General features: G+C 42.2%; 2 protein-coding genes, 1 long non-coding RNA gene and 1 pseudogene across 4 annotated transcripts; 3 read left to right on the top strand and 1 right to left on the bottom strand.

Moving 5' to 3' along the window:
* Positions 1-16,231: 16,231 nt before the first annotated feature.
* LOC136484198 (putative disease resistance protein RGA3) lies at positions 16,232-17,536 on the top strand (annotated as a pseudogene).
* A 239-nt stretch (positions 17,537-17,775) lies between these two features.
* Positions 17,776-21,472, top strand: LOC136484197 (putative disease resistance protein RGA1). Its single transcript, XM_066481420.1, has 3 exons — positions 17,776-17,828; positions 17,918-20,599; positions 21,099-21,472. The coding sequence occupies exon 2, from the start codon at positions 17,942-17,944 to the stop codon at positions 19,334-19,336; it is 1,395 nt and encodes a 464-aa protein (XP_066337517.1). The 5' UTR covers positions 17,776-17,828; positions 17,918-17,941; the 3' UTR covers positions 19,337-20,599; positions 21,099-21,472.
* An 18,021-nt stretch (positions 21,473-39,493) lies between these two features.
* LOC136482823 (uncharacterized) lies at positions 39,494-41,074 on the bottom strand. The gene is made up of 2 exons (XM_066480013.1): positions 40,410-41,074; positions 39,494-40,333 (listed from the first exon to the last, which is right to left on the bottom strand). Exons 1-2 carry the CDS (start codon positions 40,845-40,847, stop codon positions 40,013-40,015), a joined length of 759 nt encoding a protein of 252 aa, XP_066336110.1. The 5' UTR covers positions 40,848-41,074; the 3' UTR covers positions 39,494-40,012.
* Positions 41,075-43,285: 2,211 nt separating this feature from the next.
* LOC136482822 (uncharacterized) lies at positions 43,286-44,980 on the top strand. 2 transcript variants are annotated; one of them, XR_010765209.1, is made up of 4 exons: positions 43,286-43,402; positions 43,544-43,658; positions 44,066-44,135; positions 44,748-44,980. It is a non-coding gene; the product is annotated as an uncharacterized lncRNA (long non-coding RNA). The 2 variants fall into 2 exon arrangements; XR_010765210.1 differs by having other exon boundaries at positions 43,339-43,402; positions 43,500-43,658.
* Positions 44,981-72,089: the final 27,109 nt, after the last annotated feature.

The following is a 72,089-nucleotide window of genomic DNA, read 5'->3' as shown; positions in this document are numbered from 1 at the left end:
GTTGAACGTGAAGTGTTTGTGTAAGTGTGTGTGTTTGTAAGATTTCATTTATGCATGCGTGTGAGACTATATATTTATGTATGTGTGTGAGACTATATATTTATGTATGTGTGTGAGACTATATTTATGCATGTGTGTGAGACTACCCTTTACAACATTCAGATGAATCTATTTCAACATCCACTCTATTACTACTAAAACTTTATGAAATCACTTAACACTTTATGAAATGAAGAAATGACCAAAATAAAAGTTGGAGATCATGACGAGTTATACAACTTTTATATTCATCACCTTTACAGCTAAAATAATTTAGTGGTTGAAAATAAGGTTTGAAGTTGTCATTTTCTGAAATTCAAAATTTGTATTATCCAAAATTAGTGACAAAGATAGATGACCAGACTAAAACGATAGAGCATGATTTTAGAAAATTTTACAAAAAAAAACCATCACATTTGGAGTTAGTACGAGGGAGAAAAACTAGTTACAAGTTTCAGCCACAGATTAAAAAGAGAAATCACACTTGTTCATCATTGATCATCATGAACAGTTGTGATTTTTGTTTTTAATCTCTAGGTAAAATTGGTAACTAGTCTTTCTCCCTCATACAAACTCTAAATGTGATGATTTTTTTCCTAAAATTTTCTAAAATCATGCCCTATCAAGTTACTGTATTGATTTGGTCATTCTTTTCGTTTGACAAAGTTTGAGCAATTCAAATTTTAAAATTTAAAAAAATGATAAGTTCTAACAAAATTTTGGAACACCAAATGATTTCAGCTGAAAAAGTGATGAATACCAAAGTTGTATAGCTCATCAAGATCTAAAACTTTTATTTTGGTCATTTCTTCATCTGACAAAGTGATAGTAAACATTGTTGACAAATCAACATATCTCTCGTGTAGTTTATGAAACTATGAGTGATATGTGTATTTGTGAACAATATTTACTAACACTTTGTTACATGAAGAAATGATCAAAATAAAAGTTATAGATAGTGATGAATTCAACAACTTTTATATTCATGACTTTTCTAGTTGAAATCATTTAAGGTTTCAAAATCTTGTTTGAAGTTGCCATTTATTAAAATTCAAAATTTGAACCGTTCAAATTTAGTCAAATGAAAAGATGATCAAAATAAAAGTTGTAGATAGTAATGTGTTCAACAACTTTTATGTTCATGACTTTCTTATTTGAAATCATTTAAGGTTTCAAAATCTTGTTTGAAGTTGCCATTTATTGAAATTCAAAATTTGAACATTTCAAATTTTGTCAAATGAAAAGATGACCAAAATATAAGTTATACATCTTGATGAGTTCTACAACTTTGATGTTTACAAAATTTTCATTTGAGGTCATTTAGTGTCCTAAAATTCTATTAGTTGTTTTGAAATTCAAATTTTAAAATTTTAAAATATTATTTTTGTAAAGAAGAAAATATAGAATTATATCTATATATATAATAAAATTGTTTATATATACATATATTTATATATATAGAATAATAAAAACTATTATATAAATTTATATTGTGTTCTTTATATATGAATGAATTACAGAATTAGTAATTAAAATAAATTAAAAAATATTTGTAGGGGCGGCTAACTCAGGAGCTGCCCCTACAAATGACCTCCGGTATATATACTAGAGCCCAAGGGAGGCCAAAATTTTTCCAATTCTGGGCGCTATTCTTCCTCTATGTCGCCGGCAGGCTGCCAAACTTCGACGCCGCCGCCGCCTCCTCCTCCCTGACCTCTCCACGGCTGACGCAGTCCATGAAGCCGCTGCACCGACGCCACCACCCCATCTCCGTGCCCCAAGGCCCCATCCTCGGCAATCCCCGGCCGCCACGCGGCTAGGGTTTGAGAGCCTCCGGCCGGCCAGCCCGCCGCCGCCTCATCTCCAACCCGACCTCCCCCGCTCCGGCCATCGGCTCGTCGATCTACGACCTCGTCTCCGCGGGGTCCTGCTGCTAACCCTAGGCGGCTGCCTTCCCAACCCTCATCCCCCACGGCGCCGCCCTCTCCTCCGTCCGGTGCATTCGCATCTTGAGGAGGCCGTGAGGAAGGAGGTCGGCCTCGTGTTCTTAATGGATCCTCCCCGGCCTCCGCTCCCACCGAGGTGGCGCCCTCTCCTCCATGCCCCAATTTGTCCCCAAAGGTAATGGCGATCTGTGATGCCTCTAATTTTCCTTCTCCCCCTTACTTTTCTAGAACCCGAGATCTCAGTGAAATTCTATTCTATTGGGATGGTGAAAGATGCAGCTACTTTTATAGATCCTTATTGATGTATCTATGCGTGATTAGTGGGAGGGGGAGGTCAATACTCAATACTGAATGCTCAGACATTGGACATAATTTTCCTTGTTTGAGATGCAATGCAGTGCAGTCCATTGACATGCAATACATCGGCATAGGAATAATTGCAGTGGACAGAAATATATACCATAGCTGGTTCAAGCATATTCATTCTAAATTAGATAACCCGTATGAATTTGCAAGTTTGATAACTAGACCCTTTTTAGGAAGTCCGTTATTTTGTTGCTGAGAAACAGAATTGTTCACGTTATAAGACTAGTTTGGTTTTTGTCCTGAATAACAATAGCAGGGGATGAACCGAAGTACTAATCGAGTTCTGAATAGGATAATGAAAGGAGATGCTTTAGCAAATGACACTACAGATGGCTGCCTGGGGTTGAACATGGAACCTCTTGAATTATTGTGTAAAGTGTGATTTGTGAGAATATATGTATATCAGAATAGGTTGGGCAAAGCTTGTGATTTTATTTCATTCTTTCACACTACAGGATGCATGGTATATGCAATTTAATTGATTGCTTTACTAATTTCCATCAGAGATAGGAATAATTGTTTTCCCTTGCATGGGTATTTACTTTTGCCCAGGTGACTGGTACTGCAGCTGGTAGGGCCCTTTCCGTAAACAATGTTAATCTTGCTCCCTGCATATATATAGTATATTTATGATTGCATCTTACAAGTTGAATTTTTGCTGCAAGAGTGATCTAACTGAGTTTCCCTTGGTTCATTCTTCTTCATTTCCTAAATATCTTTAGTCTTATGCGACTTCCTAATAAACTTTTCATTTTACAGTTTCAGCAAGGATGCATAGTCCCAAGAAGTGATAAAAACAACTTTAAGTAATGCAAGGTATTTGACACATTTACTGTACCTACATACACCTGTCTCTATGTGCACAATGCTTTGAAACATTAGTAATGCTCCTCTCCTTTGGGTTTCTTCACGTGCAATGCGTGCTTACACTTTTTTGCAAGGTTGGTTCAGCACTTCACCAATGGTGAATGTGACTTTGCTTTTGATATCATGAATAAGTTTAATTCAGCATTCAAAATAAACTATTTACTTAACTACGCCACTGGAGTAGTCAACTGGAAGTGGTTAGCTATAGACTGCTAAAATACATGATCCATGTTCTTTCTTTCGTCGCTTCTGAATTTCTGTTAATCAATTTAGGGCATCAAATTTACTCCTTGTCTTTTATTTTCGTAATCTAATTCCTTCGTTTCTGATCATTTAGGTTTAGTTTGTAGCCTAGTTATTAGGCAGGAACATACATGTTTCGTTGATTCATTCTGTGAATGCTAGTATTTTTCTATCAATTAGCATGTCTTACTGTTGATGTGTCAATGCATGCCAACACCTTATTTCTGTATGGTACTTTGAAGTTATGGTTAATAGTGTGACATAGCATTATGCTTCTTGTGAGTTTTGCCGGCAATTGTAAGCTGCATAGTAAAATTTCTGGAAAAAAAACAGTGTGAAAAAGAAGATAGAGGTACCTGCAGATAGCCCTGGACCTCATCTACACCTTTGTTGCCACCATTTATCCAATTTTCAATCTGTACAATTTTTTATTCGCTTATAGCCCGATCTGAGAACAAAGTATTTTGTTGCAGAAATAAATCTGAACTTAAGAACAAATGTAGGCTGCATATAAAATTTTTGGAATAAAACAGAGTGAGTGAAAAGGAAGCTAAAGAATGAAGCATGTACGTTGTACACTAAATCGTGAACACCTGGTGTGCTTGTAAAACACTGCGGTTTTAAAATCTTAGTGCCATTCATAAATAGATTTTTGAAGCCACAGCTCTATTGCTGGTTTAGCAACATCTCCATTCTATTTCAATTTCATAGATGAAAAAATGGTCATGGGAGTGATATACAAGTTAAACAGACTTTCGAATTCAATTGTTTTCCAGCAGTATACCTTCATCAGAGTTATTTTTTGAAGATCTTGTAAGGAGATTTGAGAAGCCAGATAGGCGTAACCGTTGGGATTCCCCTCTTTTTGAATTGTTTCCATCTAGAGGTAAACAAACTTTCTTCTTTTATTATTGTTATTTGTAATTTCTTCACATGATCTTGTATGAGTTATCCCCATTGTCTGTTGTTAATTTTTCAGAAATCCTTTTCTAGATTTGCATATGCCCTAAAATTTTATAGCCGCTTCACTGCCCTGTTTTTGAGCCTTAACTATGCAATAGTTTGCTCCTTGATAATACGTTTCTTGACTGTTCCCATTTTCATGTATTCTAAAGTTGGTTCAGAGCATCATAAGTTCCATTACAACATAACCATTACTACTTTTGTTAGTAGTGATGAAAGACACTACAGCCTTCAGGACTAGCAAATAGCAAACATGTACGGCTGTACCATGTGGTTGGAAACTGACTAGCAGTATAGACAATTATTGGTTTCTTGTTACCTTTGTCCTTTCTGTGCATTTTGATTGACCAGCTGATTGCACAAGGTAACTTATCAGGTGACATTTGGATTGTGTCTAATGGATGCTTGTTGAATTGAGGGATTGGGAAGAGAATGAGGTCTTAGAATGGGCATGGTCGATTCCCATGTGTTAGGATGAGGACATTTTCCCTTGTTACCATTGTTTCATGGTCATTGAAGTTTTGTGAGCCCCCTAACTAATTATTATTGATGGGACTGGTCCTCTCTACTAGTGAGTCGGTGCCCTTGCCATCCTTTACCACTGGTACCCCTTTTGTCCTCATCCAGATCAGAGCCCCTTCGGAAATTGTCCTTGAGCCTGATCCCATGGCTTCTCTCAAGCCAGCGGCCATGGCTGTCCTGCTGTCCCATTGAGACATTTGCTGCACCTTTGCAAGTGATTGGCTTAATTGCTATTGGCCTTGCTGTTTATTCGTTCTGTGGGGTCCATATCTAAAAATAGGATGGGTGCTTACCTGCAATTTTGGTCACGGCAACTTAACCATTGTCCCAAGGCCAACTTTTCCAAATTTGGCAAGGGTACCAAAATCTTATATTCCAGTATTTTAACTACCTCATTTTCCATCTCTTCCAACCTTATCAAATGCATTATCCAAATCCTACCTTAGGAGAAGCTACCACCCAAGCAGATTTGAACTATATGTGTTCTAGCTTTCAAAACTATATAACTCCATTACAGGCCAAAGAAAACAGAAAGAAAATTGTATGGATCCATTTGTTATTGAGGAGGATTATGATTAGCTGTATACTGTTTTTGAAAATTGTGCTCTACAGCTGTATGAAAACAGTATTACAGGCCTAAAATGGTTATAAGGAAATTGAGAAAAGTGACTTTTTTCTTCACAATCTTCATCATTTCCTCCAGGATATCCCCACAGTTCTTTATTAGAGTCTCTAATAGCTGTAAAGAAATCTCAGAGGATTCACTCACATAAAAACAAACAAAAAAGATTAAAAAGTTCTTTACGCTTAGAAGCATACCGTCAAAGCAAGAAACTGAACATTTGCATTCTTGTGCTGAATACATTTTTTCAAAGCTTTAATCACCTCTTTTCCTTGCCTGAAATTAGTTTACTGTTTGCTTAGTGATTTTCTCTGTTAGGAAACATATAAGAAGAAACTACATGCACAACTTTGCCATGCCCTATCCCTTACAGATCCTCACATTTCAGAGAAATTTTAATTTTGCAAATGAGGCTACCTCAAATGGTGGGTTTTGTGGGTGCACATCCTCACAACCCCCTTCATTGCTGTTTGGATTTAAAGTAATTCTTCAAAGGAAAAATATTCAGATGACGTACATTTTGTTTGATCCATTCCATATCTTGTTCCTGCTAAAACGCGTTAGCTATTTGACCTATATTTCACAGCAAACTGTATACTGTTTTTGAAAATTGTGCTCTACAGCTGTATCCATTTTCTCAATTTCCTTATAACCATTTTACAGCTGTATACTGTTTTTGAAAATAATAGGGAAGGATCAACAATTGTGCTAGATAGTAGATACTCAGTAAGCTGATCTTCCTAACAGAGCGTTGGACTTTTGATAACTGCTTCTGTGCATTAGTGTTAGAACATGTTCAGCACAGGACAATGCATCACCACATATGTCCTGCATTGGGTTTGGCAAATAATTTGATGTTCTTGCTGCAATGGCCTTGTTTGAGAACATGAAAAGTAAAGGCAGTAAACATTTGTGCTTGTCCAGCAACCCAACTAGTTATATGTTTTTTTGTTTGAGAACATGGTTGCTTAAAGCAGTGTTTTTGTTGGGAAATTCACACCCTGTACAGATTCTTTTGGGCCGACTTCATAAGCTTGCCAACTAAAATTCACACCCTGTACTGCTGCCTAGATGTGAACTCAATTTTATTATCTTTTATCTAAGTTAAGTGCTTGTTTAGTTTCTAAAATGCATAACTGGTGTTAGAAGTATCCAAAAGCTGTGAACTCAATTTTATTAGCTCTCTTGATGAGTTCTATCTGAGAAAAATATGTATCATGTTGTTCCACAAACTTTTATGTGCAGTTCTATTAATCCTAGATAAAATGCTTGTTAGCTTGTCATTTTTTATGTGCAGTTCTATTAATCTGATGTGGGATACGATTATTTTAGGAGGAAACCTCCAAACTGATTCAGAGCCCTTTGTCGGTGATGTTTTTTATACTACTACTACTTGTACTGAGCACAAGCCCTTTCTCGGTGATGTTTTTTACTAATTTGAGAGCACCTCCCAAAAATTGCTTCTACTACTGCTTCTAGTTCAGCAAATGAGTTGTCTTTTAATTTGTTTTAGTTTGGAGGCAAGACCTAGTAGTCCTGGGCCAACTGAGAATTTTTTTGAAACCTTCCTCCCTCCCTCTCGCTCATCTCTATCTTTCTTTCTTTCTCCTATCTGCTCATGAGATGAATAATGTGACTTCAAAACTGAGGCAAAGGGCTTTTGTGCAATGATGATTTGCTGAATCTCATGAATTTGCAGCTGTAATATTTCTGAGGCCTGACCTACTTATCTGTTGCTGACCATAGCAGTGTGCTCTCCTCTCTTATCTGTTGCTGGCCATGGTCAGTAATATATATGGTCACTAGTTCATCGATTTTCTGCTAATAATGAGACCAATGCTGCTGTTTTTTGGCTATTTTTGCCATCAGCTGCTGCTCTATGTTTGCTAAGCAGCTAATGCTTTTTTTTTTTGCCAAATCTCCCCTCTCCTCTCCTCTCCTTTGTTTTGCCGATGATGAAATTGTCCAAGTCCATACATTATATGGAATATGAGCTGATGATCAAGAACTTGTGAGGAACTTGGCATCATTAGCAGCCACCCCTACATTACCTTCTCCTCTCTTCTCTGTTATGATGCCTTGATGCTCCAAGTTCATGATCAAATGATGATTGACATGTTTCTGAGGCCTCTACTGCCGCTACTACTCATTTTTTTGATATATTGTTGTGTTATAGGACTACTTTGGTTTATAGACCTTTTTGATTTCTTATACCTTCTCGCATACCTAAAGCACACTTTCTTGCATTTATTAGAACAAAGCGTGAAATAATGTCGCGGACACCAGACAGTGCAGCCCGATGCCCCGAGCATGATGAGCAGCCAACCTATGAGGAGCAAGCACTAGAGGACCAGCTTACTCAGGAGCAGTTCGATAACGAGTTAGAAAAGGATCTAGAAGTGATGCTTACTCAGGAGCAATGTGACGAGGAGGAAGGGGGAGCAGAAGGAAAAGCAGGAGAGGCTGCTGAAGGCGAAGAAAAAGAGGATGATGATGAGGAGGACTCAGAAGAGGGATATGTAAGTCCTAAAGATCCTTTCCCACGTGAAGCCAGAAGGAGGCCAACGGAGGAAGATTTGGACAAGGATTTTGACCCGAACGAGGAGGTAGGGGTAAAGCCTTAGCTTGTAAATTTTGCTAAAGCTTTGGCTATGTTACCTCTGCTAACACTTTGACCTATCATATATACAGGTCCCACCTGAAACTCAAAAAAGATGATGTCGACGTTCGCGACATCTCGCTGGACAAGACGGAGTAGAGGAAAGGAGAGCAAAGGCAACAGCCACAGAGATGGACATTGAGGCTTCTGCTCCACAACCTCAAGACACAACCACGAACATGACTACCAAGCCAAAGAGGAAACGAGGGGATAGAAAAGCAAATCAATATATAGATAAGGCATGCTATGTGATAACGGAGGTCGGGCCAGTAGGGGAGATCCTTGAGCCGAAGGAATTCAGAGGACGATTCTGTAATGCGATCGGGGCCCTAGTAAGAGATAAATTGAACCTAGCAATCCCTAACTAGAAAGAGGTACCAGAGAAGAAAAAGGATGAACTATGGGATAAGCAGCTGAAGCTCAATTTTAGATTTTCCGGAGGGTAAGCAAGAACTAGTAAAAAATGCTTTCAAGATTATGGGAGAGTCATTCCGATGTTGGAGGTCGGAGCTCAACAAGAAGTATATCCAAAAGGGGTTAACTCCCTTCAATGAGTTCGGCAACATAACTCCTAGTCAATGGGAGGAGCTCGTGGCTCAAAACACTTCACCAGAGGCATTGGAGCTCAGTGCCCGTAACACCGAGCTGGCAAAGAGGAACAAACACCACCATCATCTAAGCCCTGGTGGCTACTATGCCAAGGAAGAGCAGTTTAGGAAGATGGACGAAGAGGCCGCAGCTGCCAGGAATATCGATGTGAAGAATTTGAAGGTACGCTCAAGGAATTAGATATATACGAGGAGTACAGAATCATCCGGCGGTAATCTTAAGTTTGATAAGTCGGAGACCAAGATGCAGTATCAAGGATACTGAAATATGCTGAAAATAAGAAGAAGGGCTCATTCAATCCTTCTAGAGAGAGGGATGAGCTTAGCCTTGGCTTGGGAAACAACAAGCATATAGGCCGCACTAGGGGGCTAGGAAAAAGGACAACCTGGAAGCATGGATTCGAAGAGGACATGCACATGTACAAGAAACATGGCATAGACCGGGAGGCTAATCTTGAGCTCCAAGTGAAGGCTCTAGTTGCGAAGGCGCTGGAGGAGCAAGGACTGTCTACGGAGCCACGAACATTAATGATGCCGCCGGGAGAACTGGCATTAGTTGGTAGCCCTCCAAAAGTTCCTAGCAGCCAAGGTTCCACTACAGCCACAACCCGCGTCGATCGCATATGGGAACCAACTAGTTGCACCTTGGTGTTTCTCAGCGGCCGGCAGAACATTGTGATGGAGGTGGCAATGGGTGTGGCACATCCTCCCGATGTCTTACACCACAATAATAAGATACCGCCGGACTACACTAGGGTCGAGGTGCATACCGTGAAGCCTGAATTCATGCAGTGGAGGATAGACTATGCAACTCCCGAGGGTCTAGTGTTACTCAAAGACGTAATGGGGCAGTTCATCCTCTGGCACAAACGGGACATTATATTGACTTCTTCTTCGCCGCCTCCCCCTCTCTCAAAATTGGAGCGAGTTGTTGAGGACGGGGAGATATTTTCACCGTCTCATGACCACCACATTCCTGAGATGCCACATTCTTCCCTGCCTCCTAGCGACCATGTGCCTGATAAGCCACAACCTTCTCCAGCTCATACCGAGCAACTGCATGATGAGATGCCATAGTCTTCTCAACAAGCACAGCCAATACATGAACAACGAGTGCCTCCTGAAGAAGGTGATGCACAAGAAGATGAGGACATGCCTGAATGGGAACTTCGAAAGAAGCATCCAATCACCATAAGACCAATTTATGTTCCGATGAAAGACTTCTCGTCAGTGCAGAAGTGGTATTCCCATGACCAGTTCAAGCCTGAGAACCAAGTTAAAAAAGCCCCATCACGGGTTTCTGAGGAGGCCGTCACTAGCAAAGTCCACCAAATAGCAAAGCAGTATCCAAATATTGATGCCATCAAATGGTCAAAGGATTGCTCGAAAACATATGAAAGAGGCAAGCCCTTCGTACCAAACCAGGACATCCAGCGCCTACCACTTGGAATGAGAAGGTTCCATGATTGGTACTTGCGTGTTCTCCTAATGAGCATAGACCTCGTACAAGCATGCTTCCCCACCGGCACATTTGGAAGCCCAGCCAGGAAAATTATCTTTGATTTCAATGACATGCAGACATGCTTTCACCTCGGAGCAATGGAAATGAATCTAATTCGCACGTGGTGCCTATAAGTCCTTGTCCTCCCGATATGATATGAATGTAATCTTTGGATTTTGTTGTAACTAACCCATGCCGTGATTTGTAGAATGCAAGTGCACATTGTAAAACAAATGCCAAGTGTGAAAGCCGGGTATATAGACCCTCAAGCTATAGGACAGACAAATTTTAATTAGCCTAAACAGTGGAAACTAGATGACAAAGAGCTAGCTGCTGGAAAGACCCTTTGGGAGAAAGAGGACATCCGTGCGAAGAAACTAAGGCAAGAGTCCCTTAAGGTTTTGGCATACATTGCCCTGGCTTTTAAAAATCTCCAACAACACTCTACTATATGACTACCATACAACTTCAAGTAAGTTCAACTCTATACTTAAAGCTTTGTTCGCTATATTTTATTCGATGCAAAAGAACTTATCTAGTTCTATGATTAAATCCATGCAGCAACCACTGGATTTGTATAGGCATCGATATCGGGAGGAGCATGGCATGGGTCTTTGATTCAATAGATAGGGACCCGGTGACATACAAAGACTTCATATCGATTCTCAAGACGTATACATATCGACAATCCTCATTAGTTTATATGTTTGTATACATACTTGTAACGTTCACTTTTGGATACTAACAAGTTGTATTTGCTAAAATAATTCGAACAGGGCATTTAGGTTCTATGTCCATAAACATCATGGAAGGCATGATCCAGTAAGAAAAGAAAGGCTAGCTATAAAAACACTATGTGAGGTAAGTGTAACTTACTTCAGTACTCCATTACATGGGTGTCAAAAGCATTACTTAACATTTTCATATGCGAAACACACAGTGCCCCAAGCAGAAGCCTGGGAGTGTACATTGTGGATATTATGTATGTTCTATGATGAGTAACACCAGTGCCTACAGGAGACACCCCTTAAGGGTAAGTTTGAACCTCTTCACCCGTATTATAAAAACTTCGCATATGGTATGAAATACTAAACCGAAACTTGTTCTCTTGTAGTGGAAATAAGAGAAAGAAATGAAAAGAGACCCCTACAAGGATGACCAACTCTTAGAGCTCGTCAGTGACCTTTGCAACTTCATATTGGATCAGATTGTACACGTCAAAGGCACCTACCATGACTGAGATTCTGACTTAGGTAGAAATCCTCAGTACCAACACCTTCGTGAGACTGAAAGGCTAGCTCTAGGCCGTTGATAACAATGTGTATGGAATTTGACATTGGCTTTACCTTGTGGGACACCTACGCCGAGCGCCATAGCCCCGTTCACCCAGTGCACCATGTGCCAGCGAGAGGGGAGGGAGAAGTGGAACGAATTAGACTTGTGAATTATGTCTATTTAATGATGGATTGTATATATTCTTGTGAATTGGAGTTGTAATTCTAGTTTATATAATACTCTTGTGCTTGTGGTCAGATTTGAATTATATATGCATATATATATATATGTGTGTGTGTGTGTTCCGGTCAAATTTGAATTGTAAATTTAAAATTTTTTTGACGGAAATATGTATTGTAGGGGCGGTTCTAGACTGAACCGCCCCTACAAACAGGTATTATAGGGGCGGCTGGTACTACAGCCGCCCCTACAAATCGATTTGTAGGGGTGGTCTGGGAACCACCCCTACAAATGCATGATTTGTAGCCACGCTTTGGTAGGGGCGGCTGGCCAAACCATCCCTACAAATCACCTGAAGCCGCCCCTACAAAAGGTTTATGTAGTAGTGGACGCGACCACACGCAAAAGCTATGTATTTAGAAAACTCAAACGTCTTATAATTTTGAATAGAGGGAGTACATCTAACTAATATATATTAGATCATATGTTTTTTTTCTTTTTTCTAACATAAGACACTCTGTAGTCTACATATAGTTATCATAAACTTATTAATTACTATTTTTTGAAGGAACTAATCTATATAGTTATCTATCCATATTCATAACCTTTTCTTTGCATGACGCCTCTATATATTTTAAATATGCAATTACTTTGAAACGTTACCATTAATCATGGTGGCTCTTGTTGCATCATGTGTCTTCTGAAGTCATGAATCTAAATTTTGTTTTTTCAAATTTTATTCTTATCGACTGCTATGGATTTTTTCTCATTCTTCAAGTTAAGTTGAAACTCTTGTGTTTATTGTATCTTTCGTTAACAGTTCTTTTTGCAGTTTGTTAAATTAAGGATTTAAGGTCATAGAGTATATTCTTAAATACTTCAATAGCATATAAGCCATTATTTGAAACATGCACCATAAAGTCATAGAGTTTGAAGTGAGATTTAGTGCTAACCTCAAGAGAATTTTAATACTTAAACCTTATATAGTGTTTGACTTTTTACTCTAAAGTATTTTTAAAGGGCCAGAAAAATATAGCCATCAGTGGTCTCCCACACTGTTCAAGATGGTTGAATTTTTCTATCAAGAAATTATATTTGTAGTTATGGTTATACTATCAATATAGACATATCAAACATTTTAGGTAAAATACATAAATATATCTAAAGTAACAATCTATATAGATTATTTGTTATGGTTACTAATATGGTTTTAAATAATTTGTTAGTATCATTAATATTGAGTTGTTAAGAAAATAGTTTTTGTGTGATGAAACAAAACATATGTATTTTATTGCTCATATATGTTGGCACAACGTGTATATTTACTTTAATTAAAACTTACTATATTAATATTGATAGAGGTGGGGTAATTTAGAAACATATATATGCTCTTGTTATCTAAAGAAATTTTTCGTAATAGGAGATCTTGATAATTTAGATGTAGGTTTGAGGGGTAATTAAATTTTCTAATAATGAGATGAAAATTGAGTTATGTAATCGATCATAATAAGAGGACGTCGACAATTAAATTCAAATCTAGGTCTACTTTAGATCATGTTTCTTAATGACATATGCAGGTAATATAAATTAGAGTCATAAGTTAGTTTATATTGTTTTACACAAAAGCAGAAGTGGATACTTATTTAGAAAATAAAACAATCTAATAGTTATTATTATTATCAATGGTGATTAGGTTATACCTAATTGATGGTAAAATGTTTCTAATTTTTATGAAAATTTCTAAGGTCTATCTTTTATTTTGCTATCAAGTCCTGAGAGGGTTAACATGCAGGATCCAGTGGGGACCTTTTGTTAGAATTTCTAGTATTTATCTATTTTTTAGTGTGACAGGAGTATGTATTTAGTTGAAATCTAGTCTTAAGATATATAAACTCTTGATACAATCATTTTTCGACTTCGTAAATCTATAGTTTATCTTTTAATTTTTAATCAAGTTGTTGCAATTTTTGCACATGTTAAGTAGAAATTCTAGTATTCTTTATATTTTATTTCAAAAATTGTTTTTGTTAAAAAGAGTCTAGGTCCTAGTAGTATTGTTTTCCACATAAGTTAAAACTCGGATTGCATCCGACACTAAACATGTTGAATGTGTTATATCACATGAATATATGTGTAGTATTATTTATATATCATAGAGTGCATAAAATTAAATTAATAATATTGGTATGGCATAATGTTTTAGTAAAGGCGTATACACTTATTTAAAATAATAACTTTTAAATTTTTTTATCATGGAGTATTAACATAAAGTGTTATTACTATGTGGTTTGTTAAGTGAACATTTTTATGTTTTGTAGGTTGTTAAAATAAATATTTATTATACATGTTTATCTAATATACATGATGGAATATAGCATTATAGTTATTTTATTTCATGATTATAGAAGTCTTTAGAAATATATATATATATATATATATATATATATATATATATATATATCGTACTTATGGATATTGATTATTTTGTAATAATATATGTATCATACTTCACGATTCTAGCGTACTTTATGAAATATTTATTTTTCATGTGTAGATTTTAGATATTTTTTGTTTATTTTTATAATGGCTATGGTACATACAAATATAAAGGTAATACCTTATATTATCTTTCACGGCAACATATATGAATATGTTAAATGCAAACTTAGAATATTACTTTGCATTATCTTTCATAATAATAAAGGTGGATAATTTATAAAATCATTAGGAGGTATTGTAAATTATCTTTCATGGTAGACGTTGGTAATCTAGATACAAAATTAAAGGACTATTTTAAATTATCATTCATAGTGACCAAGCCCGTTAATTTGAATGCAATGCTAGGGGTTATTTTAGATTATGTTTTATATGACCAAGGTGGGTAATTTAGATGCAAATTTAGGGAGTTCTTTTGAATTATTTTCATAATGACAGATGTGGGTAATTTATATACAAATATATAGGGGCTATTTTGAAATTATCTTTTGTAATGGCAGAGGTGGGTAATTTACATGCAAAATAAGGGGTTACTTTATGTATTTTTCATAATGGCAGTGGTGAGTAATTTTTTAATAAATTACAATAGATCCAATGGCTATTATTGGTGATGATGGTTAGAGTCTACCAAATCAAAGGTCAGATGTTTCTGATCATTATGAGAATTTCTAGGATTTATCTTTTTTCTTAGTGTTTCTAGTAAGAATTAACGTGGTGTCTCTGTTGGGGCCTCTAATTAGTAATAGTAAGATAAGAAGTAAGATTCGATGTGAGCTCGTCCAATGTCGTGGGAACTTGTAAATTTTCATTTGGAAAGGGTTTCCTATTACGTAAGCCACTCCCTCTATATATACCAAAGGATCACGACCGATTGAGGTAATCCAACACACAATCGACAAAAGCTAATCTGCTACCCTATTTTCTACCTTGAGCTTTTTCAACCCCTGCTATTCAGCGTGTCTCTCAACGAGATTCATTGGTGTTCTAGATGGTCTTGTCGACCATAGAACAACCTCGACGTGTTCCCGGAAGGTGTTCTGACTTGCCGGTCAGCCTTGCTATTCTAGTGCGTTCACATTGCGTGCTAGGTTGTGTATGGTCTTGGGTTTGCTAACCCTTGCTTGTGTGTGGCTCGAATCAGCATCAACAATATGCGTATATTATTCGCTCCAATTCTTATCCGACTAAGAAAAGTGGATTAGAAAGTGAGATAGACGTTATCAGCTCCGCTCTGATCTGTTTTCATTCCCACCATGGTGACTTATGTGATGAATCGTTGGATCCCGGTGTCATCGATTTATTAGAACCCAGCAGCTGGTACCTTGAACGTGATAGCTAATTGACGTATGCAAAAAACACATAAATAGAAATAAATTTCTGCGTTCCAAATAGGCCAGGTGCAGCCAAAACAAAACAAGAAAATGGTTGAATCGACTTTGTCTAAAGAAAAACTATGGACAAGAGGACAGCAAGGATACCGCCATCGAAAAGGAGTTTTGGGGAGGAAGAGATTGACCACACATAGCGAGAATTTGATGAATAATTGAGCTAGTTTCCTCACTGCAGTGATTGTTCGGGTGATGGAGCAGCTCAGTCCCTTAGCCGTGCATCGCTGGCGGAGTGACAGTGGATAGCAGTCAGTCAAGGGTGGCTGGCTCCCGGCCATGTGACCTTGTCCCCCTGGCCCTGGCCCTGGCCCTGGCCTTGTCCCTCCATTATTGCCGACGTCGACGCGACCACAGGCACAGGACGAGCACGAGAGAGCGGCGTGCTACCAAACCATTTGGAAGCAATAATTCCGAGTGGTTAGGTACATGTTCTTTTCGAGAGGGAATCGTCGAAAGAGGTTTCTCATGCTTTAACTATAGGAGGACGAGTTACCAAAGAGACCATCTCAGCTTGCCCACACCCTAGCATTGTGTGTTCTCCACCACTCTGCTGAGCTGAGTGCTCGCTCCAATGGCTGAAGTAGCGGCCAGCCTGCTGGTTGGGCCGCTGCTGTCCCTGCTGAAGGACAAGGTGTCCAGCTACTCTCCTGGACCAGTACAACGTGATGGAGGGCATGGAGAAGCAGCACAAGATCCTCAAGCGCAAGATGCCTGCCATCCTCGACGTCATGGCTGATGCCGAGAAGCAGGCGTCTCGCCGAGGAGGAGTAAAGGCATGGCTTGAGGAGCTCAAGACTGGTGGCGTACAAGGCGAACTGACGTCTTTGACGAGTTCGAGTACGAGGCGCTCCGCCGTCGAGCCAAGAAGAATGGGCACATCACCAAGCTCGGCACTGGCTGGAGTAAAACTCTTCCCTACTCACAACCGTGTCGCATTCCGTAGCAGGATGGGAAACAAGCTTAGCAGCATTGTTGAGGCCATCAAGGTCCTTGTGGGGGAAATGAAAGATTTTGGATTCGACAAGCTTCAGCCCGAGGCACCAGCATGGAAGGAGTGGCATCAGACAGATTCCATTATCGTCGACCCCGAAAATATTGTTAGCAAATCTAGAGATAAGGAGAGGGAGAAAATTATTGAGGTATTGCTCAGCCATCAAGCTAGCAGTGGTGATCTCTTAGTTCTTCCCATCATTGGAATGGGAGGATTGGGCAAGACCACCCTCGCTCAACTCATCTACAATGACCGTCGAGTCCAAGAGCAGTTCCAGCTACTAAAGTGGGTATGTGTCTCAGATGATTTCAATGTCTGTAATCTTGCCACCAAGATATGTAATGCTTCTGCACAATCCTAGAGGAGGCACTCACCAAGCTTAAGGAACATCTTAGGGGAAAGAGGTATTATTGCTAGAGCTTATTATTGCTAACTCAACTCTCACCTTCTATCATGCTTTTATGTTTTATTTATTCTTGCTGAACACTCAGTACGTCATGTCATGTATTGTGTACCCCTATGTAATATTTAGATAACATAAGTTTGTGCGTGGGTTGTAAAATAAAGTAGACAGGTCTAATTATCTCAGTCATGTTTTTTTTTGGCATAGTCACATGTAAGAAATATTTACTACTGTGTTCCAAAATGGAAGCTTGAATTATTGACCAAGAACATTATATAGCCACCCCACGCACATCCAAACATGGCATTAACTCTAACTAATTTTTTCTAGAGACCGGGTGTAACAAGACCACTAAGGAAGAATGGGAGGACATATTACATCGAAGCAGGATATGCGATGATGAGACCGGGATTTTACCTATACTCAAGCTCAGCTATAATGACTTGCCAACTGACATGAAGCAATGCTTTGCCTTTTGTGCTATGTATCCAAATGATTATCAAATTGATGTTGAAGAGCTTATCCAACTTTGGATGGGCAATGGTTATATCTCAGATCAAAACAAGGTACCTGCTAAAACCATGGGTAAACGGATTGTCAATGAGATGGTTTCAAGGTCATTCTTCCAGTATGAGGAGCAAAGAAGGATTGGGTATAGTTCTACAACTTTTGTGAAGACCCATGACCTCATGCATGATGTTGCACTATCTACTTCAGAAAATGAGTGTGTTTGTATAACTGAGGAATTCTTTCGAAGTGGTGAGTCACTTCCTAGTGCTGCCTGCCATATACTTTTTCAAACAATAACATATAAAGAGAAATTAAATTTTTTATTTGGTACTACGAAGGAAAAGTGTCCACCTATACAAACAATGATGTTTGATAGATTTTATCACCAGAGAAATGTGCTACATTCATCAAAATTTAGTTCTCTCAGAGCACTTTCTACGCCAAAACCAACAGCTGCTTTGTCAATAAACCCAAAGCACCTGTGCCACCTTAGGTACCTTGATCTCTCAAATAATGAAGACATCAAAGCACTTCCTGATGACATAAGCATCCTATATAGTCTCCAGACACTAAAACTTTCTAACTGCAGCAGTCTCAAAAGACTGCCTGAGCATATGAAGCACATGAGTAGCCTTCGTCATCTCTACACAGATGGGTGCACGAAGCTGGAGTGCATGCCTCCAGAGCTTGGACGAATCACCTCGCTTCGAACAATTACAAGGTTTGTAGTGGGAAGTGGCTTGAATTGTAGCAGTCTTGGAGAGCTAAAGGATTTAAATATTGGTGGTTCATTAATGCTAAAGCAGCTCGAAAATGTGAGTGTGAGAAGAAATGCAAAAGCAGCCAACCTTGAGAATAAGAAGGATCTGAGACAACTGACAAGTGGCAAAGAGGTGGAACAGCAATGTCATGAGGTGCTAGAGAGTCTTGAAGCTCATGATAGACTGCTGGCTCTAGAAATATATTCCTACCAAGGCACCAGTTTCCCATCATGGATGGGTATGTTGAAAAACATGGTTGAGCTTCGGTTATCTAATTGTAGTAAAGTGGATCAGCTTCCTGAATTGGAACAGCTAGCAGAACTACAAGTCCTTCATTTGGAAGGATTGGGAAAATTGCAATTCCTGTGTAGCAGCTGTACATCCTCCACATTTGGAAAGCTTAAGGATCTTAAGCTAGTTAATCTTCAGGTTCTTGATAGATTTTGGGAGGCAACACATGGAGGCACCGTAGCATTTCCTCAGCTTGAGATAATGCACATTGAAGGCTGTAAAAATTTGGCAACATTACCAGAAGCATCGGTGCTCAGAGCACTTTCTACGCCAAAACCAACAGCTGCTTTGTCAATAAACCCAAAGCACCTGTGCCACCTTAGGTACCTTGATCTCTCAAATAATGAAGACATCAAAGCACTTCCTGATGACATAAGCATCCTATATAGTCTCCAGACACTAAAACTTTCTAACTGCAGCAGTCTCAAAAGACTTCCTGAGCAAATGAAGCACATGAGTAGCCTTCGTCATCTCTACACAGATGGGTGCACGAAGCTGGAGTGCATGCCTCCAGAGCTTGGACGAATCACCTCGCTTCGAACAATTACATGGTTTGTAGTGGGAAGTGGCTTGAATTGTAGCAGTCTTGGAGAGCTAAAGGATTTAAATATTGGTGGTTCATTAATGCTAAAGCAGCTCGAAAATGTGACAGTGAGAAGAAATGCAAAAGCAGCCAACCTTGAGAAATGCAAAAGCTGGCTCTAGAAATATATTCCTACCAAGGCACCAGTTTCCCATCATGGATGGGTATGTTGAAAAACATGGTTGAGCTTCGGTTATCTAATTGTAGTAAAAATTTGGCAGCATTACCAGAAGCATCGGTGCTCAGAGAACCGTATGGTGGTGGAGATTATACAGTGGCCCGCTCAGCATTTCCAGAACTGAAGAAGCTCAATTTGGAAGATTTATATAGCTTTGAGAGATGGGAGTCTGCCCTTGAAATTGAAGAAGAACATGCACTGTTCCCTTTGCTTGAGATTCTTGTTATCAAGAAATGCCCAAAGTTAACAACTCTGCCTAGGGCACCAAAGGTCAAAGAACTGGTTTTGCATGAAGCAAATCGACAGATTTCTCTAGGAGGAATCAGATATATGACGTCATTGTCCAGTTTGTCTTTGGAGGGCGTCAAGCTGGATGATAAGGAGAAATGGGACCATCCGTCGTCTGTGGTAGATATGAAACTATTGAGCTGCAGTTTGTTCTTCCAACCACGTGCACTAGCACAACCTATGGGCAGCTGCAGGATCTGACAATAAGTAGCTGTGATGAGCTTGTGTACTGGCCGGAGAAAGTATTCCAAAGCTTGATTTCCTTGCGGACGCTATGGATTCAGAACTGTAATAATCTAATTGGATACGCAGCGGCAAATGCTCCTGACCAGGAAACATCAGGAAGGAGCCGACTTTTGCCCCATCTTGAGTCTCTAGAAATATCTTGAGTCTCAAGAGGATGGTAGTTATAACCTGTTGTAAGCTTGAGTCCCTATACGGCAGGCAACAGTTGAATCAAGAAGCTAGTAGTACCCATGACGTGGCAGCATCCACACCTGTCATGGGTTGTCACACCTGTCACCATCCGCGGACCCGGATAAGCTCCTTCCATCATCTTTAGAATCTCTAATAATATGGGACTGTCATGGGTTGTCAGATGTTGCCAATCTTCCCTCGTCCCTCAGGGAAATAAATATTCAAAATTGCTCCAAACTACGGTTCATATCAGGCCAGCTGGATGCACTCAAAGAGCTGTTAATTTACAACTGCCCAGAGTTGCGGTCACTAGAAGTCCTCAATCTGGACTGTTGCGAAAGCCTGGCATCCTTGCCCAGTGGGCCAGAAGCACAAGAATACTCATGTCTTCGTCAGCTTACAATTAGGGAGTGCCCAGGTATAAAATCGCTCCCTTCGGCTCTGCAGCAGCAATTGGACAGCAGCCTTGTGCATACTACGGATCTAGATTCTCGTCTTGAAGGTACGCACCAATCTTTCCCGTATGATGCATGCATAAATCTTGTATTTGCATGCCGGCCCTGTCCATTTCTTGTTTGGTGGACACGCCGCCATATATACATGTTTGCCCTGTCATTTCAAATCTCAGCGCTTACTACGTGCTAATTTTGACCGAAGAAGCAGATATATGTATTTTTGAAATCTTATTAGATTTCGACGATTCTTTTGACATCTATATATCGCTCTTGTGTTCTCCATGGCTGCCTGGGCATCTCTACCTCTCTGCTGCTCGCTTTATCCTTTGAGCATTTTTCCCTAGAGTTTTCATATACGCATGGACTCTCTGTTCCCACTTCCACACCATGAGTTGAATTGTGTGTTTAGAATTGGACCAAATGTATACAGGCTGTTGACAACTGAAAAGCAGAGTCTGACAGGATTATTAGCATATATATACTCCTATTTTGAAGTTTTATTGGGCGAGCTTTGATGATTTCTTTATATATATAATTAATTAACAGGTCGCTCTCCACGGCTGCTTGGGCGTCTCTGCTCCTCGCTCTTAGGCCCAAGCTGTCACCGTCACCAGCTATGAATCCAGCAGAAAGAAGGACGTACACGCCCAAGCTGAAAGTTCCCTCATCTGCAACTGCAATGCAAGGGTAAAAAGCAAGAACTAGACACCATGAGTACAGCATAGCATAGGAGAACGAAGCGACCCAGAGCAACGGTCTGCTCTGCAGGAGGCTACATCCATGAGATCGTAGAATTATTAGATTCGTTGGCTATTCTTTGTGAGTCAAGGAATTACTGTTACTATTATAATCAGAGTTCACGAAGCAGGAGGAGATTTATTTATGAAGCGCCGTTTATTTATAATCAGTTTCATTGGTGCCTTTATTATTGGTTTTATTATATATACACAGCTCATGATAAGCTAAGCACATGCATCTCTGTGATGTGACTCTGATGTAGTCGCGGCAAATATGCATGCTTTGGTGAGGAGTTTGGATTGGTGGCTTCTCTTGCTATGCTGCTGAATGAAAAAGCTGTGTAGGATGCTTTTGCGCTTGCATGTGGACTCAAAAAGCTGAACATGGATGCGGCAGGCAGGAGGCTGCTTCTGCTTCCAATGGGTTTCCTTCCATTGCAACGACACGAGTAATAATTCCCAGGATTTCCAGCAGGCCACCTCCAATGCAACCGCGATGGTTGCCGGGCCTAATATAAAGTCATAAGAATGCGGCTCATTTCTATTGAAGAAAAAAATATAAATTCCTTACCAGGCCCCTTGCTCCGCGGGTGCCGACGACCATACCTGGCACGCCAAATAATAATTGGGAGCGCCCGTTGGGGGATGCACATGTTGCGCTAACTAGCTTGCTAGATCGTTTTAAATTTCTCTATATGGATGCTTTAAGTGATCGATGTGAAAGAAATCTTTTTTTAAGGTTGTAAAAAAATTTAGCATATATCATAGCAAGAAATGATATAATCATGAGCAATATGATATGATCGCTACACATCTCTAACTAGTCCCATATTCATAGCAAGAATCAAGTACATTCCTCCTATGCGGGGCATTAAAAAACAAAACCAAGACAAAATGGCTACAGGTGGTAGGCCAGGCGGTGCAACTCTACCTAACGCCTCCATCCTCTTTTTAGAAAAGGCGAGACCTACACACACGATTTGAAAAATGGACTACTTGTCCTAGCTTATATATTTGCATAAAAAGAACTCAACATTTCCTATTCGTTCTATTGTTTTAATGTAGTTGTTGCAAAATCTAAAATATCATAAGATATAAGAGCATCTCCAAGAGTTTGCAAAACCCAACTCCCAATGTTTTTTTTTGCAAGATTGAATAAAACTGCCCTCCAACAACAACTCCTAATCTTTCCGCACTTGGGAAAATCGACCAAATCGCGGGGAAATATACAAGCGCGTATCGACCAGCCAATCTAGAGGTGGTAGGACAGGTTTTCAATGCAAATGTGCAAGAGAGAAAGAAAATATAAAGGTGGTTAGGGTGATTTGGAAATGGTCCGTGCGGGATCCTGATGCAAAATTGTATTCTATATTTTAGGAGCGAGGTTTTATAAAATATTGGAGAAATTAAACTTAACAAATGTGCTCCCAACTTTTTTTATCTACTTGGAAAACTCATTGATTTACCAATTGCTTTTTTAGGAACTATATTGGAGATGCTCTAACTTCATGCAAAACACGAGGTGTAAGCCTAGCACGTAATACCTTTAGCTCTTGAACTTCATAGATTCATTTCATGTGTACGATATATTAACTTTATATGTCGGTACTTACTTCTAAGATGAACAATTCTCTATTCTAATTATTCCTAGGATTCTTCTAATTAATATGAAACCTTTATAATAACAATACATTAACTTTATATGGTGGTATTATTCGTTCACTAGCGGGCTCTTACTTCACGGGAGCGCCCTACCACTATATCATACACTAGCATGTGGCAAGCGTAGGATCCTATCCTTTTATATATTTTTTTTTACGAATCTTGTATTGAGAATTTCGATGTCTAAATGAGTTTAGATGAAACTAGCTTGAACGGCAGAGCTTTAGATCTTGTTGAGCACTGCAACTTTGGAACAGAGCGGGTCTCCATTGTTGTTTGGAAAATTTTGATTAATCTAAGGATTCAAAACATATACTTGGGACCCTAAAAAAGCTGAATATGTGACCCCCATACGGATGCTTTTGCATTTGCATGGACTCAAAAAGCTGAACATGGATGCCGCAGGCTCAGGCAGGTGAGTCAAGCAACGCATATGATCGGATCGGAGTAGTAATAACTAATAAGAATAAAAATAGAACATGAGGAGGGACTCATACGGTGGTTTCGGGGGACTTGGGGTGATCGAGCCCACGCGACTGTCCCTTGGCCATCAATCAAAATCGCTGGCAGCGTGGCCGAGGAGGAGTAAAGGCATGGCTTGAGGAGCTCAAGACGGTGGCGTACAAGGGGAACAACGTCTTCCAACTACGGTTCATATCAGGCCAGCTGGATGCACTCAAAAGCGTAGAAATTGCCGGCTGCCCAGAGTTGCGGTCACTAGAATCATCATGCATTATAGAACTCTCTGTATCATGGCTGATGCTATTTTGTTGTGAGAGAAAAACACTGTATCATGACTGATAAGCATGGCTGATACGATCGAGCGAACACCGTGCTCAGCGCTGGAATCCCTCGTTCTGCAGGGTTGCAAAAGCCTGACATCCTTGCCCAGTGGGCCAGAAGCACAAGAATACTCATGTCTTCGTCGGCTTGCAATTAGGGAGTGCCCAGGTATAAAATCGCTCCCTTCGGCTCTGCAGCAGCAATTGGTGTGCATACTACGGATCTAGATTCTCGTCTTGAAGGTACGCACCAATATTTCCCGCATGGTGCATGCATAAATCTTGTGTTTGCATGCCGGCCCTGTCCATTTTTTGTTTGGTGGACACGCCGCCATATATACCTGTTTGCCCTGTCATTTCAAATCTCAGCACTTACTTCGTGCTAATTTTGACCAAAGCAGCAGATATATGTATTTTTTAAATCTTATTGGATTTCGACGATTCTTTGACATCAATATATCACTCTTGTGTTCTCTATGGCTGCCTGGGCATCTCTACCTCTCTGCTGCTCGCTTTATCCTTTGAGCATTTTCCCCTAGAGTTTTCATATACGCATGGACTCTCTGTTCCCACTTCCCATACCATGAGTTGAATTGTGTGTTTAAAATTGGACCAAATGTATATAGGCTGTTGACAACTTTAAGCAGAGTCCGACCGGATTATTAGCATATATATACTCCTATTTTGAAGTTTTATTGGGCGAGCTTTGATGATTTCATTATATATATAACATTAACAGGTCGCTTTCCACGGCTGCTTGGGCGTCTCTGCTCCTCGCTCTTAGGCCACTGACTGACATCCAATGGAGGAGGAGGAGCAACAGCAGCAACTTCGTCACCAGCGATGAATCCAGCAGCAGGACACGCACACGCTGAAGCTGAACCTTCTTCATCTGCAAGGCCAAAAGCAAGAACGAGGACAAGAATATGCTGTGTATCATATCATACATGCATAGATTATTCGTTGGCTATTCTTTGTGTGCGTCAAGGAATTATTACTATTACTATTATATCGATAGATGCCAGTCTTTTTTACTGTCAGAGTGAGAGTGAGAGTGAGATCGAGAACATAGAGTTCCAAAACAGGAGGAGAGATTTATTTATGTAGCGCCATTTATTTCTGTTATAATCAGTTTCATTGGTGCCTTATTGGTTGGTTATATACAGCACAGCTCATGCTAAGCACATCCCTGTGACTGACGTAGTCGCGGCCTGCGAGGGATGCATATACATCATATCATCAGGGCCGGATTGGTTTGTCTTTGCTATGCTACTGAATAAAAAAAATGGCAGCCAGCTGTGGATTGGTTTGTCTTTGCTATGCTACTGAATAAAGACAATAAAGAAGGGGAATGTGTCGGTCAACACCTCCCTCTCCGGCTGTCAACACCTCGCTAAGGATGCTTTTGCATGGACTCAAAAAGCTGGACATGGATGCGGCAGGCTCGGGCAGGTGACTCAAGCATCGCATATGACAGAGGGGCACTGCTGCTGCTATCACTATCAGCTGCATCATCCAATGGGTTTTCAAGGAGGAGTTGTGTACAGTACATACATACAGTCGTCAGCCCGCAGCAGTAAGGCCTCCAATCCAACCGCGATGGCGGCGGTTGTCGGGCCTAATTAATATCCAGGTTTTAAATATCCGGCTATAGCCTCCGCTATCTTCGGCTATAGCTATTTGAGAATGATTTAGTTAAGTTTTTTCATGTAAAAGTTAGCTCTTAGCTGCCGCTATAGTCCGATATAGCCGGCTATAGCCTGGTTTTGGACATAGAAAGTTAAATGACTTAGCCGGCTATTTAAAACCTTGATTAATATATACCAGTCCATCAACGCCCGTGCTCTCGCACGGCATAGAAAATTTAGAGCACATAAATATTAGTTACTGTTTAATATACGTCTAACTAATAAAAATACTAAAACTAAATTGCATGTTTTTCACTTTGTTAATGTTCTATCGCAATGGATACTATGACGTCTTTATCCAAATATGATAAATGTATCAATTACTAAACATTAGCTTAAACTATGGTGGATATTGTTGTAGCACATATCTTCTCATGTCATGAATCTAAAATAAATTACTAATATTAAATTGCATGTTTTTCATTTTGTTCATTTTCCAACACAATTGGTACAACGGATACAATATTCTCTCTGTCTAGTTGTGATCAATCCATCAATTACTAATCTATATGTTTTTCCATCCATATCCATAGTTTTTTCTCTTTCCACATGGTACCGCTGTGTAACTTGAATATGCATTTAGTTGAAACATTAGATTAAAAAGAAAGGCTTAAACTATGGTGGCTCTTATTGTAGCCCATATCTTTTGATGCCATAAATCTAAAATTTTGATTTTCAAATGTAATCTTATTAATTACTAAATATTTTTTTTTATTCTCAAGCTAAAATTCTTATTGTATCTTTATTAACTCTCCCTGTGTACTTTTTAAAATGAAGAGTTTAGGTCATAAATTGCACTCTTAAATATTACAATGACATAAACAATCATTTAAAACATGCACCACATCACTCAAAATTGATGATAGAGCTTGGAGTGATATCTAGAATGGTGCTAACTTAGAGAGAGTATTAATATTTAAGTCATATAATGATTGTTTAATCTAAAATAATCCCAAAGATAAGGAAGTACACATATGGTCCGCACTACCTGCGTTTAAATTTATTTATCAAGAAATTATATGTGTAGTAATTGTTATACTACGAATATAGATAACATTTTAGTTAAAATTTACACCTTCCACTCCAAGTTATAAGTTGTTCAGACATATCTTGTAAGTGTCGGGTTCATAAACCCGGGGCCCCTAATGGATCGGCTTCACCAGCAAAGGCTCGGCCCAGCAGACGACGTTGCGAACGACGCACAACTCCTGGGCCGGCCCAAATACCTAAAAAACAGGCTAGAAGGAAGATCCAATCTCCGACTGGGAGGCCTCGCTAAGGAGGAACAATGCTCGCCTCCGACTCCGGCCCGCCTCTCCGACCGGAAGGCCTGGCCAAAACACCGCTTCTGAACTTCAACCCACGTCTCCGGCCGGGGACACTCCGAACCCCGGCTTACAGCTCTTCTCCGACTAGCGCAGTCGGAGCCGACTGGGACCGACCGACAGGGGACGCCCGGTCGGTAAGGACCAGGAAACAAACGGAGCAAGTAAGGCAGGGTACTCAAAGTCAACCGCAATACCAAGGACCGTACCCTGGACACCTACAGGACAGTACCGACAGGACAAGTCAGAAGAGTGCCCTGCAACCTTCTAAGCATGTCAGAACCCAAGCAGTGTTGTGAGCGCCGACATTTACCCTACAGTGTTGTGGCCGCCCGTAAACTCTCATACTAGACAAGCACGGTAAAACCCCTTGCATGCCTCTAGGCATCAACAGTATGGTAGGCACCGACGTCTGCCATATCAGAAGAAGACGACGCAACCTCCCACATGTATCTGACATTTAACAGTGTTATGGACGCCTACAATCATCTTGTACCCGACGGCATGGGCAACAAGACTTAGTATACGTACTCTCTCTCTCACTTGTAAGGCCATCCCCTTCATCTATAAAAGGGGATGCGCTCTCTCCCAAAAGAGCATCAGTTCACTTACATTGATTCACCCTCTGTAGCTTTAGACACTCCAAAGCTACATAGAGCGCACGCTCGAACACTTAGCACAAAGCGGAGCTCCTGTCACTCTCGGCCCTTCAGACCAGAGTCCGACCGGACCTCTTGTACCCCCAATCTTTCTCTTTCTCGTTTGTAACCCCACTGCAAACTACGAGCACCTGGGCTCAGGAATAAAGTCACCAACCGACTTAAACTGGACGTAGGACACATTGCCTGAACCAGTATAAACCCAGTGTCATTGAGTGTTAGGCCACATCCGATCACAACGTACGGTAAAACTAGAAATATTTACGTGTTGGTCACTTTCTGCACCGATAATAAGCGTTTGTTATATATTCAAATGAATACTATGTCTAGATACATAGTTTCGCTCACTATGTATCTAGAAAATAAGAACGAACGGAAGGAGTAACATACCTAAAATAAGAATTTATATAAATTATATGTCACTGTTAGTAATATAGTTTTAAATAATTATGCATCATAGATCCCTCAGCACTGAAAGTCCTCGATCTGCATGGTTACAAACGCCTGACATCCTTGCCCAGTGGGCCAGAACCACAAGAATACTCATCTCTTCGTCGGTTTACAATTAGGGAGTGCCCAGGTATCAAATCGCTCCCTTCAGCTATGCAGCAGCGACTGGCCGGACAGCGGCCTCGTGGAAGCTACGTCTGTAGATAATTCCCGTCTTGAAGTTGAAGGTACGCAGCAATATTCTTTCCCGTATATGGTGCATGCATAAATCTTGCGTTCATTTGTGTTATCCTCTTGTATTACCTAGTACGTAGTTGCATGCCTGTTTCCTGCCTAAATCCAACAGCTGCCCTCCTCGACCGCTGGTGCTGGCGTGCTGCTGGTGGGAACTGCTGGTGCTGGCATCATAGAACCATGTGTGCCCCTTGTTCTTTGATAGATAAGATAGGCTTTGCGTGTCAGCCCTGTCCATTTTTTTTGGCGAATATGTTTTACTCTTCCAGCACTGCACGCCGGGTTTGTTAAGTCCTTAGGATCATCTACGTGTAGATCTACGGGTTGATTCAATTCTGTTTGGTTCAAATTGATCTAGAACATGAATCGGGAGTGGAAGGCAGACTCAGGAGAGGGAGACAGTGTAGAGGCCCATACCTTCAGGTTCGGCAGAGGAGGTAGAGGGGAAGAAATCGCCACAGCAGCAGCGACGTAGTGCGTGGCGGTGTAGTCCAGAGGACGGCGGTGCATCCGACGGCGCTTCCCATCACTTGCAGCGCGCCCGCGATCGGAGGGGCTATCTAGGGTCACTTCAGTGGGAGAGTTGCGGTGGTGAACCGTGTCACTCGTGGCCTGGCCCCCACCTTTCTCTTTATATATATAGCGCTGTGTGACAGGGGCCCGCCGACCAGTGGTCGGTTAAGCGTCCCCGATCAGGACGCGGTCAAGGGGTCAGATTGGCCGTTGGGCCAATTGGTGGAGATCAAACTAATATTCTCCCCCTTGATCTCACCTTATAATCAGTGTATAGAGCGTGCCTCATCGTCACGGTCAGTTGCAATTAGATTTAACAGCTACAATGCACCTCTCTGTTTTGAAACAGATACTCAACTAGGCCCTTAGTATCCAGAAATCATAGGCTTTCCCGTAAACCCATGTCAACTGTGTGTTCTCTGAACGCACTGGGTGGTAAGCCTTTAGTAAGCGGATCCGCAAGTACTTAGTCGGTACTTATGTATTCAATGCTTTCAAATGATTCTGGATTTTCTCCTTTACAACATATAACTTAGTGTCAATGTGTTTGGCAGCACACTTGACCTGTTGTCTTAGGAGTTAACTTACTTTAAATGGTTATTGCTGTTGTCTACCATTGTTAAATTCGGGTACTAATTCCCTTAACCTCCTTTTGCCTGTTCCTTAAGCCTCATGTCAAGCTATACTATGGTATGCATCACTCATGACACAACAACTGTTTCTTTGGAGTTTTCCACAATAATACTCCAACTGCGAGTGTTAGCAACTACTGTGGATTTCACTACACATCTCGCCAAGACTTAACATTTGTACCCTCAACTATTTGAGAGTACTTATTCTTTTTTACTCAGCATGAGGCCTATGATACTTTGTAAAATTGCAAGACATTCTCAACTCTATTCCAGTGATCTATATCTGGACTAGATTTCTGCCAAAATATCCCGGATACGTAAACTACGTCAGGGTAAGTTCTTACTTGTACTTGTACACTCATCAAACTTCCAACAACTGAAGCATATGGAACCATGTTTATTTGATCGATCTCATATCGGTTCCTAGAACACTTAAAGTTTCCAAATCTATTACCCTTGACTATAGGAGCAGGCGTAGGTTTACTCGCATGCATACTTTATTTTCTTATTTCTTTAGAATCTTTTCCAATAACTCTTCACCAAGATCATTCACATTGAAACTTGAGGACAAAACTTCTTCTTCTCCAATGACAGATTAACGTCACTACTAGTGAGTAGAATGTCATCTATTCACAGGATGTGGAAAATAAATTTTCCATTCTTGAACTTCGCATAAACGCTATTGTCCTTCTCATTTTCTTTAAAACCTAAACTTTCTTATCGTTTCATCAAGTTCAAATACTAATGTCTAGAGACTTATTTTTAACCCATAAATGAATTTCTACATGCGGCATCCCATACATTTTTTTTCTTCCATGACAAAACGTTTGGGTTGTGCCATGTTAACGTTTTCATACAAATCCCTGTTGAGGAATGCCGCCTTTACATCCGTCTGATGTAACTCTAAATCGTAATATGCCAATAACACCATTTTGATTCTAAAGAATCCTTACATGAGTCTGGAGAGAAAACTCTCATCGTAATCTATTCATCCTCTTTGCGTAAAACCTTTTGCTACAAGTCTGTCCAGCTTGTCTTTGAAGGGCGTCAAGCTGGATGATAAGGAGGAATGGGACCATCCGTCGTCTGTGGTAGATATGAAACTATTCAGCTGCAGTTTGTTCTTCCAAACCCGTGCACTAGCACTGTGGGTTTGCTATGGGCAGCTGCAAGATCTGACAATTTATAGATGCGATGAGCTTGTGTACTGGCCGGAGAAAGTATTCCAAAGCTTGATTTCCTTGAGGAGGCTACGGATTAGCCATTGCGATAATCTAATTGGATATGCAGCGGCAAATGCTCCTGACCAGGAAACATCAGGAAGGAGCCGACTTTTGCCCCATCTAGAGTCTCTGAAAATAATTCTGTGTGGAAGTCTGGTAGAGGTCTTCAACTCCCCTGCTCTCAAGACGATGTTTGTTGCAGGATGTTGTAAGCTTGAGTCCCTATACGGCAGGCAACAGTTGAATCAAGAGGCTAGTAGTACCCATGACGTGGCAGCATCCACACCTGTTGAGGAGAAGCACAAGAATACTCATCTCTTCGTCGGCTTGTGTTCAGGTATAAAATCGCTCCCTTGGGCTCTGCAGCAGCGACTGGACAGCGGCCTCGAGTATACGTATCTAGATTCTCGTCTTGAAGGTACGCACCAATCTTTCCCGTATGGTGCATGCATAAATCCTGTGTTTGCATGTCTGCCCCTGTCCATTTTTTGTTTGGTGGACACGCCGCCATATATACATGTTTGCCCTGTCATTTCAAATCTCAACGCTTACTATGTCTATGTGCTAATTTTGACCGAAGCAGCAGATATATGTATTTTTGAAATCTTATTGGATTTCAACGATTCTTTGACATCTATATATCGCTCTTGTGTTCTCCATGGCTGCCTGGGCATCTCTACCTCTCCGCTGCTCGCTTTATCCTTTGAGCATTTTTCCGTAGAGTTTTCATATACGCATGGACTCTCTGTTCTAACTTTCCACACCATAAGTTGAATTGTGTGTTTAGAATTGGACCAAATGTATACAGGCTGTTGACAACTGAAAAGCAGAGTCTGACCGGATTATTAGCATATTCAGGGGCGGATCCAGGGCCCGGGCTGCCCGAGCTGCAGCCCGGGGCGAGTTCATGTAGCCCCTGTAACATATGTGGTGTTTAGCCTAAAAAACTATGATCTTAATTAGACAAAAGGAGGCCTAGGAAGCCAGATCAGACTGTTTTGAACGTGAATCAGCAGCTCAGCCCGGGACGCAGCCCGGTTCTGGATCCGCCCCTGAGCATATTATATATATATACTCCTATTTGAAGTTTTATTGGACGAGCTTTGATTCATAGATCATAGATTATTAGATTCGTTGGCGTTCTTTGTGAGTCAAGGAATTACTGTTACTATTATAATCAGAGTTCATGAAGCTGGAGGAGATTTATTTATGAAGCGCCGTTTATTTATAATCTGTTTCATTGGTGCCTTTATTATTGGTTTTATATATACACAGCTCATGATAAGCTAAGCACATGCATCTCTGTGATGTAGTCGCGGCAAATATGCATGCTTTGGTGAGGAGTTTGGATTGGTGGTTTCTCTTGCTATGCTGCTGAATGAAAAAGCTGTGTAGGATGCTTTTGCGCTTGCATGTGGACTCAAAAAGCTGAACATGGATGCGGCAGGCAGGAGGCTGCTTCTGCTTCCAATGGGTTTCCTTCCATTGCAACGACACGAGTAATAATTCCCATGGGTTTCCTGCAGGCCGCCTCCAATGCAACCGCGATGGTTGCCGGGCCTAATATAAAGTCGTAAGAATGCGGCCCATTTCTCTTGAAGAAAAAAATATATAAATTCCTTACCGGGCCCCTTGCTCCGTGGGTGCCGACGACCATGCCTGGCATGCCAAATAATAATTGGGAGCGCCCGTTGCGGGGATGCACATGTTGCGCTCTAGTTCGTTTTAAATTTCTCTATATGGATGCTTTAAGTGATCGATGTAAAAGAAATCTTTTTTTGAAGGATGTAAAAGAAATTTAGCATATATCATAGCAAGAAATGATATAATCATGAGCAATATGATATGATCGCTACACATCTCTAACTAGTCCCATATTCATAGCAAGAATCAAGTCCATTCCTCCTATGCGGGGCATTAAAAAACAAAACCTAGACAAAATGGCTACAAGTGGTAGGCGAGGCGGTGCAACTCTACCTAACGCCTCCATCCTCTTTTTAGAAAAGGCGAGGCCTACACACATGAGTTGAAAAATGGACTACTTGTCCTAGCTTATATATTTGCATAAAAAGAACTCAACATTTCCTATTCGTTCTATTGTTTTAATGCACTTGTTGCAAAATCTAAAATATCATAAGATGTAAGAGCATCTCCAAGAGTTTCCAAAATCCACTCCCAATGTTTTTTTTGCAAGATTGAATAAAACCGCTCTCCAACAACAACTCCCTATCTCAACTCCCAATCTTTTCGCACTTGGGAAAATCAACCAAATTGCGGGAAAATATACAAGCACGTATATATCGACCGGCCAATCTAGAGGTGGTAGGATGGGTTTTCAATGCAAATGTGCAAGAGAGAAAGAAAATATAAAAGTGGTTAGGCTGATTTAGAAATGGTCCGTGCAGGATTCCTAATGCAAAATTGTATTCTATATTTTAGGAGCTAGATTTTGTAAAATATTGGAGAAATTAAACTTAACAAATGTGCTCCCAACTTTTTTTTATCTACTTGGAAAACTCATTGATTTACCAATTGCTTTTTAGGAACTATATTGGAGATGCTCTAACTTCATGCAAAACACGCGGTGGAAGCCTAGTACGTAATACCTTTAGCTCTTGAACTTTATAAATTCATTTCCTGTGTACGTTTATATGTCGGTACTTCTAAGATGAACCATTCTCTATTCTAATTATTCCCAGGATTCTTCTAATTAATTTGAAACCTTTATAATAACAATACATTAACTTTATATGGTGGTATTATTCGTTCACTAGCGGGCTCTTACTTCACGGGAGCACCCTACCACTATATCATACCCTAGCATGTGGCAAGCGTAGGATGCTATCCTTTTATATTATTTTTTTATGAATCTTGTATTGAAAATTTCGATGTCTAAATGAGTTTAAATGAAACTAGCTTGAACCTCATAGCTTTAAATCTTGTCAAGCACTGCAACTTTAGTACAGAGCGGGTCTCCATTCGAGGTTGTTTGAAAAATTTCGATTAATCTAAGGATTCAAAACATATACTTGACCCTAAAAAAGCTGAACATGTGACCCCCAGACGGATGCTTTTGCATTTGCATGGACTCAAAAAGCTGAACATGGATGCCGCATGCTCAGGCAGGTGAGTCAAGCAACGCATATGATCGGAGTAGTAATAAAAATAAAAATAGAACATGAGGAGGGACTCATACGGTGGTTTTGGGAGACTTGGGGTGATCGAGCCCACGCGACAGTCCCTTGGCCATCAATCAAAATCGCTGGCAGCGTGGCATACGCGACTCCTAAGAGATTTTTGTGTCTATAGCAGTCAGCCAAGGCTCCACGTCCCTCCATCAATTGTTTTGATGAACAATTCATAGCAGTCAGTCAAGGGTGGCTGGCTGCCGGCCATGTGACCTTGTCCCCCTGGCCCTCCATTATTGCCGACCATAAACTAGTGAGGTAACGAAGGCTAGGCCCCACTGCTTTGTTGGTCTTAGCGCTAACCATGTGATGGGGTACTCGTTTTCCACTCAGGGCGGCTGAAGAAGATGTTTTCTAATCTTTTTTGTTATTTCTAATTGCTGAATGAACATGCTCTCTAATGGCTAGCTGTACATCCTCCACATTTGGAAAGCTTAATTAAGGATCTTAAGCTAGTTAATCTTCAGGTTTTTGATAGATTTTGGGAGGCAACACATGGAGGCACCGTAGCATTTCCTCAGCTTGAGATATTGCACATTGAAGGCTGTGAAAACCTAGCAGCTTTGCCAGGATTATCGTTGCTCAGAGAACAGTATGGTGGTGGAGATTATCCAGTGGCCCGCTTAGCATTTCCACAACTGGAGAATCTCAATTTGGAAGATTTGCATGCACTGTTCCCTTTGCTTGAGATTCTTGTTATCAAGAAATGCCCAAAGTTTACAACTCTGCCTACGGGGGATCATATATATGAAACTATAAAGCTTTCTCTAGGAAGAATCAGATATATGGAACGCTCGGGTGGCAAGGTCCGGTGGTTGGGACCTTGTCGGCCGGAGTTCGAGCCCCCGTGGCTGCGAATTTTTGGTCTCTCATCGGGGTTTGCCCCCAATAAATTCCTTTGCCTCTCACGTGTGGAGGCACAGAGGGAATGCGACGCGCCCGTCGCCTACGGAGCCATGGTTGGACCCGGTGATCTCACAAAGAACGCGATCTTATGATCTGGGTGTAGTTGTATGTTTGTTTGTGTACGTGTGAGTGTGGTGTGAGTGTGGTGTGCGTGTGTGGGGTTCGTGTGAGTCTGTACATGAACAGATGCTACAGCTGTATCCAGATGAGAGGCATAAAAAAATCAGATATATGACGTCATTCTCTAGGAGGAATCAGATATCTTGACAAAGAACTGGTTTTGCTTGAAGCAAATCGACAGATTTCTCTAGGAGGAATCAGATATATGACGTCATTGTCCAGTTTGTCTTTGATGGGCGTCAAGCTGGATGATAAGGAGGAATGGGACCATCCGTCGTCTGTGGTAGATATGAAACTATACAGCTGCAGTTTATGCTATGGGCAGCTGCAGGATCTGAGAATTGATAGCTGCGATGAGCTTGTGTACTGGCCGGAGAAAGTATTCCAAAGCTTGATTTCCTTGCGGAGGCTACAGATTTGGATGTGCAATAATCTAATTGGATACGCAGCGGCAAATGCTCCTTACCAGGAAACATCAGGAAGGAGCTAACTTTTGCCCCATCTTGAGTCTCTGGACATAGGGTGGTGTGGAAGTCTGGTAGAGGTCTTCAACTCCCCTGCTCTCAAGACGATGGAAGTTAGATACTGTTGTAAGCTTGAGTCCCTATACGGCAGGCAACAATTGAATCAAGAGGCTAGTAGTACCGATGACGTGGCGGCATCCACACCTGTTGAGGAGAAGCTGTCACCATCGGCGGACCCGGATAAGCTCCTTCCATCATCTTTAGAATCTCTAACCATAGCGAAAAGTTTTCCAAAAAAAGACTACGTACTCGTCACATCGAATCTTACGATACGTGCATGGAGCATTAAATATAGACGAAAAAAAACTAATTACACAGCTTGGTTGGAAATTGCGAGACGAACGTTTTGAGCCTAATTAGTCCATGATTGAACACTAATTGCCAAATAAAAACGAAAGTGCTACAGTAGGCAAATTTCTAACTTTCCACCAACTAAACACGGGCTTATTCTTGCTCAGGCTGTCAATCTCCCCTCGTCCCTCACGGAAATATTTATTTATTCTTGCTCCAAACTAAGGTTCATATCATGGCAGCTGGATGCACTCAAAAAGCTGCGAATTTACCAGTGCCCAGAGTTGCGATCACTAGAATCATTATGCATCATAGATCTCTCAGTACTGGAAGACCTCGTTCGGCAGGGTTGCAAAAGCCTGGCATCCTTGCCCAGTGGGCCAGAACCACAAGAATACTCATCTCTTCATGGGCTTACAATTAGGGAGTGCCCGGGTATAAAATCGCTCCCTTCAGCTCTGCAGCAGCGACTGGACAGCGGCCTGGTGCGTGCTAAGTATCTAGATTCTCATCATGAAGGTATGCACCAATCTTTCCCGTATATGGTTGCATGCATAAATCTTGTGTTTGCATGTCTGCTCCTGTCCATTTTTTGTTTGGTGGACACGCCGCCATATATACATGTTTGCCCTGTCATTTGAAATCTCAGCGCTTACTATGTCTATGTGCTAATTTTGACCGAAGCAGCAGATATATGTATTTTTGAAATCTTATTAGATTTCGACGATTCTTTGACATCTATCTATCGCTCTTGTGTTCTCCATGGCTGCCTGGGCATCTCTACCTCTCTGCTGCTCGCTTTATCCTTTGAGCATTTTTCCCTAGAGTTTTCATATACGCATGGACTCTCTGTTCCCACTTCCCACACCATGAGTTGAATTGTGTGTTTAGAATTGGACCAAATGTATACAGGTTGTTGACAACTGAAAAACAGAGTCTGACTGGATTATTGGCATATATATACTCCTATTTTGAAGTTTTATTGGGCGAGCTTTGATGATTTCTTTATATATATAACTAGGTAGCGTGCTCGTGCGTTGCTACGGGATAACTAACAATTTATACTAAAAACACACGGATCACACGATAAGATAACAATACTGTTAAATTAAATACCAACGTTAAAGTGACATTTAATCCAAAAAGCAAAGTTTATGAATTTAACATAGTCACGGAGTGCGCGGCGTCGCAGGCTCACAAACTCTAGAGCTTCCAGAGATTGGGTCGAATCCAACCTAGAGCCTCGGAACCCTGCATCTTTTCCTGGACGGGCTTCACTTCGGATGCGCCGGTAGCAATATCAACGATCTCCAGTCGATAGACCAAGTCGTATGGATCCCCATACAATGGCTCAGACATGTAGATTTTGTTCTCCTTGTACTTGGATACACTTGTTCCACTGAAGCTTTCATTGAAATGTTTAGACACGAACAGTGGCTGATCACCGATGTCCCTCACCCTGGACCACTCCGGCGTACGGTCGTGGAGGTTGCACTTGTAGATCGCGCTGCTGTAGGTGAAGCTCTATGTCTCGTGGAATGTGCTCACCATGGCACCCACAATGTGCAGCTCACCGTTTGATTCCAGGTAGCTGCGGTAGCAGAGCCCCGCAGGTGGCGACAGTGATGGCAGCAGCGTCGCGGTTGGGGTAGCGCCGGCGGCGTTGCTGCTGCAGACGGAGATTTCTCTAGTGCAGTCGATCGCCAAGAACTTGTCTTGGTAGTGGACGATGGACCCTACGGAGAACTCCAGTTTGGTGTCGAGCAGCGTCCATGTGCTGTCGACTCCAACCCGGCAGAACGCGACCTCCGTGGAGCACCCAAGCATGGCCATGGCCACGCACTCGCGGCCGGCGGCGTCAGGCGACGCCGAGAGCACGATCTCACGAAAGAACACATCCCTCATGTCTTCTAGCTTGATGGCTCTGCCTATGGCATCCGCGTCCCCGTAGCCGTTGGTGGGATGGAGGACCCACCGGCCGTGGACCCTAGACACGCGTTCCGATGAGGACGCCGCCGCGACGTGTTCGCCTGCTGGTGGGAGCTCAACGCGGGGGGAACGGTCACCGGCGAATGGATTCAGCAACGTCACGGACGCCGCCTCGTCCATGAGCGCCAACCACCCACACGAGGAGCCGCACGCCACCTTGCCGCGCACGTCGGGCAGCGTCTTGGACAAGACCTTCTTCTTCGGGACGCAGTAGAAGCTAACGCGGTCCAAGTCGGGGTCGAACGGGAGTAGCAGGAGCGGCCCGAAGGTCGCGAACGAGACGGCGGCGCGCCATGGGGAGCAAGCGGATCGGAAGGACGCCGCGTCGTGGCTTGACCCGAGACGCTGCCCGATGGACTCGAGGAGATCCTCTGGTAGGCCGGATCTCCAGTCAGGGAGAGGTAGGGACCTTCTCTTGGGATTGGGAGGCTGAGCCATGGAAGACAAATGGCATCAACTATGGTTCACGCAAGAAACAGCAAGCGAGGGCGATGGAACACGTGAGCGTGAAACCAAATGAAAAGAGGAAAAAGTTGTCCCTTTTGCAAATGCAAAGAGAGGAAGTAATTAAATGTAGGCAGATTTGGCAAGGTTCTCAGAAATGCAAAGATGTTTCTTTTGTCTTAATTCTCTTTCCTTCTGTGTTAATTCTCTTTCCTTTTGCTCGTTGCTATGTATGCTGGTGCATGCAAACATGCAATGTGTATATGGGTAGCACAATAATTTTCTACTTCCTATTTTGCCGTGATTCCTCTATCACATGATAGGCAATATTCAATCAAGGAGAATGACACGATCAATCAGTAATTAAGATGTCGTGGGATCGCAGGCGTGGGTAGACGGACGAACCAAAACAAATGTCACACCAAAAAATGTCCATACTTTGTTTTTTTTAGTTGTAGGAGATAATTAACAGGTCGCTTTCCACGGCTGCTTGGGCGTCTCTGCTCCTCGCTCTTAGGCCACTGACTGACATCCAATGGAGGAGGAGGAGGAGGAGGAGGAGGAGGAGGAGCAACAGCAGGAACTCGTCACCGTCACCAGCGATGAATCCAGCTAGATCCTTGTGCTGTGTACCTTACATACATAGATTATATTCATTGGCTATTCTTTGTTTGCGTCAATGAATTACTATTACTATTATATCGATAGGTGCCCTCGTGTTTACACTGTGAGATCGAGAACACAGAGTTCCAAAACAGGAGGAGAGATTTATTTATGCACTACCCCAGCCAAGTTTTCTCCCGTCGGTGTGCAGTACTCCGTGCGGCTGGGCTGCCCAGGTCAGGAAAGCTTAACCGTGCCTGACGGAGTCAGAACAACCGACCGGGAATCTCGTGCACCGACGGGAAACTTTTTTTCGCGCCTGGCGGGTGCACTGGCGCGAGCACAAAACTGAAAAGCAGTCCCAACACTACAGGAAAACGCCTCTTTGCCGACTGCTTGCCCCGGTCGGCAAAGGCATAAACCCAGTCGGCAAAGGCTTTGCCGACCGCAAAGCCACGTGGCAGTCGGCAAAGAGCAGTCGGCAAAGCCTGGGTCGGCAAAGGCGGATTTGCCGACTGCCACGTGGCACACAGTCGGCAAATCCTTTGCCAACTGCCACGCCAGCAGTCGGCATAGCCACGTGGCGCCGTCAGCCCTGACGGCAGGCTTTGCCGACTGCTGTTTCCTCGGCAGTCGGCAAAGAATTTTTTTTTCAAAAATTGTTTGCCGACTGGCCGCCAGCTCGGCAGTCGGCAAAGAAAGAAATTTTTTTTTTGAAATGTTCTTTGCCGACTGCTTTCGGAGTTGCAGTCGGCAAAGGTTTGACCTCTTTGCCGACTGCCTCCCATTGCAGTCGGCAAAGACTCTGTCCTGGGGTTTTTTTGCCCAGCTTTGCCGACTGTAAACAGTCGGCAAAGCTGGAATTTTTTTTTTTGCTTTTGTTTTCTGTTTTCTCGCATCAAAACCCTGCAAAATCACAAATTATAATCCAATTTCACCAGAAGCACCGGTAGCACCATTTATATCACAATTTCATCACATTTGTCGCCAACATCACCACATATATCACAATAATGCACAACATCACATATATCTCACATATATGTCACAATAACAACCACACAAGTGCATTACAACCATCACATGAAGTCCAACACGTCGAACACCACAAGTCGACGTCCATCACACGAAGTTCAACATAACAAGTCTAGGTCCATAACGAAGAAAAGAAATACATGACAACAACTTTGACGATACGGTGGATACATGATAACAGAATCGACAAGTACCTAGCTCGTCGCGCCGTCCCCGGTCTCGTCGTCCGCTCCACCCCCAGAGCCCCCAGGGTTTGCCCACGGAAACCCCCTTGGACCAAATTGAGGCGCCTGCGCGTACTGCCACCCTCCGCGCACCGGCGGCCACGAGTACGTCGGAGGAGGGCCACGCGGAGGTGGATACGGTGGATAGGGTGCAGGTGGTGGAAACGACATCATCTGATGGCCGGGACCTCCAGGAGACGGGTTCGAACCCGTCGACTGTACCTGCACAAGTTAAACGCCAAGTGATGTCATTAGTATCTGCAGCATGGACGCACAAGTTAAAGCAAGAGTCAATATACTCACCGGGGTCCCTCCAGGAGCGACAAGAGCAGGCACAGGAAAAAACTCTGAAGGAGGAGGCGGTGGAGCGAACATTGGAAGAGGAGGCGGTGTAGACGCCCCGGGCGTCTGCATGGACTGGAAGAAGCTGGCCATGTTCTGCATCTGAGTGTTGTAGTGCTGCTGCAGGCTTTGCTGGTAAGCCATCTGTTGCGCCATCATCTGCGCGTGCAACGTGGCGATCCTCTCCTCCATCTTGGCCTCCATCTGGGCCTGCAATATTACATCCGCAGTGTTGATTGTATGTACAGGTGCGAAACGAGTGAACGACGAACGAAACGGCACTTACCTGTGACGCTGACTGCCGCCGGGGCGCTACGGGGATGTCGCTGGAGCTCGTGGGCGTGGATCGAACCTGGGTCAGCGTAGGAACCTGGGACGGGTCGAGGGCGCTGTGGGCCATGTAGTAGCGGCCGTGCTGCTTCCCTGGTCCCAACCTCTGCAGGAGGTCTGTGTCCAGGGGCTCGGCGGTGGGGTCGAACGTCTCCCCGTAGCGCTGGCGAGCCGCGACGGTGTACTCGGTGGCCTTCTCGTAGGCGGTGGGGTTGGTGTACGCATCGGGCCCGTCCTCCGGGTTGTAGACGTTGTTCGGATCCGTCGCCTTGCCCTTGTGAGAGAGGAGGTACGCGGTGTACTCGTTGATTTCCTGCCCACCGTGCGTCTGCGTCTGCATTGAAAACACAAACAGGAAAAAAAGCGCGCGGACAGAGGGCGCCTCCCGGCCCATGACTCCAATCTTCCGTGCCTTTTCTCCCAAATCTCGCAACCTTTCCTCTCCTTCGCATTCCAATCGTCGCTCCCCACCACCATCGACTCCCTCCTTCCCTCACAGGTCACCACCGCCGACTCCCTCGCAGGTCGCCGCCACTAGAGATCCTAAGCCCCGCCACCAGGGCCCTTCACGGCAAGGTCGTTCCACCGCCGCCGCAAAAACGTTGTAAGCCCGTAACCCTAGGCCCTTCCACCGCTTTGGATGATCTGTGCTCCGCTGTCAAGCAGCGCCGCCGCCTGGACTCATCTGTGCGCCATTGCTGCTGTAGGTCCTTGCATCACCATCGCAGGTACCAGCAAACCTAACCTCTCCTCTTCCAATCAACTAATCCCAATTTTCCCCAAATATACCCCAGAAAACTTGTCGATTTGTGTGGCTGCAAGGTACATCATTTGGCTTTGCCGTACGCCAGTCTCATATTTCCGCAAGATTGAGGGTAAGATCTACTATGCATCTCGTTCTTTCTTCTGTGGACTATTTTCTTTCACTTTGTAATGTACTCAATTTATGTTCTGTAATGGGTGGGGCAACCCTCTGGGTGATTCTAGCTTTTCTTCTTTTCACAGTTCAACATTTACTATCCAAAAGATAAAATCGATCCAAAATTAAAATTAAAATTAAAATGTTTTTGTACTAGTTGTGCCATTGTCATTTATTTGTGAACATGACAGTAGGAGGATGAATCCTTTTCATGAATCATCAGCCGAAATTCAATGCCTGGATGCAATCCAGAACATGCAGTAACCTGTAGTATTTCTCTGCCTCAGATTGGTTGCTGTTAGCTAACAAGGGCATCTTTGCCATAAGGTAGTTTACTGTCCAATCTCATCTTTTTAACTATTTCGACAACTGCACTTTCTTGTTCTAGCATTTTAACTACTCTGGCTATATTTTGTGGATCGATTATACTGAATTCCATTGCAAATTAGTCTTATTGTTTCAGGCCATATATTTCTTCATTGGTTCTGATGTGACATGACTTGTAAATTTTTTTTTATTTTTTATTCTGCTATTTTTTAATAGTTAAGAGATTACAGATAGGTTCAGGCTTCAATTAGAACAATAGATGAAATCAGGGCAGGTTGTGGCTATGAAATCAGGTATCATCCATACACTAGACACTGCAATAATACCCAGGCCTTGTGCAATAGTGTGATCCCATCTAAAAGTAAAAACTAATGCCAGCTATTTCTGCAGGTTCCCATTGACGGTATAATTATTGTCTATTCACTCACAAAGGACAGTACTTGAGATGATCGATTTCTAAGATTTAATCTGTCTGTAATTAATCGTCCAAAAAACATCCACCATGTTGGTATTTATTTTTTGCAGGTCATTGCTGACAAAAAAAAAACAAATAGAGATAACGCCCGACATGCTTAAGGAAGAAGAAAGTAACATGGTAAGATTACCCGGCTCACATTATTTTTGCTCTTAGTTGACCTGTATAGGATCTGATGCTTATGCTGTTTCGTCTTGAGAGTCTTTTCTGAAGTAGCAAACAGGGACCAAGATTTGACTGTTGTGTTATACAAAAAAAGATTTGATTGTTCTATGTTTCATATAGATTTTCTGTCCTTGCATCACTAATGGAATAATATACTCAAGGGCAGTGCTGAATTAATTGATAAAGCATACACAAAGCTAGTGAGTTTCATTCACTTGCCATCTTCCGTACTTGTATCAAGTGGGACTGTAATTTAGAGATACATATTATACTGTTGCCATTAGTCCTACATGCATTTTTTCTGCTGCAAGAACTTGTGGCACTTATCCATGCACTTTCCTAATTAAATGAGCTGCTAACTACATATTTCACACTACCTAAAGGTCCAAAATTATCCATCATGTTGGTACTTATTTTTACTCATTTGCTGAGGGAACAATAGTCACTGAATTTTATTTTGGGCAGCTGCATTTTTCACTCATTTGCTGAACTGACATGCAGTCTATTTGTCCTTACTGAGTTGTGCGGCCCGTGCCTTATTACATACATATAGGATAATAGATTTGTTAACATTTGCGCATGCATTTTTTGTCAATTTACATTGGGCAAGTACTCTGCATAGAAATCTGAGCACTTTTGTTTCTAAAAATATGCCTGTACACTTTTGTTTTGGAAGATAGTTTTGCTTGGATGAAGTAGCATTGTTGAAATCTCATATGTTGATTCAGCTAAATATTTTGCAATACATGTCAGCTGCTGATAATCTTTACAATTTTATAGAATTGTGCTTCTTTCTAATTCCAGCCTTTTTATGTTGTACAAGAATGCACTACTATTATGAAAAAGGAATGTTCTTATGTGCATAAAAGCAAAATTTATAGTCAAAAGGAAGTATTTCGGACCTAGTTACATTCTTTTCTAAAAAATTACAACGTTTCAGTCAGTAGGCAACCATAGTGCTTAGTCAGTAGGCATGCTGACAATGAATTTTGGCATTTCCAGACAGTGTTGACAGTGCTTGAAGGTAGTGGTGATTTGCGGCAATCATGTGAACTAACTAAGGGTGCGTGTCCGCATAGTCTTTGTTCAAGAATATTTTCACTTATCACTACTAGCTGTTTAACTGGTCTATAAAAGAATTGTTTGAAACAAATGTGCAGATGTGGAACACTAACAATTAGTGTTGTCGGGTCCGGATGTGTAGTAGCAGGGCAGGTTGGTTGGCAGCTCCTAGATGTGCTACGGCAGCATGGCAGCTTCAGGATGTGGTGCGGCAGCGCAGAGGCTCTGCACTGATAGCGTGTGCTGCAGCAAGGGTGGTGAGCATCACCCTATACCCTCCCATCCCCGGCTCTTCTTGCTTGTATCTGCAAGTTATAGAAACTCAGATCGTTCCAACTCAATGTTCTTGGCACTGATCCTACTAGAAGACAACTAGCTCTGCTCATCTGCTGTAGAAAATGACTTTGCTATCATGAGCTATTTGTGCAGGAAACACTTTTTGGGTTATTTGTTTCCATCTTCTTTCATGCCATTTAACATTGACCGAATAATTTCCAAGATTTAGTATGTCCACTTAGAAAAGAATGATTTCCAAAAACATTGACAGTATTATCTATTCACTCACAGAGGACATTACTTGAGATGATCGATTTCCAAGATTTAGTCTGTTTGCAATTATAAACGTCCAAGAAGCATCCATCATGTTGATACAATTTTTTTGCAGGTCATTGCTGACAATAAAAAACAAATAGAGATACTGCCTGTCATGCTTAAAGAAGAAGAAAGTAAACATGGTAAGATTACCGGCTCACATTATTTTTGCTCTTAGTTGACCTGTTTAGGATCTGACGCTTATGCACACACAAGATCTGACTGTAGTGTTATCCAAAAAAAAGATTTGACTGTTCTATGATTCATATAGATTTTCTGTCCTTGCATCACTAGTGGAATAATATACTCAAGGGCAGTCCTGAATTTAATTGATAATAAAGCATACACAAAGCTAGTGAGTTTCATTCACTTGCCATCTTCCCTGCTTCTATCTGTCCCAGGTCTTCCCCTACCTCTGTACCACAATGGTGAGATCCCTGACTGTGTTGGCTCTTACTGTATGGTACAAAATTATTTTTGGTCTGGTGCAACTATTGTTATTTACATGCATTGGACCGAGGTGCTAGATACATGTTTTATTAGGATTGTTCTAGTGTTTCAGACAACACTACAAGACTGTTTTAGCATTTCAAACTACACTGCACAAAGTGCACGTAAGCTTTAGTGTTTTAGTGCTCTATTTGTATCTGAACTGCAATTAGAAGATTCTACTTACACTTGCTGTGAGTATAATCTCATGGCTACATCATATGATGATCTCATGAATGGTTCTATATATCTTGTTTTGATTGTAGAGAGGGACCGGACATGTGCAGTAGCTGCTGCATTGCCATCACAGGGCCTGTTAGGATAGTTACTTGACTTCTATTTCTTACATATGTAGCACTGCAGCTTCGCTCTTCTGAGTTTATTTTGCAAGACAACTAGAATGTAGCTTAAGATTGATTTGTTGAACATTGTACTATCTGATCTATGTACAATGTTAAGATATGGTTATATGTACCAAGACTACTGAGTGTAACATTTACCGCTTGTGTGGATGCATGATTAAATGATGAGTATTTGATTATATGTACCAAGACTACCTAGTGTGAGATATAGGATGCATGATTAAATGAGCTATGAATCACTGATTTGAATGGTTAAATGATGGTTTATGGAGCCCTGACGGTTGGCAACCGACAGGGAAGATCCTACGTTCTCCTGACGGGTTGTAGCCGACGGGAAAGATTTAGATTTTCCCTGACGGTTTCGAGACGACAGGAAAGATTTGGATTTTGCCTGATGGTAGGTGACCTACGGGGAAAGTTTCCGTGACGGCAGATGAAAAACTGACACCGAAGATCTTCCCTGACGGCTCTAACCGTCAGGAATCAATCGCTGACGGATTTCCGTCAGGGAAAGTGGACTTTCCCTGTCAGTTCATTCCTGACGGCCTATCCCTGACGGTTACCGTCACGGATCACTTTCCCTGACGGTATTAGCCACTTTCCCTGACGGTGTCGGCCGTCAGGAAAGAAATTTCCTGGGGTAGTGATGTAGCGCCATTTATTTATGTTATAATCAGTTTCATTGGTGCCTTATTGGTTGGTTATATACAGCACAGCTCATGCTAAGCACATCCCTGTGACTGACGTAGTCGCGGCCTGCGAGGGATGCATATATATCACTAGTGGAAGGGGCGCGCCCTTGCGCGCTGCATCAGTCAGCTAATCGTGTTGGGCCCTGGAGTGGTGGAGACTGAATCCACAAACAGTATGGTAGTTAATAATCTGGAAACCACGTGTAGCTAAAGAATCATTAGAGGACATGGACACGTGAATCATAAGTACGAAGAACTATTAGAGGACATTAGGGGATGTTTGGTTCTTTAGTCGCCCCTTAAATTCATATCGCATCGAATGTTTAGATACTAATAAGGAACATTAAATATAGATTAATTATAAAATCAATTACATAGATAGAGACTAATTTACGAGACATTTTTTAAGCCTAACTGATCCGTCAATAGCATATGTTTACTGTAGAACCACATTGTCAAATCATGGACTAATTAGGCTTAAAAGATTCGTCTCGCAAATTAATCGCAAGTTGTGCAATTAATTTTATAATTAGTCTATATTTAATACTTCATGCATGTGTCTAAACATTCGATGTGACAAGAATTTTAGGAGCAACTAAAGAACCAAACAGGGCCCTAATATATTACATTTGTCCGGGTAGGTTCAACTGGTCTTTGAGCCCTCAGATAAACAAGCATCTAGGTTCTTCATAGTACTACATGATTCCACTTGTAGCTAAGGATCGATAGTTTAAGGTAGAATAGCCTGTCTAATTTACAGATACAGGCCTAGGAATAGGTTTGTTCCTTGTTAGTACAAGATTTTTTTTTATTAAGTCCATCTGACATCTTTCATGATCTAACAGACTTGACATGCGCAGGAATCATTGTCCATGCTGAGCTTGTGAAGCATAGTCATGCACATGTCACAAAATGGTGTAGCACATACTCTGTTGAGCGACCACCTGGTTGCACAAAGAATTTGGTGGATCAATAGATGATAGATATACAATATGATTTGTACAGTGTAGGAAAGAGCCATTTGAATTTGTCAATTGCATGGGTGCGGTACATATCAGATATTTTGCATCTTGAATATATATAAGCACTGACATAGGGTGTATCTGGAATTTAACGAGAATGATATTGGTCCATGTATAAGTACAGGTATTTGCGTATCTATAACTAAGGAAAATGTAAGGTTAAATATTCTCAAGAAATAAGATCTTACTAAATATTTTTGTGGGCATGCAGCCGACAAATACGCCCGCCACTACATTAGGAGCATCTTCACTGTACAGGTGATCGACGGTGAAATTTGTTGCATGATGACCCCAGAGTTACCTTGAGCTCTGGAAAATGAGAGTATGTTAGCTCATATCCTCGCTAATGAAAACGTTACAGTGCAGGCCTAACAGGCAGTATGGATACAGAACTTGCATTGTGTGTATACCTGACATCTTTGATGGAAACCTCTCTAAGGAATAAGGATACTTGCTTTTTCTTTACCCCTTGGAACTATAGATGATACCGACGTGTACTTTGTAATGTAGCCGAGAACTTCTGCGCAGAATTAGGTAAAGTTAATATTATTCCTTTTTTTTTCCATACTTCTTTTCTGTTTCTCTTTTCTTTTGAGAGGCTGCGAAAAAGCGTCAGCGAAATTTATATAACAGAGGACTAAATTTTGGGATTGTAAAAAACTTGGTTGTGAACTTGCTGATGGAACCTTTGGACATGACTATTCTGTCGAACTTTAAAGGAATCTTATATCACCGCTACAGAAGGCATAAGTTAAAGTGGCCAAAATGGTAATGCTGGGGTTGTTTATAGGAATATAAAGTACAACTATACTTTTCCTGTGTTGCTGTGAGCAGAGAAACTCGGACGATCAATTATCGCTACTAAGTACGCGCTGTTGTATAGAGAGTTCTGTATAAGGGGGGAACAGAGAGGGGGTTAAATCCATACCCATTATTTCCAAAAGATAAATAGCAGTGTTGTTGAATCCCAATAGCTAAAAAAAAAATGTGAACCAAGGACACTAAAATACTGGGTACCATATATACTAACATGGAGTTTAGAATAAAGCGACGTTACCTTGGTGGCCTCTTCTCGAGGCACTCTTCATTGAAGACTGCCGGCTGACAGTGCTTTCTCAAATGGAACAGTACCAGCCATGGTTCTAAGAATAAGACATGTTTAGTTGTTCCTGCGAAATCCATAGTCCAGATCAATCAATTTACAGAACGAAACATTGACATTATCCTGTCCATTTGGCAATAGCTTTGCCTGTAAATCACAGAAACGATCATATGCCATAGTGCAGGGAAAAAGATATTTATTTTCATCATCATTGACATTCAAATATGGTCAACATGTGACCATAAAAAAATTGAGTGTAAGGCAGCGCGAACGAACCAGTGCATGATATTACACGACCTACCTTGATCATTTGTCGGAAGCTTCCTGACACAAGGAATACATCAACATTCCTAGCTTTTAGCTTATTAACCAAATCAGCCATTCCAGGAGAAATTCTGCAGAGAAAGAAACAATTATGTTGATAATTCTCTAAATGGACCAAGGAAATGGACAACGGTTGTTTGTAAGTAGAAACACAGCAGTCAATTCTGTTATAGTGCAGGCGAAACAAGGTTGATTAAACTATATCTTTGTTTTGCTGTATTTAAAGAAGGCCCCCTTAAAGAAATCTCATGACACCACTACAGAAGGCATAAGGTCAACTGGAGAAAATAATAATGATGGGGTTGTGTATACAAATTACAAATTTAACTACACTTTTCCTGTCTTACTGTCAAAAGAGAAACTCGGACGATCAATTATCACTACCAAGTATTTGCCGTTCTATAGAGACGTAGAGGCATCAGACTATCATTTTTCATCCAAGCATCGTTGTTTTCGCATGATGTGGGAGCTCGAAGATATTACTATTTAGTAGGAACCTGCACATGGTTTCACCCTAGAACTATCTTCAGGAAAGAATTCAGTAAATGGCAGTCACATCTCTCCTTATTTTCACAACGAGGTGGCAACCTATGTGAATCTAGTATCTTACCTGATTGTCTAACTGAAAATCTAGTAAACCTAAACTGCCAGTTCACCAAGAACAAAATAAAGTAGGGAGTCCCAATAAAACATTCAGCATTAGCCAGTTGTAGGTCACCCATAGACAATTATTTATACATGAAGTTGAATATGACTAAGGTCTGTGAGCTAACAAGTGACAACAAAACCCACACAGTGAAACAAAAATGTAGGCTCCATGCTGACTGAATTGATAAGCACTATATCGAATAAACTTTCAGACATGCAATTCCATAATATGGTTTAGTTGCATCACATCATTTAGATCTTTCCTGTGACCATTCACACATTAACCTTGGGCAGAACCAAATTACTGTAAATTTCCATCATTTAAATGTCAACAAAGGAGCAATAGCATACTCACATGATAAATTCTGCATCATAATCATAATAAATCATCCTAAACTTACTTGCAACCGACCTGAAGTATCCCAATCGATAAAGAGAAGTCCTTCAGTTCTTGATGCTTAGAATGTCTGCAAGCAAATCAGAGGCTTTCAGCATTGTGCAAGGAAATTTATGGAGTTGAGGTAGCAGTGGCAAACCCAAAACATATATCACCTTACACATGCCATAAACAAATCTCTAGCCAAAGGCCTTGCATTTATAACACCGAAAAAAATTCCAAGGCACAACATTGCGAAGATGTTTCATGGTGTGGCAGCAGTTTTTAGTGGCTGATCAAATCAACAGCACCAGTGAGCTCCTTTGGCCCTGAAATACAGAGATGATATTATCAAACAACCACATAGCCGACGAATAAGGTTTCAGAAAAGATAGATGCACTGATATATCTATGAAGCGAAATTTAATCTAGCTTAAAATAGACATTAGATGCAGTATTGCAGCAAATAAAGCAGCTTTGTGCACCATGTCACAAAATACTAACTGTCCAACTAACGCATTGTGAACTATGAATAAGTCAAAGCATGTGAGTTTTTGGCCATTGTTAAAAGAACTGCAGTAAACAGCTTGCAGGACATACTGGCTTAAGCTGGCAAAAGAATCAGCATATAAGTATTACTAATTTCTCTTGATACTTGCTCAGTTAACATAGTACTGAGAATAGGATATCATTGTGCTCTGGTTTTTATTTTTCCTTTTGGAGGATAAGGAATTACCTGAGGCACGTAAAAGTACAGCAGTTAGAATGCATAAAAGATTTTGAGAAAAACTGGAAGTTGGCAAAGGCTTCCATATACACGAAGACATTACTATCCCAATCATTCTAGAGGCATTTCAAAGAAAAATAGGAAGCATTAGACTGCACAATAAGATAGTCAATCAACCTCATGTAAAGTTTTATCATTTGATCGTAAACAATTTTTTAGTGTATAACAGCAAAACCTAGCGGTCAACCAGGCATCATGTTTGGCTTTTATGTTTTTTTGTGTGTAGACCTAAATGACAATGTAATTGCATCATTACATCAAACAACCTGAGGGGTGCACATTGTGACTACCCTTGGTAAGACTCGGCCATGGTCTTTGATGGTAGAAGGTGAGCTGCTCACTTTTTGAAATTTGCCCACAACTGCAATCCTCCAATATCTAAAAGGATTTAAGAAAATAAGAGACAAATAATAAATGATGAAAGGTAGGCGATGAGTAAATATTGCTTGTTGATTGCCTGTACTCCAAGAAAAAACTAATGAGTAGTCTTCTGCTTGGGGCGCTGTAGCTGAAGTCCTTAGGAACACAGCACCAGCAGAACCTGCGTGGCAACCGAAATGTATTGCCATGAAAGACATTAAAAATCACAGATGTATTAGGCAATTGCATGCCATAGCAGATGTACAAGCGCTGCAGGCGAGGGAGAGGCCACTTGCATCCGTATCGGCTGTCGTGCGCGGTCCGCGGCTCGTGACGCAGCTAGGGTTTCGTAGAGCACAAGAACACACGCGAATTGGCGGAAGGAGGCAGCGGTCGGGGTGCCCGCGCCGCCGGCCACCGGTGGGGGTCGCGGTCGCCCCGCCCGTGCGGCGCGAGGGGGCGTGGAGGAGGAGAAGGACGGCCGCCGCCGCGCCGAGGGCCAGCGACCGCACCGTCGCCCTGCCGGCGCTCGCGTTGGTAGAGATGGGGAGAGAGGGAGGGGAAGAGTCGAGACTGTCGGGACTCACCAGCGCAGAGAACGGAGGGGAAGGGGGCCGCCGGTGCGCCGCCCGCGGGGGTGCCGTCACCCTAGTCGCCGGCGCGTCGGGAGAGAACGAGCGAGAGGATGGGGAGAGATACGGTTCCTTTTTTTAAGGAGAAGCGGAAGGTGATCTATATATTTGCTTCTATGGATTCTAAAGAGAAGCGGGGGAAGCAGAGGAGAAGCGAGAGAAGCGGGAGAAGCCGTTCGCGACAGAATCTGGTCGAAGTGATCTGGGCCGCACGATCGAAGATCCAACGGCTGGAAATAAAGAGGTGACGTGGCGTCTGGTTCTCTTCGAGGAGCTGGCCATCTTCTTGGCTTTAGAATATCATCAGGGCCGGATTGGTTTGTCTTTGCTATGCTACTGAATAAAAAAAAATGGCAGCCAGCTGTGTAGCGATGGAAAAGTTGGAACAGTCTGAATCAGGAGTCATTAAAGACAATAAAGAAGGGGAATGTGTCGGTCAACACCTCCCTCTCCGGCCGTCAACACCTCGCTAAAAGGATGCTTTTGCATGGACTCAAAAAGCTGGACATGGATGCGGCCGCAGGCTCGGGCAGGTGAGTCAAGCATCGGGAATGTGTCAGCTGCATCAACCCCTCGTGCTCTCGCACGGTATAGAAATTTTAGAGCACATAAATATTAGTTACTGTTTAATATACGTCTAACTAATAAAAATACTAAAACTAAATTGCATGTTTTTCACTTTGTTAATGCTCTATCGCAATGGATACTATGATGTCTTTATCCAATTATGATAAATGTATCAATTACTAAACATTAGCTTAAACTATGGTGGATATTGTTGTAGCACATATGTTCTCACGTCATGAATCTAAAATAAATTACTAATATTAAATTGTACGTTTTTCATTTTGTTCATTTTCCAACACAATAGGTACAACGGATACAATGTTCTCTCTATCTAGTTGTGGTCAATGCATCAATTACTAATCTATATGTTTTTCCATCCATATCCATAGTTTTTTCTCTTTGCATGGTACCGCTGTGTAACTTGAATATGCATTTAGTTGAAACATTAGCTTAAAAAGAAAGGCTTGAACTATGGTGGCTCTTATTGCAGCCCATATCTTTTGATGCCATAAATCTAAAATTTTGATTTTCAAATGTAATCTTATTAATTACTAAATATTTTTTTATTCTCAAGCTAAAATTCTTATTGTATCTTTATTAACTCTCCCTGTGTACTTTTTAAAATGAAGATTTTAGGTCATAAATTGCACTCTTAAATATTACAATGACATAAACAATCATTTAAAACATGCACCACATCACTCAAAATTGATGATAGAGCTTGGAGTGATATCTAGAATGGTGCTAACTTAGAGAGAGTATTAATATTTAAGTCATATAATGATTGTTTACTCTAAAATAATCCCAAAGATAAAAAGTACACATATGGTCCACACTACCTGCGTTTAAATTTATTTATCAAGAAATTATATGTGTAGTAATGGTTATACTATGAATATAGATAACATTTTAGTTAAAATTTACACCTTCCACTCCAAGTTATAAGTTGTTCAGACATTTCTTGGTAAGCGTTTGTTATATATTCAAATGTATACTATGTTTAGATACATAGCTTCACTCACTGTTAGTAATAAGAACCAACGGAAGGAGTAACATACCAAAAATAAGAATTTATATAAATTATATGTCACTGTTAGTAATATAGTTTTAAATCATTATGCATCATAGATCTCTCAGCACTGGAAGACCTCGATCTGCACGGTTGCAAAAGCTTGGCATCCTTGCCCAGTGGGCCAGAACCACAAGAATAATCATCTCTTCGTCGGCTTACAATCAGGGAGTGCCCAGATATAAAATCGCTCCCTTCACACTGGTAGAGAACAGAGCTTTACTCCCGGTGGGGAACCCTCTCTAGTCCCGGTTCCCCACCCGGGAGCAAGCATCCGGGACTAAAGGGGGGGTCCTTTAGTCCCGGGTCAGGAACCGGGACTAAAGGAGGACCTTTAGTCCCGGTGGGTAACACCAACCGGGACTAAAGGTGCCTCCTGACATGCCACGATGGCCGGCACCTTTAGTCCCGGTTGGTAATACGAACCGGGACTAAAGGTTTTTTTCTTTTTTCTTTTCTTTTCATTTTTTTGTTTTCTTTTCAAAATAGGTTTTCGAAGTCGTATTGTACGCTGCTAATTATACATTTATACGCGCGTATAGTATGTTTCGGTTCAAGCAAAATGAACATATTAAATCACACAATTCAAGCATAGAAATATATATATATATATATATACATGCATCATATATATATTTACATGCATGCATGCATATGTGTATTTTACATTATATTATTTCATGTGCATATATTACAAAAGATTGCATTACAGTTGTTGTGACATAACAAGTTTCCTCTCATCCTCTAGCTTGGCCTCAATGGCAGTGTTGGGTCGAAGTAGAACTCGCCCTTGGAATCGATGACCTGCTCATTAAAAAATCCGGCTATAGACTCTTGAATTGCTTTGATTTGGTCTTGCCGTATGACCTTTTTCTCCAACCATCGAGTCTACAGGTTTGAATTAAAGGAAAATAAATTAATATATGTACATATATATATATAAAGACATAGTAACACAATCAATAATAATAATTAAATGAATATATAGTGTATTTTTAACGTACTTTGAGTCTCTCTGTAGGAGTTCTTTGGGAGAGCACCTTGATAAACTTGCAAACATAGTAACCACAGTAGTTGTTCCCCTGTTCCTGCCTCAGACACCACTTTACGAGAAAAAGATTTGTCATCCAATCTGGTGATCCGGTGAAAGCTATATGTTTAATTAATAAAGATGATGCGATTCAGGGGACTTACTTTCAAAGGGATTACATTCAGTGGCGCTTTGCATTTTTCCATGTGTTGCTTCTCAATAAAGGTTTTCCAAACACTGCCCAATAAAAAATTTGCCACGTCATCAGATATAGTTAATCATCATGTTTGTGTGTATATATAGTTGCTAGAGATCCCAAAATTACCTCTGGATAATATCTATCATATCTTGGTAGTCTTGTTGTGGTTTTCTCATCGAGTCATAGATTATCAAGTGACTTTTCACCAGATCGATGTCCATCAATATCCAGTGATTGCTGCATGTGTTTATAGGATATAACGCATAACACTCATTAATTAACTAGAATCAACATATGAGCCATTAAGGATGATCGACATGATTAACACTCACTTGAAGTTATAAGGAAAGAGTATATCCTTCTTGTGGCGTTGGTTCACTAAGAAGTTCATGAGGTTACTCTCTGACTCATTCTTCCAATTAGTCTTTGGAGTAATTGGGTCTTTGAATACTATATGGGGATCAACAAAACCAATTTCATTGCAGCCTTCCTTTTTGAGCTCTGTCATTGTAAATCTGCATATATATAGTACTTGTTAGGATAATTTATATGCATATACACACATATGATGAGTTTAATAATAGATCGAAAGAATTATTACTTACAGGCAATAGCAGCTAATGATAACTTTGTCCAGAGAGGTCAGGTGGCATAGTTGATGAAATTCTGCAAAGTCAACATACATAACATCATCGCCACAGAACCAATGTCCATCTCTAATTCTGACACCAACGCAGAAGTCTCCACTGATAGACGCCTGCATGTACCACTTGTTTAGCAGGTACATTTGCGTCCCCAGATCAGATAAGGCTTGAGGGTTGTATAGACTCTGGCCTAGTACAAATTTTTTCTTCCAAATATCAACCTCCGCCGCACTCTCAATGTTTCCATCACCAAACATCTGGTAAAGGTCGAGACCAGTCTCATCAAGAAATTCACCAAGGTGATCCAAATCGACATCCGGAGGTATGTTTGCCTGATGCATTAATCATAAATTCGAACCATATTCATTACCAACAACTAGCGGGGGGATTGATTGGTGCGCTTGTTGTCCGAGTTAGGCAACTCCTTTCCCTGCCCGCTTCTTTTTCTGTGCCGCCTCAATTGACTTGGTGAGAGTGCGGTCATAGTCCGATAACGTTGATTTGGACGGCTTACGAGATTCCCGCTGTTGTTGCTGGTAAGAAGTCACCTTTTTTTCTTAGAATATCTGGAGCTACGAAGAAGTACGGTTTCTCCGGGTTTCTCCTTGCTTCTTGATTCATTTTAAGTTTGTCATAGAATCTAGACATGTCTTTTTTATATGCATCAGTTCCTTCTTTCTTCTCTTCAGATATTATTTTGGGAATAGCCCTTGGTTTCACGGTGGCTTTCTTTGCAGGCGGGGACTGGTTCTTCATTTGAGGGGCTGGCCTCTTGCTAGGCTTCTTGGTAGGCGGGGGCGGGGGAGGCGTTGGAGACCTCCTTGGAGGTGTTGGCAGCGGCGTTGGAGACCTCCTTGGAGGTGGCGGCTGCGGCGTTGGAGACCTCCTTGGAGATGGTGTGGATGCAGCCTTGCCTTCCAACACAATGTCATTGTACAGAGCACTATGATGATCTGGCGATTGAACAATTGGATTTAGGTTGGGGGAGGATCTGCTACAAAAAAGGAATGACATATTATTATGAGCAGATTATTAATTATTTAAGCCAATACAAATTAATGATGTAGTGTTTTCATCCGCACGTACCTATGGTGAGGTAGTTCAGGAGGAGGTGGAGCCGACATCCCTGGAATGATGATGTAGCGCTTGCGCCATAGAATGAATGTCTTCTCCGCTTCTCCTAGAGTCTTCTCGCCATCACCTCCATGAATGTCAAGAGGCAAATCACTAAAACCTTTTTCAGCTTTATCTACCGAGATGTTAGCATATCCTTCTTGGATTATATTCCCATGAATCCTTGGTGTCTTGGTTTGGTCGATAGGATTAACAAGACCGATAGCCACCTTGATTGTGGAATTCTCCTTCGGAATGTGTAGCTCACACGTTGTACAAGGTTCAGTGACGTCATCCACAGGGAAGCGCAGTCCTGTGTCCCCTTGATTTGGTATCTCCGTGGAAGCGCAACTGCTTTTCAACTGAACAGATTGGCTAATGTTGATTCCTGGCTCTGATGCCTGCTTGCTTGCACTCACTGCTATTTGCACTTGCCTTCTGATTTCCTCCTGCATTCTCGCTTCAAGGTTTTTTTCCCGCTCCTGTGCTTCACGCACCGCTTCCTCCAACCTCTGGAGCCACTGTGCCTCTTCTTCCTTCTTTCTCTGGCGACTTCTGTAGGAAGGTCTGTCCTGAGGGAATCCATGCATCCAATTTCTAGTCCCTGCCACCTCTGTCTGGCGCAGTAGCCGTTGGGCAGGGACCTTTAGTCCCGGTTGGAGCCACCAACCGGGACTAAAGGTATTTCTAGTCCCGGGGGAAAAAAATTCTGGGACTAGAGCCCATTTTGACCGAGGATCAAAGGTCTGTTCTCTACTAGTGTCAGCTCTGCAGCAGCGACTGGCCGGACAGCGGCCTCGTGGAAGCTACGTCTGTAGATAATTCCCGTCTTGAAGTTGAAGGTACGCAGCAATATTCTTTCCCGTATATGGTGCATGCAAAAATATTGCGTTCATTTGTGTTATCCTCTTGTAGCTGTTACCTAGTATCAAGGATGAAAACGGAACGGAAATATCCCGAACCGAACCGCATCGTTTTCTATATTTAATCCGATCGAATCCGCATTTTCTTGTCGGACTTTACCGTTTTCGCTTTCGCATTTCAGATGTTTCGTATTTCAAATGTAAAAGTAGAAAACGGTTTAGATATTTTTCGACCGTTTTCTATTTTTCTACTTTTAATTTGAAATGTTCCGAATTGAAAATTCGGTTTAAACCGAATTTGGCCAACTGCACAGGTCATACAGCCCAATTACAGGTTGTTCACCACGCAGCTGCGTTCTTTCTACTGGTGACCAGCTGCCCTCTCTTATAGACGGCGCCCAGCCTCATCTCTCTTCACCTCACGAGATGGTGCTAAATGTCAGGAAACCATCAGCATCTACACGAAAGCCCACCTGGGCCATAGCCCATCAAGCTCATCGGTTTAACACCCACCTGCAAAGTCAATCATTTAATAGTTTTTGCATCAGCCGAATAAATCTTTGTTACTCAAAAGAAAAATCTGAATAAATCTTTAAAATAAAATACTACATCTATTCTGAAAAGATTAATAAAATTATTCTGACTCAGTTCGAGTTCATGTTTCTATAATATGCACTTGTTAATTATTATATGCACTTGAACTTGATCATGTATGCACTTAGTCATGCACTTGGTCTACGGGTCGGTATTCCATATTGAGTTTTCGTATATCGACCGTGCTCGACATAAATCCGTTCGAATTGGTTCGTTTTCGAAATTCTCGATAATTCGTAAGTTCGCGTTCGTTTTCGTGTCCGGTTTTACCGTTTTCGCTTTCGTTTTCGTATTTCAAATGTAAAAGTAGAAAACAATTTAGGAGTTTTTCGATCGTTTCCGACCGTTTTCATCCTTACCTAGTACGTAGTTGCATGCATGTTTCCTGCTGAAATCCAACAGCTGCCCTCCTCGACCGCTGGTGCTGGCGTGCTGCTGGTAGGAACTGCTGGTGCTGGCATCGTAGAACCATGTGTGCCCCTTGCTCTTTGATAGATAAGATAGGCTTTGCGTGTCAGCCCTTTCCATTTTTTTTGGCGAATATGTTTTACTCTTCCAGCACTGCACGGCGGGTTTGTTAAATCCTTAGGATCATCTAGGTTGTAGATCTACGGGTTGATTCCATTCTGTTTGGTTCAAATTGATCTAGAACATGAATTGGGAGTGGAAGGCAGACTCAGGAGAGGGAGACAGTGTTACCTTCGGGTTCGGCAGAGGAGGTAGAGGGAAAAAAATCGGCGTGGCAGCGGCGACGTAGTGCGTGGCGGTGTAGTCCAGAGGACAGCGGCGCTTCCCATCACTTGCAGCGCGCCCGCGATCGGAGGGGCTATCTAGGGTCACTTCGGTGGGAGAGTTGCGGCGGTGAACCTCGTCACTCGTGCCCTGGCCCCCACCTTTCTCTTTATATATATAGCGTTGGGTGACAGGGGCCCGCCGACCAGTGATCGGTTAAGCGTCTCCGATCAGGACACGGTCAAGGGGTCCGATTGGCCGTTGGGTCAATTGGTGGGAATCAAACTAACATTCTCCCCCTTGATCTCACCTTATGACTTAAACTTATCTTACTTACTTTATCTTGTTCCCATTCCATCACAGATCCATGCATAGAGCATGCCTCATTGTCACGGTCAGTTGCCATTAGATTTAACAGCTACAATGCACATCACTGTTTTGTAATAGATACTCAAGTAGGCCCTTAGTATCTAGAAATCATATTCTTTCCTGTAAACCCATGTCGACTGTGTGTTCTCTGAACGCACTGGGTGGTAAGCCTTTGATAAGCGGATTCGCAAGTACTTACTCGGTACTTATGTGCTCAATGCTTTCAAATGATTCTGGATTTTCTCCTTTACAACATATAACTTAGTGTCATTGTGTTTGGCAGCACACTTGACCTGTTGTCTTAGGAATTAACTTACTTTAAATGGTTACTGCTGTTGTCTACCATTGTTAAATCCGGGTACTAATTCCCTTAACCTCCTTTTGCCTGTTTCCTTAAGCCTCATGTCAAGCTATACTATGATATGCATCACTGATAACACCACAACTGTTTCTTTGGAGTTTTCCACAATAATACTCCAACTGCGAGTATTAGCAACTACTGTGGATTTCACTATACATCTCGCCAAGGCTTAACATTTGTACCATCAACTATTTGAGAGTACTTATTCTTTCTTACTCAGCATGAGGCCTATGATACTTTGCAAAATTGCAAGACATTCTCAACTCCATTCCAGTGATCTATATCTGGACTAGACTTCTGCCAAAATATCCCCGATACGTAAACTACGACAGGGTAAGTTCTTACTTGTATTTGTACACTCATCAAGCTTCCAACAGCTGAAGCATATGGAACCATGTTCATTTGATCGATCTCATATCGTTTCCTAGAACACTTAAAGTTTCCAAATCTATTACCCTAGACTATAGGAGCAGGCGTAGGTTTACTCGCATGCATACTTTATTTTTTTTAGAATCTTTTCCATGTATGCCTTTGCGATAGTCCTAATACTCACATTTCTTCTATCTCGGTGAATTTCGATTCCTAAAACCAATGATGCTTCACCAAGATCATTCACATTGAAACTTGAGGACAAAACTTCTTCTCCAATGACAGATTAACATCACTACTAGTGAGTAGAATGTCATCTATTCACAGGATGTGGAAAATGAATTTTCCATTTTTGAACTTCGCATAAACGCTATTGTCCTTCTCATTTTCTTTAAAACCCAAACTTTCTTATCGTTTCATCAACTTCAAATACTACTATCTAGAGACTTACTTTTAACCCATGAATGAATTTCTACAGGCGGCATCCCATACATTCTTTTTCTTCCACGAGAAAACCTTTGGGTTGTGCCATGTTAACGTTTTCAAACAAATCCCCGTTGAGGAATGTCGTCTTTACATCCGTCTGATGTAACTCTAAATGGTAATGTGCCAATAACACCATTTTGATTCTAAAGAATTCTTGCATGAGTCTGGAGAGAAAACTCTCATGCCCTGGCCCCCACCTTTCTCTTTATATATATAGCGCTGTGTGACAGAGGTCCACCGACCAGTGGTCGGTTAAGCGTCCCCGATCAGGACGCGGTCAAGGGGTCCGATTGGTCGTTGGGCCAATTGGTGAAAATCAAACTAACAGGGTTTTCTATATTCTCAACTGCATTTCCATGCCTATGTCGACGTATTCACAATAGAGTTGTATTTTAAATTGGATCTAGTTCATCCAGCCTCTTTTCTTGACAAGAAACTCGAGGCCAAGTTTTTGACCGAAATTAGCACATATAGATTTTAAATTTTATTGAATTTCCACGGTTCTACTGTGTATATTGTTCTTGTGTTCTACATGGCTGCCTGGGCGTCGTCTCTGCCTCTCTACTCCTCGCTTTCTCCTTGGTGGCTTTAATTTATCCACTAGAGTTTTCATATCTCGACTCTCGACCATGCCCATGAGTTATTTAAAATTGGACCAAATTTATACAGGCTGTTGACTACTTGGTCTTCGCTCAAGAGTAAAGACCCCAACCCAAATGTCGCCGTCGCCACTGATTGACATGGAGGAGCAACGGCAGCGGCTCGTCACCGGCGATCCAAATCTAAAAGGGTGCTTTTGCATTTGCATGGACTAAAAAAGCTGAACATGGATGCCGCAGGCTCAGGCAGGTGAGTCAAGCAACGCATATATATGATCGGATCGGAGTAGTAATAAAAATAAAAATAGAACATGAGGAGGGACGGAAAGAGAGGACCTGCTTCTGCTATCACTATCAACTGCTGCCTCCATCTGCTTTTCCTTCCAAGGAAAGGAGTACGTACAGTTGTTAACCCACCGCAGAAAGGCTGCCAATCCAACCGCTATGGCGGCCCATATAAAGTCATAAGAAGGAGAGAGGCGAACCGACCTATATAGGGCGAGCAAGGGCGGCCGCCTTAGGTCCCTACCATGCTATCCTCCGGCCAGCGACGGCGTCCGCCAAGCCCCAGGTGTGAGCGCTGGTCACAGCGACCGAGCGACGGGAGGTTGAAGACGCACCAGCGTTGCTTTTTCCGTGTGGCCAACTAGGCCCACCCCAGTCGCCCATTTTCTAGCCCGCTAGTCCCCTTGGCTTTAGCCCTTAGGGACAGTCGGCAAGCAGAAGCAGGAACCATTCACGCGACCACTCGCTGTCTCGGACGCTCGGCGGCGTGGCGACGGCTCCAGCCCGTGCTCCTCGTCCCAGCATCCCCGGATCCGGACCTCGCTCTCGCCTCCATAATCCCAACGATGTGTGGCCTGCCCCTGGCGGCTGGACCAGGGCGGCTTTGTTTTTTTTTTTTGGTGATTGTTGTTGTTGAATGCTGATGCTATGAATGGGGGAGATGAAGCCATGGGGGAAAAGATGAAGCTAGAGACGGTGATGGGTTTAACACAGGATTGGGGGAAGATGAGTTTACCTCCAAAGCGGCCTCCATGCTCTTAGAGTTTTAGGATTGGTATGTTTGACATTTTTTGTTACATATTTCCTCATTTATCACTTACTCATTACTAAATTTTATTTTAATTGCAGGTTGTTTATGATTTTTGTTTTGATCATATCATGTATGGTAAATTATTTGGATTATGGAACAAAAATTCTCCTTATGTGCTTTTCATATGAAAGGTAATCATGTTCAAACTTCTTCTGCACCATTTGTTTTCTGAATTACATGTTAGAATATAATTGTTATGTGATATACCAATATATATACGGTATACATACATAGTTAGACCGATACATCGGCGAAGTTCGCTATATGTATATAGCGGTCTGCCCTAGCTCATATTTTCGGCTGGGTCCGCCAGCAGTAGTAGGAGCACAAGCATTTCCTGGTGTTAATCTTCTAACCATGTCATGTCATCCCAATATGATTGCAAAATGTCTATAAATATATAGCTAATCTATAATATGTGTTGTTTGTACGCTTTAATGCCTCGCTTAGCCTGATCCGTTGACGCTAGCGTCGTGCCCGGACGCTAGACATGTTGGTCCTGACATCACAGAGGACCCAATAGTAGAGGAGTTCGCAGTCTTGCTCACTGTCAGCCGGACCGTGAGAGGCTCTTCACCAGAGCGCCGGTCTACAACTCCGATGACCGCTTCTCCGAATGAGGCCCCATCGGAGGCCATCCGCGCGTGCATCTGCAATCCTCCATCCCCTCTATCCCTCAGGTGTTGATGTATCTACGGAGGACGAGAAGGGCTATCCACCAGACTTTGGCCCATCCAAGACCGCGATGAATGTTGACCTACTCAGCATGCCGCCGCGGGACCACCATCCGGTCGTGGTCAGTGACACCTCTGTCGCACGCTGCCTCAGGAACTTCATCAAGCGAGTGTTGCAAAAGGTGGAATCCCCACTAATTCATCAACCTCCCAAGCAGCCATCGACTGCTAAGCCGATGCTACCACTACAGAGCCAACATCTAGTGGCTCAGAGTCTCTCTCGAGTGCCTGCTTTCAGATGAGGTGAGACCCTAATCATGCAGCGTATGGGCTTGATCTTGATCTATCAACGCCAACCAGAAGGAAGGCCTACGACCAGCTCTTCGAGGCTAGGCCGAACACGTCTAATGTCGAAGCACAGCGTACGCTCTTCCCGGATGAAAATGGGCCACGCAAGCAGCAGCGAAGACGCAAGGCCACTTCTTAGTTTGCATCGTTGTCCATATCTCGGTTATCTACTTTTTTGTGTAATACCAAAACTTGAATCTGTGTGTGTTAGGACGGTCTAGCCTTGGGTTGTATTCCTATAGAGCTCCTAGGGCGCTCACCAGAAACGCGTAGTTTATATTGCGAATTTTAAAACCTAGACATAATGGCTAGAGATAACCTGGTAGGTGAGGCGGTGCAACTCTACCGTACCTAATGCTCTGTCCTCTTTTTTTTTGAAAAAAGGCGAGGCCTACACACGCACTAGTCACAAGCTCGCAGTTTGCAAACAGATACATCTGAAAAATGGACTATTTGTCCTAGCTTAATAAATTTGCATAAAAAGAACTCAGCATTTCCCATTCAATTGTTTAGAGGCCTTCACTCAAATCAACTTGTGACTATCTTTTATAACAATTTGAAACTTCAAGTAAAGCAAATTAAATAGTATTCACTAATGGAAGGGTCAGAAGGTGAAGGAGGTGGACAGTACAGGTTTCAAGCTTTGGTACACAGGGACAGTCGCGAATAGAAATGGTGTAGGAGTTTTGATTGATAAGAGCCTCAAGAATGGTGTGGTGGGAGTGAGAAGGCAAGGAGATAGGATTATCTTAGTCAAGCTTGTCGTTGGTGATATGGTCTTGAACATAATTAGTGCGTATGCCCCCCAAGTAGGCCTAGATGAGAGTGCTAAGAGATAGTTCTGGGAAGACTTAGATGGCCTGAATTAGAGCTGTACCTAGTAGTGAGAAGCTTTTTATAGGAGGAGATCTTAATGGGCATGTAGGTACTACAAGCGCAGGTTTCGAGGCAGTTCATGGAGGTTTTGGGTATGGTAGTAGGAATTAGGAGGGGGAGGAAGTTCTGGACTTCGCGGTAGCTTTTGACCTGATGATAGCCAACACTTTCTTTAGAAAGAGAGAATCTCATCTAGTGACCTTCAGTAGCGGACAACACTCTAGCCGGATTGACTTTGTCCTCGCAAGAAGAAAGGACAAACTGAGCATGCTTGGGTTGCAAGGTGATACCTAGGGGAGTGTGTTGTTTCTCAACATAAGCTTTTGGTGGCAGACTTTCAGTTTTCAGGTGCATGCCCGTAGGGATAAACAAGCTAAGATTGAAAGAACAAAGTGGTGGAAACTGAAAGGGGAGACGTCAGAGGTATTCAGGGAAAGGGTTATCAAAGAGGGCTCTTGGAAGGAAGAAGAGGACATAAACAACATGTGGGAGAAGATGGCAACCAACATTCAGAAGATGGCCTCAGAGGTGTGTGGAGTAACCAAAGGAAGTGGAGGCGAGGCTAAAGATACTTGGTGGTGGAACGAGGAAGTCCAAAGGGCTATTAAGGAGAAGAAAGAATACTATAGACGCTTGTACCATGATAGGAGTGTGGACAACATAGAGAAGTACAAGGGTGGCAAAGAAGACTGCAAAGCGAGCTATAAGTGTGGCAAAGGGTAGAGCGTACGAGGAATCTTTACCAATATTTGAGTATGAAGGAAGGAGAGAAGGACATTTATAGGATGGCTAGGGTTCGTGAGAGAAAGACAAGGGACTTCAACCAAGTTAAGTGCATTAAGGATGAAAGGGAGCATCTCTTGTTGAAGGAGGATGAGATCCGACATCGATGGCAAGAGTATTTTGACAAATTGTTCAATTGTGAGAATACGGACATAACCTTTTAGTTGGATGACTCTTTTGATGACACCAATAGGCGCTTTGTGCGGAGAATCCAAGAATCTGAGGTCAGAGAGGCGTTGAAAAGGATGAAAGGAGGTAAGGCGATGGGACCGGATAGTATCCCAATCGAGGTGTGGCGATGCCTTGGGGACTATAGCTATAGTATGGCTAACCAAGCTATTCAACCATATTTTTCGATCTAACAAGATGCCTGACTGAGTGGAGGAGAAGTATCTTGGTACTGATCTACAAGAATAAAGGGGATATTTAAAGTTGTACTAATTACCGGGGAATTAAGTTGATAAGCCATACTATGAAGCTATGGGAGAGAGTTATCGAGTATCGATTGAGAGCAATAACACTGGGTCTCTATGAACCAATTTGGTTTCATACCCGGAAGGTCAACCATGGAAGCCATTTTCTTAATAAGACAAGTTATGGAGCGGTATAGGGAGAAGAAGAAGGACCTACACATGGTTTTTATTGACTTGAAGAAGGCTTATGATAAAATATCAAGGAATGTTATGTGGTGGGCTTTGGACAAAGATAAAGTCCCAACTGAAGTACGTTGGGCTCATTAAGGACATGTACAACAATGTTGTGACTAGTGTTCAAACAAGTGATGGAAGAAACGGATGACTTCCCGATTAGGATAAGACTACATCAAGGGTCAGCTTTGAGCCCTTATCTGTTTGACTTAGTGATGGATGAGGTCACAATGGGATATACAAGGAGACATCCCTTGGTGTATGCTTTTCGTGGACGATGTAGTGCTAGTTGATGAAAGCTGGACAGGAATGAATCAGAAACTAGGAGTTATAGCAGGAGATTTTGGAGTCCAAAGGTTTTAGACTCAGTAGAACTAAAACTGAGTATATGAGATGTGACTTTGGCACTACTACTCGGGAGGAGAAATATATTAGTTTGGAAGGTCAAGTAGTGCCTAGGAAGGATGCCTTTCGATATTTAGGATCAATGCTACAGAGAGACGGGGATATTGAAGAAGATGTTAGCCATAGAATCAAAGTAGGGTGGATGAAGTGGCACCAAGCATCTGGTGTCTTATGTGACAAAAGGGTACCACAGAAGCTAAAAGGCAAGTTTTCTAGGACGGCGATTAGACCTGCTATGTTGTATGGTGCAGAATGTTGGCCTACGAAAAGACGACATGTTCAATAGATAAGTGTCGCAGAAATGCGTATGTTGCGTTGGATTTGCGGTCATACAAGAAGGGATCGAGTTCGGAACGATGATATACGTGATAGATTAGGGGTAGCACCAATTGAAGAAAAGCTTGTCCAACACCGGTTGAGATGGTTTGGACATGTCCAACGGAGACCTCCAGAGGCACCGGTGCATAGTGGAATCCTAAGCCAGGATAGTAACGTGAAGAGAGGTAGAGGAAGACCGAAGTTGACTTGGGTAGAGACAATAAAATGAGACTTGAAAGGATGAAATATACTCAAAGACTTAGCCTTAGATAGGAGTGCTTGGAAAACAGCCATTCACAGTGCATGAACCTTGATTGCTTCTATTGGGTTTCAACTCTAGCCTACCCCAACTAGTTTGGGACTTAAAGGCTTTGTTGTTGTTGTTGTTGTTGTAATGGGCTCCTGCTTGATGAGAGCACCATACCACTGTATCATACTACTAACATATGACACTATAGCATGATATCCTTTCATATTATTTGTTACGTATCTTGTGTTGAAAATTTCAGTGTCTAAACGATTTCAAATGAAACTAGTTTGAACTACAAAGTTTCAGATCTCGTTAAGCACTACAACTTTGATATAGAGTGGGTGTCCGTCCAAGGTTGTATGAAAACAATTCAAAAAATTGAATTAATCCAAGAATTCAAAACATATACTTGGGACCCGGTCTAAACTATTTCGAATAAAAAGGTCATCAACTACAAAGCTATGTAGATCTCTTCAAGCTCTACAACTTTTTGATGTAAAGTTCGTCTTCATCCAACTTCATTTGAATATAGTATGATTAACTGTTTTACATCTATTTTTTGAGACATATCACATTACCAACCAGCCTCTAGAAATTCAATTTAGACCAGGTTGTTACATGCTCCTAAAAATAGAGGACTAAAAACATCTCCACCAGATTGAGGATATCCAATCCCCTATATATAGCTAAAGAGGATTGAGAAAACAAACTTTTGGAGTATAGGGGAACAGTGCTCTAGCAGATTGAGGAAAATTTCATCACCTTTATTCTCCTAACAGGTTGGCCCCGCATGTCAATGTGATTTCTCTTCTTCCTCTCCTATCTCTTGCCTGTCCACGGCAGCTAGGAGCAACACTGGCTAGCCTGAGGCAGCATGACTAGCCCTGGAGCCGATGGCATCGGGTGGCGTTGGGCTGCCTAGAGCAGCGACCAGCGCGGGGCTCGCCGGATCAAAGCTGCATTACGGGGCGGTAGCCGGTGCATGGGGCGCGGCAGCCTGGAACCACAGCGACGGCATGTGGGGCGCGGCGACTGACGAAGCGCGGGGCTCACTGGCCCAGTAGTAACGGCGCGGGTCGGCTAGCGCGGCTGGGCTCGCTGCCCGGAGCAATGTCAGGGTGGTGGCGGAGCGCAACACGGTGGAGGAAAGCCTAGGCGCAGAGTGAGGAGATAGCCTGGTCCGATGGGGCCTGAGATGTCAATGTGACAGAAGGGGGAGGACAGGAGATTGAGAAAAAATGTTGCTTGCTCTCCTCCATTTGAGGGATTAATGGGAGGTTTCGAGAAATTAAGAAAAAATATAGAAAAAAGGATTGAAAAATAAGATCTGTTGGAGCAGTTTTTTTTACCTGATTCCTCTATAGGAGAGTTTTTAGGAAAAGGGGATTGGTTTTCTGAATCTAACGGAATTGCTGTAAAACCATTTTTAAGGATAGTTTTTGTCAAACCATGGCGAAGAGAAAATAAGATAAGACAACTTTAGAAATCGTTTCTGTACTAGTGGGGTTGCATATCATTTTTCCAGCAAACATCGTTTCTACACGTAATTCTGTTGGGAGTAGGAGCAGTTAAACTTTCAAATAAAGTTTCAAGTATTTCTCTAACCCCAAGTGACCACGAAACGGGACACACTTTAGTCCATTCTGACCCCACGTCTACATGATAATTAAATAGACTCCCAGTAGTACGTGCAACAAAACTTCCAAATTAAACGATGGTGAGGGCATTATTCCACTACCGGAAACAGTAAAATTGCCGAGTGTCTGATGGTTTGCCGAGTGCATTCCATCGGGCACTCGGCAAATATATGATTTACCGAGTGTATTTAATGAAACACTCGGCAAAGACACAGCACTCGGCAAAACCCACCTTTGCCGAGTGCCTAATAAAAAACACCCGGCAAATTACAATAAAATGCTCGGCAAAAACGGACACTCGGCAAAGTGGAGTCACGTGCGCTGGGCGTGCGGCGGCCATGTGACGACCGTTGGGTGCGCCACCCTGCCGTTAGAACTTTGCCGAGTGTCAAGGTATGCCGTGTGTTTTTGGTTGACACTCGGCAAACTGATATTGTTGCCAAGTGTTTTTTTATTGCACTCGGCAAAGTAATATTGGTGCCGAGTGTTTTTTAATGGCACTCGGCAAAATAAAAAATAATTTTCCTCTCTTGCCCTCCAAACTTTTTCTACTCTCCACATACAACATGTGGTACTACATGTTAAAATTTGGCATATTTCTCGATCTATTTGCTATATTTAATTAATGTATTGCATTTAGAGGAATTTTTTGGTTTAAGTCAAATTTGAACAGCAAGTGATTCAAACGATGGAATAAATTGAGTGCAGAAATCATATTCATGTTATTGAGTCCATTTTGAGGCCTTACTCAGGAAATGAAAAAAAAATCGAACATTTTGTTCAGGAAACACGACCACGAACTTGTGGCCGAATGATTTTTAAATTCTAAAAAAGCAAACGAAGTCTGAAAATGACGAGATTTGTCAAAATCTCATGATATCATATGTGGAGACTATGGAAAGAAATTGAGAAGGTTTCGCATAATTTGTCACGTACGATCTTTACAAACCGAAGCATCTCCGAAGAAGAATCATAGCGTTGAGAAGGATCCGATAAGATTTGGAATCAAAGTGACGGTCGAATTTGGGTTTGACTTCAAAACGTTTTGTACAGGCAATAGACAACATAGATTGGTTCACGTCAAATTTTGGTAATTTTTTGGATCTGTTTGATAATTTTCATTTGTTAACTGCAATTATAGAATTTTAATTGATATATATTGAATTTGAGCTATAATTGCATGAAATAATGGATTAATATTCGTAGAAAAATCAATATAGCATTGTTGAGTGAATTTGACAAGGTATTTTTAAATTACATCGTAACAAATTTAGTAAAACACGTTATGAAGAAGGAGGATGGGTGGGCATGAAATATCAATTTAGTTTGCCGAGTGTTAACTGTACGACACTCGGCAAATAAAATATTTGCTGAGTGTCATATAGTGGACACTCGGCAAACTAATATTCGTAGAAAAATCAAATATGCATTGTTGAGTGAATTTGACAAGGTATTTTTAAATTACATCGTAACAAATTTAGTAAAATACGTTATGAAGAAGGAGGATGAGTGGGCATGAAATATCAATTTAGTTTGCCGAGTGTTAACTGTACGACACTCGGCAAATAAAATATTTGCTGAGTGTCATATAGTGGACACTCGGCAAACTACCCAAGCCGGCCCCCACTTACCAGTACCGTACCGGTTGGGTAATTAAAAAAAACAATGCCGAGTGTTTTTGGATCTGGCACTCGGCATACCCTTTGGTTTTTACCCGATCCGGCCACACACTTACTGAGACACACACTCACCCGCACACGCACGCACACCGGACAGCCCTCCGCGCCGCCGGCGCGCCACCCACCACCCTTGCGCCGCCGGACCGCCCTCGGCCGCCGGGCCGCCACCCCCCGTAGCCTGGGCCACCACCCTCCGCCGCCGGACAGGCCGCCCCCTGCTGCCGGGCCCCCCGCCTTCCCGTGCCGCCACCGCCAGCCCCCGCCTTCCCGGCGCTACTCCCGGCCCCCAGGCGCGACTTCCGTCCCCCGGCGCGACTCCCGGCCCGGCCCCCAGCGCGAAGCCCCTCCTACCGCCGCACGGCGGCCCGGCCACCCGGCGCCCCTGCCTCCCAGCAACCGGTGAGCCTTAGCCTGAACTCGATGTGTATGTGTCTAATTGTTGATGCATAATAAAGAGAAGCATGATGCGGCGGCAGCAGCTCTATCTCCCTCTCTCTGCTAGATAGTGTCTCCACATTTTCAATGATTTATGCTTTATTCTGAATTTAAACATGTTGATATTACTCTTAGTTCCATTCAGATTCCATAGTGTTGTCCTATATCTATTGTGAAAAACGAGCACCAGTATTTTCAATGATTTCTGCTGTATCAAGTCTGTCAGGTAGACAATTCTTTATTGAGGCCAGTGCTTCTGTAGTTCTAGAATGAGGTGATGGAATTTTTTTGAGATTGGAGCAGACATGAGGCAAAAGGTGTAGGCTAACCAAGTGGAGTACATAGAAAAATTCTGAGTTGGCTGTATATATTATTCTGAATTTTTTGAACATGTCATTGTCCACCTGGAGCAGACATGAGCAAACAGTGCTTTCTAGCTTGTTACCAAGTACCAGCATAGCATATTCAGGTGTGAAAAAGACGCCATGATACTTGTCAGTTGGATCGGAGTTGCTAATAACTTGCTGTACGTACGTAGACCAAATCCAGTACACAAGTTAAGCTATGAACGAACGAACGAAGAGGAAGTCAGAGGTGCAAGATACATATATACGAGATAGATAGCATCGTCAATCGGTATATATGTTTAGCTTGCGAAGCGAGAACCGCTGGCTAATTAGGGATGAGAGCTATATATATATATATATATATATATATATATATATATATATATATATATATATATATATATATATATATATATATATATATATTAGGATTAGGATGAAGAGGAACTCAACTGGCTCGATCGATCGGCAGCGACGAGACGCCGGCGGTGAGGATTAATTAGGCAGTAGGCACGCACCACACCTGATGTCCTGAACTCCTGATGATGATAAGGTATGTAAGGCACGCCGCCGATTGAGACAGTTTGTGCTCGGTGGAGAAGATGGGCACACGAATAACCATCCATCCACCCACCAACCCATGCATGCAGCCATGGTTGGCGAGCTGATGGAGCGAGCTAGCTCAGAGGAGGAGCTTGGCGGCATTGGATGGTAATGCACGTGCCCTGCTTCTCCACCATGCACACCCACCATCTATCTATCTATCGCTCTGTTAGTTATCTACATCTCTCTCAAGTGACAGAAAGGAGCTAGCCATGGATCGGATCGGGCACTTGCACTCAGCTTCTCAATCCTCAAATTGGTTCCATCCCCTTAGCCTGTATTTATAGCAGAGCAGCAATGGTGGTTTACTCCCGTCCCGTGGGTGCTACTACAGGACTACTACAGGAGTATCCAGTAATATGCATACACGCGTGCCAGTTTCCTTTGGGCTGATGCGGTCCTTAAGAGCTCAATTTCTTACCTTTTTCATCTGGCATCTAGGAACTGTGCGCTTGTCAATGCGCTAGACAGTTTCATGCAACAGAGTTCCCCCTTTATCTTACACCTAAAATATTGAAGGAAATGGACATTATTGTTATATCAACTAATAAAACATATGACTTTGTATAATGGCATCTGGGAAATGGACATTATTGGTTATCCATGCTTGGCTTCTTATGTTGATGCTCAATTTGATTACACTCCTTATCATATGAGTCCCACACAAAGTTGATAATAAAACTCTAGAGTTTTTCTAAACACTTCTTGCTTGAATCTTACAACCACATATCAACTTGCAGGTTTTTGCCGCCGCTCCCTGCCCCGCCTGGTTCTGCCTTGCCCTCCCGCCGCCCTCCTCAACTCGTCACTTTGCAGGACAGCAAGGTGAGGCATAAAAGACCCTTCTTTCCGTATCATGTTCGTATATCACGTAACCTAGCCAGGCGTCTCCCGTTCGAAAGAGATATGGTTGAAAATATGCAGATCTTTGCATATCTATAACCGTATCTGTTTTGAATTGTCCACGTTTTTTGGACAGCTCGAGGATGTGTAGATGCGGTTAGTTTCTATGCTCTACTCCGATCCATGATAGAGTTTCGGCAGCATCTCCCTGTTGTTCTCCGGATACACAATCTCCCTTCCAGGACGTGTATTTGGAGAACAACGGGGAGGTGCTGCCGAAATTCTGTCTCGTATAGGAGTAGAGCATGGAAACTAACCCCATCTATACATCCTCGGGTGGGATTAGGACCTATCTTTACCTATTAGATAGTATAGGAACGTGTAGATGCAACGTGATTTTTTATATTACTCGTTGATATGCTAGAGGATGGATGACCATGAGTGGATGTACACGGGCCGCTCTAGTGAGACTTTGTTGACCGAAGAATTGATTGACAACACCGATGCTTTCTTGGAACGGGCATTTGCAAGGATTAAAGGAGCTACTGTCACTTGGTGTCCCTGCAGCAAATGTGCAAACATGCGTCGGCAAACCAAGTTGGTCATGGGTAAACATCTTTGCAAGAATGGATTTACGGCAGACTATACCAGGTGGATCTACCATGGTGAAGCCGATCGTGGGAGAGACGAGGTCGTGAGACAACGCATCGAGGAATATGACGGGGATGCCAGGGTAGGAGACATGTTAAATGACTATCATGAAGCACACTTCGATGGAGGACGTAGGGTGGAGGAGCCAGAGGCTACCGCAAAGGCGTATTACGACATGTTGTCTGCGGCACAGCAACCCCTTCACGAGCATTCCAAGGTTTCTCAACTAGATGCCATTGCACGCCTAATGGCCGTGAAGTCCCAGTTTAGCTTGAGTCGAGACGCCTTCGATGTTATGCTCACAGTTGTTGGCAGCCTGCTCCCGGATGGTCACATCTTGCCAAAGAGCATGTATGAGGCATAGAAACTCCTTCATGCACTTAAGATGCCATACAAGCAGATACATGCTTGTCCGAAGGGATGCATCTTATTTAGGAAAGAGTATGTAGAAGAAAAGTACTGTGTGAAGTGCGAATCGTCTAGGTTACCATGGTGAAGCTGATCGTGGGAGAGACGAGGTCGTGAGACAACGCATCGAGGAATATGATGGGGATGCTGGGGTAGGAGACATGTTAAATGACTATCATGAAGCACACTTCGATGGAGGACGTAGGGCGGAAGAGCCAGAGGCTACCGCAAAGGCGTATTACGACATGTTGTCTACGGCACAGCAACCCCTTCACGGGCATTCCAAGGTTTCTCAACTGGATGCCATT

This window comes from Miscanthus floridulus, chromosome 9, assembly GCF_019320115.1.
Source record: "Miscanthus floridulus cultivar M001 chromosome 9, ASM1932011v1, whole genome shotgun sequence".
NCBI lineage: Eukaryota > Viridiplantae > Streptophyta > Magnoliopsida > Poales > Poaceae > Miscanthus > Miscanthus floridulus.
This window is presented reverse-complemented; position numbering and strand designations above follow the sequence as displayed.

Bases quoted from the DNA above. Each gene is read 5' to 3' on its own strand.
- LOC136484197 (XM_066481420.1), top strand. From the start codon at position 17,942: ATGATGTTTGATAGATTTTATCACCAGAGAAATGTGCTACATTCATCA.
- LOC136482823 (XM_066480013.1), bottom strand. From the start codon at position 40,847: ATGGGCCGGGAGGCGCCCTCTGTCCGCGCGCTTTTTTTCCTGTTTGTG. The intron at 40,334-40,409 runs GTAAGTGCCGTT...GTAATATTGCAG, and splicing joins GGCGGCAGTCAGCGTCACAG to GCCCAGATGGAGGCCAAGAT.